This window comes from Eublepharis macularius, chromosome 4, assembly GCF_028583425.1.
Source record: "Eublepharis macularius isolate TG4126 chromosome 4, MPM_Emac_v1.0, whole genome shotgun sequence".
In the NCBI taxonomy this organism is placed as follows: Eukaryota; Metazoa; Chordata; class Lepidosauria; order Squamata; family Eublepharidae; genus Eublepharis; species Eublepharis macularius.
In genome coordinates, this window is record NC_072793.1 from 52461085 (window position 1) to 52533173 (window position 72089).

Here is a 72089-nt window from a genome sequence, read left to right on the forward strand (position 1 = left end):
TTCACTAAATCTGGACAGTTTATGCAACCATGGCAGCAAACCTTCTGAATGATGTTTCATGACACCTGCTGTAATACTTTCATTTTAAAAGTAACATTTATATTAGTAGGTCTCTTTCATGATTAGAATTACATATTGTTGAATATATGCTCTTATCATTTATTTAATTCAACATCACTGACTGATAATTAGATTTCCCCTTTCCTTTTAACTCTTATGAGAATGCAGGTAACCCCAGGGTTTCATGGACTTTTTGTGAGTAGGATAGCTATAATGAATAGGTAGGAACAGGATTAATCATCCTAATGAGAGAATACACTATGGTAAATAGCTATATCTCCTGTTACAAACAAATGGCTTCCTAAACTCCACCTAGAATGTAAGACATGGCTGACCTGCATAATTATGTGCTTTGTAGCTTGCTCTGCCATGCAAAATAGACTCATAATCCATGGACCATTTCTCATGGGAGGCCAAAGGGAAAGAATGTCAATTTTCTTATAGTTGTTAAATGAATTAAGTTTAAGAGGAGTTTTGTTTTCCAGAGATTGATCTCTAGTTCACAAGCAAGCATAGACACATGAGGAATGATGGCTGTAAGTGTTTTAGGCCAGAGATATTTGATAATGAAATGCTAGATGTTTTATTACTTGTATGTTTCTCCTGGTTAAAAGTGCTTTAAGATCACTTGTGCAGAGCATTCTTTTCATATGGATTGTTTTCACATCTGAATGATGCACATGTATAAGTGAGCTACTTTTTCACATCGCTACTTTCCACATACATATTTAAATGTGCTATCACAGATCTGACAAAAGACAGTTTTTTCACATCTCATAATAAACAATAATTTTAATGGTGTTAATTAGAGATGGGCACAAATCGAATTACGACCCCCCAAAAAGCACGTACCAGGCCGGTTTGCGGTTCGTGAACCAGTGGTTCGGGGAAGCTCATTTCCATGAACCACCACGAACTGGTCTACTGGTTCGTTTGGGTCATAATGGGGCAGTTTAAATGGCCATTTCCCCAGGGCTTACTTTTCCTGCGACTTACAAGCAGCAGGTCCCTTTAAACTATCAGCTGGCAGCCAGCAGGGGGGAATCCCCTATTGCTACCTGCCAGTTGATAGTTTAAAGGGACCTGCCACTTGCAAGCTGCAGGGCCCTTTAAACTGCCCAAACCCCAGCACCCACCCCCACTCCCCCAAACCGAGCCCGAGCCTCACACTCATTTTGCCTTGCGGGCCCGCAGCATCCTCTCCCTCCTCCAGCGAGGGGTGGGAAGGCCATGTTTGGCCTCTTATGCCTTTGTGTGGCCCCGCAGGGCGGCAGAGGAAGGCAAAAACAGCCTTCCTGCTCCTCAAATAGCCATGGCAGTGGCAGCGGAGGCTGAAAACAGCCTTCCTGCCCCTCAAACGGCTGGGGCTGGGGCTGGGGGCTGGGGTTTGGGTAGTTTAAAGGGCCCTGCCACTTACAAGTGGCAGGTCCCTTTAAACTATCAGCTGGAAGGCAGCGAGGGGGGATCCCTCCGTCTGCCAGCTGATAGTTTAAAGGGCCCAGCCGCTTGCAAGGCAGGAAAGGGCCCTTTAAACTGTCAAATGCCCCTTTCCCTGCTGCTACTAAGGGGCCAAAAAAGGGGCATTTAAACCCCACGAACCACGAACTGGTTTGTAAACTTGCCCCAGTTCATGCCAGTTTGTGGTTCCTGGTTCATGAAAACCCACAAACCACGAACCTCATGGTTCGGGTTTTTTGTGGTTTGTGCTCATCTCTAGTGTTAATGCACACATGCAAATGCAGAGGAATTACCTACCAGTATATAATACTCTTTTCAAATTGACACTTTTCCAAAAGTGGCTTGACTTTAGTATGTTAATGGATTTCACCTACAATCATCCTATATAACCATCATTACTATCATATACCATCTAATCTCAGGCTGATATTCTTGAGGTTAAATATGGAATAGTATATTGCTAATGTTTGGAAGCTGCAGCTTGGCTGCTCATCAGGGCCAGCTACTGGGAACATGTGACCCTGATATTACAGCAATTTCACTGGCTACAGACCCACCCACAAGCCCAATTCAAGGTGTTGGTTTTATCCTTTAAAGCCCTACACAGCTTGGGACCAGGGTATCTGAAGGACTGTCTTCTCCTACAAATTCCGGCCTGGGAGTTAAGACTATTCCATCAACCATAGAAACTCAGTTGGTGAGAACATGAAAGAGGGCCTTTTCAGTGGCAGCCCCACAATTATGGAACAATCTCCCCAGGGAAGTGCAGCTACACATTGACACAAACTCTTTCTTCAGTAGGAAACTGGAAACTTTTAAAAATTAAGGATGACTTTCATTTAGCCACTTTTTAATGCAGGGGATGTGGACCAATTCAGATGATCTGCCCTCAGAGATTAATGGGTCCTGTTGGTTTCCAGGCGGCTCAAGAGGATTTTGAGAGTTTCCCTAGTGACTGCATGGAGGCCCTTGTAGCTGCATGGAATGAAGGGCTGCTTGGGACCATAAACAGGGTTGCTCTTTGGCATCCTCTTCCATGTTTTGTGACACACACACACACACACACACCACCTCTTGGTTTACCAGGGAGCTGGGCAATATGAAGTGGATTGGAACACAACTGGAACAACATTGGCAGAAGACTTGGGAAAGATCAGATAGAGCATGTCTTAGAGCCCATTTACAGGCCTATGAGATGGCAATGATGGCAGAAAATAAAACTTTCTTCTCTGCCACCATTGTGTCAGCAGAATCTTATCCAGTTCAATTGTTTAAAGTGGTCTGTGATTTGATAACACGGAAGTCCAACCTTGAAAACTTGGCTCCTAGCTATGATGTTTTTGCAACAACATCTCTTTAATCTGTTCTGAATTGGAGGCCAAGTTGAGAGCAGATCCAATACCTGAAGAGTCAGAACTGCCTGCTTGTCTTTTGAATTGATAATTTCAGATTGATTCTGCCTCTGGATGCTGACAAAGTCCTTGGGAGTGTTCAGGCCACCACTTGTGCTCTGGACTCATGCCCACCCTAGCTTTTAAAATCTTGACATGTTAAGATATTGGGGTCATTAATGAAAATCATAATTTCATTCTTGATTAAGGGGGCTCTCCCTAAACCTTAGAAGGAGGAAGTTATAAGACCTCTGCTAAAAAAAGAAAAAAAAAACATTGGCTATGGATGAGATGGCTATTTTTAGGCCAGGCTCCAATTTACCTTTTCTAGGAAAGTTGATAGAGCATGTGGTGGTTGAGCAGTTCCAGGGCTCCCTGGATGACATATCTGTCCTTGATCCATTTCATTCTAGTTTCAGTCTGAGACAGCTTTAGTTGCACTGGTAGATGATCTTTGTTTAAAGTTGGACAAAGGACAGTCTTCCCTGTTGATACTGCTAGATCTTTCAGCAGCCTTTGACACAGCTGCTGTAGTATAGTGGTTAAGTGGCTTGGATGAGAGATGGTGTCATGTCCGTCTGTCTACATACATGCCATGATTGTGTTGCTGACATTTATTGTTTACTACTGCTGCCATTATGCTAAAACCATGCTACTGTATTAATGTGTATTAATTAATATGCACTCTATCTCTCTCTTCCTGCATAACTTTAGTGTAGATGTTACTGAGGACCTAAGCAAGGGCCTCTCCCTTATCTTAGAGAAATATGCGAGTCTCAGCTAGCTGTAACCTTGAAGTGTCTAAATGCCAGTTTCAGCTACTGTCCCCAGATGCTGGGAATAAGTTGTTGTCTATCTGATTCATAGTTCATTCTCACAGAACCTGTGTAAGCTTGCGTGCCAAAACTCTGTTGTTTGAAGCATGGGAAAATGAAGTATAACAGAGATTGCCTGATTTGAATTGTCACTTCTGTCAAACTCCGTGATGGAGTGCAGACCTGAACTGTATGGATTCTAATAAAGCTACTTCTTATGGAACCAACATGTGTTCACTACATATGGGCTTGAGGGATCTACCTGCCAGGGACTGACAGATGGGAACGAACCGAAATATGAACCAAAGTTCGTGATGAACCAGGCCAGTTCGTGGTTCATGAACCGGTGGTTCGTCAGAGCCCATTTCTGAAGAATCACCATGAACTTTAGGCTGGTTCATTTGGTTCATTTTTTGGTTCGTCACCGCAGACAGCCTGGCACCGATTAATCAGTTTCCTAGGCAACAGGGGATGGACTTCCTGCAGACCTTCTGCTGACCTGGAAGTGAACTTCTGCTGGCCCAGAAGTGACCTTCTGCTGACCCAGAAGTGACTATTTGCTAACCTAAATGTGACATTTTCACAAACCAAACAAACTGATTCGCGAACCGAGGCAGTTTCGTGAAAGTTTGTGGTTCGTGAAATGCAACAAACCACAAACTGCACAGTTTGGTTTTTTCCAGTTCATGCCCATCTCTAACTTGGGTGCAAATCAGCACTCTCCTGCTTTGAATCCCACTACTGCCTTGAGCTCAGCAGATGGCCTTGGATAAGCCACATCTCTCAGCCCAAGTTCCACAGCTGTAATATGTTTTATTTATTTATTTGCATCATTTATAGTCCGCCTTTCTCACTGAGATAGATGATGATGATGACGACGACGACGACGACGACAACAACAACAACAACACTGACTTTGGTCACTACTATGAGTGTGGCACTAATCGGTCTAGAATAGTGGTATATAAGCACAATGTTATTAGTTGACCACTCCATTCTCATCCACCAGTTTGAATGTGGAGTTGGTGTTAAGGGTGTAGCCCTTCAGTGGTTTCATTCTTGTGTATAGAACTAGAAATATAAAACTTTTCCACTAAAGGTGCAGAATTGACTGGATATCACAAGATTCTATTCCCTTATCCATGGGAATGCTGAATGAGATTGTCCAGAGCTTTAGGGTTGGATGTCATCAACATGCAGATGACACCCAGCTCTATATTTCATTAACCAAGCCTCCAGATGTGTCTGTCTTTGTTCTGAACTGGTGTTTTGAGGTTGTAGTCAGGTGGCTAAGGAAGAAGCAGCAGAATCCAAATAAGACAGAGGTAAAGCTGGTTGGAAAGACTGATATCCTAGAGGAATTGAATCCACTTGCCATGGATGAAGTGAGATTAGCTTTTTCAAAGCAGGTTAACAGCTTGGGGATGCTCATGGATCCGGCCTTGCTATTTGAAAAGTAGGTTGGCATGGTGGCCAGGAGCGCTCTCTATCAGCTGCATCTGGTTCACCATCTCTCTCATTACCTAGAGTCAGCTAATCTGGTCACACTGATGCATGCTTCTGTAACCTCACAGTTGGATTATTGCTATGTGCTCTACACGGGTCATTTCGTAGAAAAAAAGCTGGAGGAACTCATTAGCATAACTCATTAGCATATGCTATGCCTCTTGCCATCACCGGAAGTGTGTCATTGGTGTAACTGATTTGCATATGCCACACCCCCTGACATCACCTAGTCTGGCTATTTTGGACCAAATCCTGGCCATTCAGTGGGGCTGAAAATGACTGAAAAGGGGCCCAAGATAGTCAGGATCAGGCCACTGATGAACGGGAGAGTGAACCAATCCAGGACGAAGGGCCCAAAATGACCGAGAATCAGGTGGGCGGGGCCACCTGACATATGACCTCTTTGGGGAACTGCCAGAACCGCATTCCTGTGCGTTCCCCCTCGAAATGAGCCCTGGCTCTACATAGGGCTGCCCGTGAAAACAATCCAGAAACTACAAGTGGTTCAGAATATGTCAGCCTGATTGTTGTCAAGGAACAGCTGCTGGGAACACGTTGCCTATTTTGAAATAATTACATTGGTTGCCAGTCTGTTTTGGAGCTCTATTCAACGCGCTGGTTATAACCTCTTAAAGCCCTCCACAACCTGAAACCCACATATTTGAAGAATTGTCTCCTTCCAAATATCCTTGGGCATCAGCTACAATCTTCAGTTGGTGATTCAACCTCTTAGGGTGGCCTGTCTGGCATCTACCAGAGCTCAGGCCTTTCCCATCATGTCTCCTGCTCTGTGGAAGGGGCTCCCTGAGGAGGTGAGAGGAGCCCCCTCCCTGAAGATCTTCAGGAGACACCGCAAGGCCTGTTTGTTTGCCAAGGCTTTTGATAGGGTTTGAATGGCCGGCATATTTTAAAGGATGGAGAGGGGAAGGATTTGGAGGGTTGTTCTTTTATTTTGGTTTTTAATCTACTATTGTTAACCACCTTGAAGTACAAGGAAAAGTGGGGTTAAAATGTTTTAATAAACCAACAAATAAATAAAACTATGCTTCTGATTTATTTTTATGTTTATTTCTGTTTTTTGTTGTCAGCTGCCTTGAACTCCATTAAGGTAGAAAGATGGCTAAAATTATGTTTTAAATAAAATTAATAAATAAATACATTTGAAACCATAACCTTTTCAAGTAGTCTGACCTGGATAGCCCAGGCAAGCCCAATCTCATCAGAGCTCAGAAACAAAGCAGAGTGAGCTTTAGTTAGTATTTGGATGGGAGACCTCAAAAGAAGGCCGGGATCGCTATTCAGAGTCAGGTAATGACAACCTCTGTTAGTCTGTTTGCCTTGAAACCCCAGTAGGGGTTGCCATAAGTCAGCTGTGACTTCACTCTCCACCACCTCCACCTTTCAAAGTAATTAGGAAATAGGTATGCTACTGAGAATGCTGCAGTTCTGTATCAATGTTTACCTAAAGGACCTTGCTTTCTATTAAACTGTGAATGGCAACATGGATGCAGCATCAATAGGAATTCCACTAGTTCTAATGGTTGGTGTTTTGTTTTATTGTACATAACTGTATTCCTAGAAGGGTGTGTCTCTTGACCAAGATAATTAAAACACTAATTTATCAACCTTCTGCCCATGGACATTCAACATGATGTACAATGCTGTTATAGTATTTTAAAGATGATTGTTCTTTTCAGCAATGACTCTGTTCGTTTTCCAAAAGTATCACTGAATATTCTTTGAGCATGCAGATTGGCTTCCAATTATATTGGTTGTTTAGGTCAATGTGATATTTCAATAAGTATTTCCATTTTTGTCACTGTTTCACTAGTGTTTTGAGCCGCTGAAAGTTTGTGGTGTTTTTTTTTAAATCTCTCCTTCTGAAGTCTTCAGAATGTCCTTCAATTTATCATCTTTTTCGTGGTATTTTTAACATACTGTACTGGGAGAGGAAAACATTTATAAAGGGAGCATTTTTTTATCTTGCAGTTTCAAATACTACTTCGTTGACAAAAGCTTTTTTATATAAGGATGTTTCGAGATATTGACCAGTTCACCACTTAATGGATTTTAACAGGTCGGTCAGAGTTTAGTCACCTACACTAAATGAATTTAAATAAAAGGGCAGAAAGGTGTAGTCAGCCAAAAACAAATCCAGTGTTATGATAAATTGTTCTACTGTAATGCCACTAAAAGGGCATGAATGAAACTGTGGTAGGCAGGGCCTATAATGTGATCTAACAAGCTGAATTCAGTCTACTTCCGATGTGTGGTGATCCATCAGGATTGGATAAGCCTCTGGGATTCAGGAGGTCTACCTGCCACTGCAAAAACAGCAATAATAACGAAACAGTCAAGCACATGACAGGGCACAATACATGGCTAATAGATAGGTTTGGTTTAGTGGGACACAAGTTATGCAAGGTTGAGTACTGAAGGATCAGCTGTCAGCAGAAATAACTATATTTTGCACTCACAACTGCAAATGGTGGTCCGCTTACAGAGCAGATCTTTTTTGACCTCCTTTTGACAGCACCCTGTACACTCCAAAACCAATCATAATGCTCAGGGCCCGTTAAAATGGTGAGCGATATGGCATAGGTAGCTTCAGTGGGAAATGTGATCAATGGAAACCACCCTCTACTCTTGCACAAGCTGAATCTTTGACATTCCAGTCAGTTCTCTGACCGTCAGGAATAGCTTTCCAAGAGGAAGTACAAGGAGCTATAGCAGGAAGCAGAGGGTATCAAAGATCCCTTATTTTCTGAGTCTAAACACATAAATCTAATTTTATGTACTTTGAGAATGATGTAGTAAACTATGTAATTAGCATAACATGGGGACATATACTATTAGCATACTATGAAGAAGTTCATTAAAATTTTAAAACATTACAGTGACAGAAAAAATGGCTGCCATTTTGAAGGAGTGCTCTTTCTCTTGTCATGGGGGCCATTGTCCCATGGGAAATGGCTGGAGAGGCCTCCTTCAACTACCCTACCCATTCCCTACTGCTATGTCAGTCCACTCTGTTCTCCAAAGCCCAGGAACATTCCAACCCCCTGAATTGCTGGGAAGTGTGGAGAGACCAGAGAACTGACCTCAGACGATCGGTACATAGAGGAAGATGAGGGTAGGAAGAAGGAATGGGAGTTGCCCCCTCACTGCCAGGAGGCCCCCCACCCTGAGTGAGCCAGATGGACAGAGGAGATGGCACTATAAGTGTACAGCAGGTGGAGGAGGGGAGCCACTGCAGCCACATTTGCTGGCCAGGTGCCAGAGGCAGGCACATGGGAGGGCTGGCTAACAAGTGGCAGGTCAGACAAATGAGCAAGCAGGCGGGCTATTGGAAGGGATAAGATTTTCTCTTGCAAATCTTGTGTGTTCCATTTATAAATGGCACTTAGTCATGAGAGGTAAATGAAACCTCCGTTTTTTATAAACATGGTCCCAGATGCTGGAGACGGGGGCAGAGGCGTTCCCTTCATGCTTCTGACTGTTGACTGCTGGTAAAAAAAATTGCTAGACCAAAGATTTAATGGGAAAAGCAGGTGGGTCTGATTAGACTTATCTGTGATATATTTCCTTATAGTATGATAAATGTTATAATCTAATTAATACTTGTCAATAGACCTGTCTTCTATGAATAATCCTTTTTTCTAAGCCCTAAGCTAGCGGCCATCATTATAGTGGTAGCTTGCCATATGCTTTCCTTAGCATCACTATTTAAAAGATTTCAAGAAGCAGAGATGGGGAAGGCCTCTGAATGAGGCCCTGTGAAGCCCGTTCCATTTCAATTAGATAACAGTCCAGCTTAATATAAGGCTACCTGATATGTTGACTTCCATACATTAACTGCATTTTGCAACAACCTGATACATTATTTACACTTTTACTTAACTACGTGAAAACTATTCATAGTATTCCTTTCTTACCCATCTGTATCTTAGTTTGCACTTTTGAGAAAACCAGCATTACAGTAGTTAATGAGGTGCTGGTGTGTTTCCTTTATTTTAAAAGTTCCTCTGAGCCATGGAACCTAAATCCCAAGCCCTCTGTTTTCAGCACAGATGCTGTTTTTAGTAAGATAGTACTTTTCTATTCTCTGAGCATCATGGCAGATGTTTTACCTCGAGGTTAATATCTGACTTGCTTTAAATTCATGTGGGAAATCTGAAAGTTCCATTTCCTATCTCAAAAATCAATGGAAACTTAATCAGAGCTGCTAAAAACAAATCCCACTTCTTTTGTAACAGAGAAAGTAAACAAGGTACGAAATTAAAAGTGACAGAATATTTTACATGAAGGACATGGAATGCACCACCAGTTCCAGCAGGATGGGCTTTGCGCCTTCAAAGATTTGGGCTGATTGGGAAATAGTCCATCTGGTTGTTTCTGGCTGCAATCCACAGCTTCTAGGCTGTGATGCAGTCTCTTTGACCGGGATAGAGATCCTCAAGAGTAAATGGCTTGGGCTATAGACTCTATACTGAAGATAACTTTTGAAGTCTTACAAAAGGATTAATATAAAGAAAAACAGATATTTCAGTGCTGCCAATATTTGGAAGGTTAGAAGGTTGAATAAAGTTTGTAAAGTGCTTTGTCCGTTAAAATTTACAGTATCATTGATACAATCATATTCATAAACAAATCATCTGATGCTGTAAAAAGAGAAAGGGTTCATATTATCACACCCATCCTGCATTCACTCTGTGTAGGCCATACCACACACTAAATCTTCACTCTGTTTTAATTTTCTTGTTTTGAAGGATTGATATACAATGGGGCCCACGGACCTTGAGGCAAATATTTGTGTAAATCAGAACTGTAAGCAGGGCAACAAACTTTTGGGATTTAGACCTTGTTAGCATTCCATTGAGGCTAAAAACAAAGGGGGGGGGGAAAGTAATTTAGCTTTGGAAAAGGCTTTTATTTAAAAGACAGTTCACATGTTAATGTTTTTATAAGGTCCCTTCCCAGCTATTTGTATTCCTTGTTCTTCCTGATGCTGAATACTTTCTCTTGATTTTGGCTGAATCCACACACCCTTGGAGCGTCCCGGCATTGCATTAAATGTTTGATAAACATCTGGAAGTATAGCGTCTTTCTAGTGCGATTTCCAAATCATCCTAGAAAGACACTATACTTCCGGGTGTTTAGCGAACATTTAGCGCAATGCCTGGACACACCAAGAGCATGTGGATTTGCCCTTTGTCTCCTTCAAAATCAAAATGTGAGGGACCTAAACTGACTTCAAATATGGTAGGTAACTGAGATCTCCAAAACCAACAACACCAATAAACCTGCACTCAGGACTCATAGCTAAGGTAATCACCACTGGCAACTGCAGGCCCAGCCTGACCTACCACTGCAAAGCACTGCTATCTGCCTTCTCCCTTTGGATAGCAACAATGGTGCCAAATTAAGCCTTCTGCAGTTTCCAGACCTCATCATTTTGAGGGTTCTCTTCTTCTGGTGAATCTGCCTCTTCTTTTTCTGGCACAGCAATATAAAGTAAAATCAGCCATTTTGTTGTTCATGTGCCCAGTAGTGTATCACTTGCTCCTCTCCCTCTGAATAGCATCAGCAGTGAAAGTGTAATTGGCAGCAACCCCCTGAGGGAGATGAACAAACAAGTACTAGGGTTCCCAGGTGCCCACCAGTGGCAGGCCGTCTCCTGGGGATTTCTGCCTCAGCCCACCGATCATTGGCAATCAGTGGGAGGAGATAGAGCCCCAGAGATTGCTAGTCATTGCCAGGCAGGTCTGGGAAATGGCTGTGTGCATGTTTCCGGTTTCACCCCAAACGCTATGTTTTAGTCTAATTCATAAAAAAATGGCCCTGGCATGAGACATTGCTTCCAACCACACTTGAAGCTATATCATCATTTCCACACAGGCACATGTGCTGATGCATGCTCATGAAGATAAAGAATTAAAAAATAAGTGCCTGCTCCCCATGCCTCCCTGCCAGTTGCTGGGAGGACCTGGCAACCCTAGACCCCATACCTGGCTGAATGATAATGGTGCCTAGACATCCCTGCTGCTTGCTCAAGGCTTTGATCAATACTTTAATAGCCAGGCATGGAAAGAGGTTAAGCTTCTCCCTGAAGCTGATGTGTGACGTGACAAGATGGTTCTACTCACTCTGCCATGTCATGGTCTTCTTTCTGAGAAGCTAATGTCCAGAAACCTCTGTTTCTTTGCTATTCGATATGGAAGATAGGAAAGACTTGTGAAATGGAGGCTTGATGGCTGTAAGGTGTAAAAACTATGATAAAGGAAACAAATACAAATAGTAACTATTTTTTAAAAGGATCAGAATAAAACTTTTGCATGCACTCATTAGTGGCTGAGCTGATGTGACAGTGTAAAATGTTAATAAATCACTACTTCATGAACAAAACACCTGAGAGAAGACAAGCTGATGCTACAATAGTGCAGATATGCACTGGGAATCACACCTGAGAGAAAGACAAGATTTGAAAACTGAAAAGGAGAGGCAGAGAACTGATGTGATTTCACATGATAATTTGAACCAATCAGCCAATTTTTAGACTGCATTTTAGTGCATTTGTTTATTTTTTCCCTTTGTTTATTTTTTCCCTTCCTCTTTCACTTCATATTTATTTATTTATAGATTTCTGTGCTGCCTTTCCATCCAAATATGATTCCCATCAAAACATTAAACCAGGATTTTAAATAAAGTATACATAAAAATGTTAAACAGTTCAATAAAAACATATAAACACATGTAATACCAAAACCAGGGAGGAGGGCCAATAACTTTGTCGGAGAATGCCAAACAAAACAAAAATGTCTCCATACAGCAATACAGGGAGACAAATGAATCTCCCTGGGGAGAGATTTCCAGAGTTGTGGTATCATAACTAAGAAGGCTGTTTCTCAGGTTGCCATCCATCTAGCCTCATATAGCAGAAACACCCAAAGCAGGCCCCAGAAGATGACTGGAGTGGTCAAGTAGGTTCACTACAACCCATTCTAGTCCATGTTCTGGCTGCAACATTCTGTACAAATTGTAGATTCTGGACAGTCTTCAAGGGCAGCCCTACTTAAAGTGCATTGCAGTAAAATAGTCTAGATGTTACCAGGACGTGGACCATAGTGTCAATATCTTGCAGTCAGGTCAGAGGTGCAGTGGAAGGATACATGTTCCATCCTATGTTGACAGATGATATGGAGGGACTCTCAGTTGCAGCTAGTCCAGATACAATAATGCCTGGCAGCTGCTTCCCTTGCTTTTGGTGACCTTAGCTGTGACCAGGACAATTCTTAGCTGATCAGAGAGTTTAAGGTAGAGCTGGTCCAGGCTCAATGGAGGTACAGATTAGATTCACTGTAGGTAGGTTCTTCTAACCAATCTCAGTTCACGTATATCCGGATTTATATATAAATAGCTCTTTAAGACATGCTATTCACTGAATTTTTAGCGGTGGCTGGCAAATTGTTTCAAAAACTTCAGTACTTCATAGTCTCCCTTCTCTCCACCAACAAATAAACATACATTTTCTTTAAATGTAACACTGATAAAAGTTTCTCCAGGTTATCTGGGTCTCATTCAGAACAATTTTGCATATTCTACATTTACACAAGTACAAAAGCTAGGGCAAGTGTCCCTAGTACACCACTGCTTTTCCTTGCGAGCTAAGAAATATTTGGAAGGCTTGTCTATTTTCCTAAGAAAGGCTGAGCAATAGGTTTCCCTCTAAAATATCACATTACCAAAGGCTCCATAGCAAAAAGTATTAAAAACATTATTGTTGTATTAGCACCCTCCACTGCAGCTGTTGAGGTTTTAGATTAGCTTTGCAGCCTTCATATAGTTCATGATGGTATTTATCAACACTATGAAATGCTGTCAACAAAATGGTCGAGCATGGGTTGACAAGGTCTCAATTTATGAAATGTATAAGAAGATAGATTGTTATTTGGTGTCTATCTAAACCCATAATTTTAGGGTAAAGCATTTTACTTAAGATAACTGGCAGGGCATGGACAGGTTTACATCTTACTTGACTCACTGATAGTAATTGGCTAAAGTGAGATGATTTAATAGAATTTTATGTCCTGCATGAAAGACAAAAATTAGCATAAGACCAAAAGAAAAAAGAAAAAAAAGAAAAGCAAACTGAGTGAAAACTAAAGGGACTGCCATTCTTGCTCAGCCAAACAGAAAACGAGGGCAAGCCATTTCTAAATTACCACCAGTAAGGAACAGTTCAAAATGAAAGTTCTGCCACATAACCTCAAAGTTTCTTCTTTTAGCTCAGATTATTTGTAAGGCATTTGTGAAACCTCCCCCTCACCCCAAGAATATTCATGAATATTCTTTTGTTGTCCCTTGCAATTCCTCAGATAGATTTACTTACAAATTTGCTTACCATTTTGAATTATGTGAAATCTGGTAACCATTGTTTAGTAGTGTGTAGAACCCACCAACACCTGGATAGCTCAGGTACGCCTGATCTTGTCAGATATCAGAAGCTAAACTATGTCAACCTTCATTATTCATTGGATGAGAGACCTTCAATGAAGACTAGGGTTGCAGAAGCAGACAATGGCAAACCATCTCTGTTATTCTCTTGCCGTGAAAACTCTGCCAAAGGTTGCCATAAGTAACTATGACTTGAGGGCACTCTCCACCACCAAAACCCACCAAAGGAACATAGTTAGTTTTTTTTCCCCAATTCCCTTCTCTTAAAATTGGGTACTTCCCAAATTTCCCTGATTCTCATTTCTCCTAAGACATTGACTTCTAAACTGACTCAATTCAGAGTTTTCCATTGTTTCATTTTTTCTCTTCAGTACATTGCTAATTAAGGATGCTTGGCTAGCTGCCAGTTCAGCTCATGTCTTGTTCACCAGTCATGAACAGGGAGCTGATTTTAATTTGATTTTTTCCAAGTTTTCCTGGTTAAACTAGGATTAATACAAAGTTGAGATAAATGCAGAACAAATTTCTGAAATAATTCAGGGATAGGACACTAAACATTTCTTTATCACTGTCGAGAAAAGGTATGTTCAAGTTTCCTTAAAATTTTGCTTTCAATAAGTTTTAGTGGTAGGAACTGTATAGTGAAGCTGTTACATTCAATTTGTATATTTCTTCTGCTTTGTATTATGAAACCCTTGAATATAATTTCAGATGGATAAACATGTTGGTCTGCACTAGAACAGCAGAATTTGTGTCCTGTGGCACCTTAAACACCAACCTACAGTTGGCTGGTCTCTAAGGTGCCACTGGACTCAGATCTTTAATATTATGAATTTCTCCACTTGGTTGTATTCTATATATAAGAAATTTTCAAAGACATCAGGTTCAACTTTTTAGAATCTTGATTTAGTTTAGTCATAAGATAACGGGAAATTCAGTTTTCAAACAATATACAGTCACTATCACTGACACCTTCACAAGGAAACAACTTTGTAAAAGGATATAGGTCCAGAGGAGTTAGCCGTGTTAGTCTTCAATAGCAAAATAGCAAATAGTTTAGTAGCACCTTTAAGACTAACCAATTTTATTGTAGCATAAGCTTTTGAGAGCCAGAGAACTGTGGCTTTCGAAAGCTTATGCTACAATAAAGTTGGTTAGTCCTAAAGGTGCTACTAGACTCTGCTATTTTGTAAAAAGATAAACTCATACATCCCTTCACTGTTAAGAGCATTGTATCAGATGGCTCATCCATCGTAAAGTTTCATTTAACCATTGAAATCATTAGGTGGTTCAGTTTCTCATGGGCTGAAAACAAATCCACATAAATTCCCCCTAGTATTAGAAGAATAGAATGATATAACTTGAGTTTGTGTTTGAGCTCCTGTCTCATGTTCCCCATCTCCACTTGCAAGTCATATCAACCATCTCGGCATAACCTACTAAGATGCAAAATAGAAGTTCTTAGTTCTATTGTTGACTGTCATTGCTTTGCCAGAGTTGAGTAAATTTGCCTAATTCCAGATCCCAGTTAGAGGTGGGCATGAACCTGAATACGAACCAAAAAAAACCCATGAACCAGCCTAGTTCGTGGTTCGCGAACCAGTGATTCATGAAAGCTCATTTCCATGAACTTCCATGAACTGGTCTACTGGTTCGTTTGGTTCATTTTAAAACAGCAATGCCCCTTTCCCTGCCACTGCAAAGCAGCATTTAAACCTGTGGATCAGCTGCTTGTAGGGGAGATCTCTGACAAGCAGCTGATCCTTTAAACAGTGGGGCTTGCTTGCCTGGCTAGGAGTTCCTGGCCGGCCAGCCAGGCCCCACCCACAGTTTAAATGGCCATTTCCCCGCTGCTGGGAGCAGCCATTTAAACAGCCCCTGTTTAAATGATCAGCTTCTTGTCAGGGATCTCCCCAACAAGCAGCTGATTCAAGGGTTTAAATGCCTCTTTCCCAGCCACTGCTAAGCGGCCAGAAAGGGGCATTTAAACCCAACAAACTGCAAACCATGAACTGGTTTGTGAACTTGCCCCAGTTAGTGGGAGTTCTTGGTTCCTGGTTCGTGAAAATGCCACGAACCACGAACCACACTGTTCAGTTTTTTTGTGGTTTGTGCCCATGTCTAATCCCAGTGGGATCTATTTTTTTTTCAAATATTGATACTACCTAAAACACTAAGGTTCCCTAATAAAACAAAAAGCCTAGTAATATTTCCACTAGAAGCTAAATCTTAATTGAGTTTGATATATGGAGTTATATTAAACTATGAGCTCTGCAGAACAATCAGGTGCAAACAAATGCATTATATTCAAAATGGAAGCAATTTCTATAATTTAAATTAAAACTATAGGAAATACACTTACAAGGAGGCATTTGAGTGTTGTATCTTAGATCCCAATTACATGAAGGATCTACAACCTTGGTATAGTTTGTATAAGCCTTAACTGTAAGCACACATATTTTTTAGTATTCCCACTAACTGGTTTAAGGTCTTGACTTTGCATAGTAAGAAGATTATACGAATGCCTGAAGGACAATTTTAGATATAAAACCACATGCCCCATGTGCAAATTAAAGTTGCAAGAAATCCTTTTCATTATATTATTAATTGTATAATTAATGCATCCTGTGTACTGATAAGAATAATGCCATGTAATTAATTTTTAAGAATTAAAACCTTGCCTTTATCAAGCGTCGTGGTCCACTTTCATGTTTACAGCAGTGAATATAAATCCGCTTATCTAATTATGACATGACTGGTTTCATTGTTTCAAAGAAAGCACTTTATTCTTTATTATTTTATTATATTTTATATTATTAATGATGAGATTTTCATTTTTAAACATTGCCAAAGACCAAAGAACTTTAAGTTCCAAGACCCTTTAAAAGCTTCAGTAAAATTTGCCTGTTGGTTTGGATAAGGTGTAATATTTCATTTGTTTTCTGGGTCTGTTTTGTCTTCCATGATTACCCACTCTGTTTACAAAAAGTCTCAATTAGCATTTGAATAGTAACTCAGAGAGCAGACAGGTTGAGAATTCTTATAGAACTAATTTGGCAGGCCTCCTTCATTCTCTTCCCCCTCTCTCTCCCTTCATAGTCTTTGCCTCTAATCAAGCTGCAGTTATTAAAGCTAGAATAAAAGAACTGATTTTCCACTACACAGATGCATGCTGAACAGAGCCTTGCTTTGCTTTTTCTTTCAGCCATGCTAATTGGACTCAAAGGAAATATTTACTTTATAATAGCAAATGAAGAATTCATTAAATTATAGCAAGGAGAAAATATAAAGACAGCAGTAGGACTGGGCAGTGCTTTTTAAACAATTGTTCCCCTTCAAGGACACTTATCTTAATACTTGCTTACCAATAACAACAGTATTATTAAATTATCAAACCTAATGGCTTCGGCAGTGGAAATTTTACATTGTAAGGGGCAGAGAGGAAATCCTAGATTCTTTCAAACACAGGAAGAGGCTGTGGTATCCAATAGTGCATTGAATGCACTGATCCCGGCTGGGTGAAGAGGGGTTGGACATTGCCTCCTGCTCCGTGCCTGATACCAGCCGGGTGAAGGTGGGGGCGGGCATTGCCTCCTACTCTGCTCCTAATCCTGGCTGGGTAAATGGGGAGTGGGCATTGCCTCCTGCCCTGTGCCTGATTCCATCTGGGAGAAGAGGGGGCAAACATTGCCACCTGCTCTACTCCTGATCCCAGCTGGGTGAAGGCGGGGGTGGGCATAGCCACCAGCTCCACTCCTATTCTGGCTGAGTGAAGGCAGGGGGTGGGCATTGCCACCTGCTCTGCTCCTGATCCCAGCTGGGTGAAGGGGGCGGGAATTGCTTCCTGCTCCATGTCTGATCCCAGCTGGGTAAAGACGGGGGATGGGTGTTGCCACCTGCTCCACTCATATTCTGGCCAGGTGAGGGGGGCATGGTCACCTGCTCCGTTCCTGATCCCAGATGGGTGAAGGTGGAGGGCAGGCATTGCCACCTGCTTCCCTCTTGATCCCAGCTGGGTGAAGGGGCGTGGGCATTGCCACCTGCTCTGCATCTGATCCTGGCCAGATGAAGAGGGGCAGGCATTGCTCCATGCCTGACTCTGGCTGGGTGAAGGGGAGAGCAGACATTGCCCCTGCTCCATGCCTGATCCCTGCTGAGTGAAGCCAGAGGATGGGCATTGCCACCTGTTCTGTGCCTGATCCCAGTTGGTGAACAGGAGGTGGGTATTGTCACCTGCTCCTCTCCTCTCCTGATCCCAGCTGGGTGATGGAGGAGAATGGACATTGCCACCTGCTCCACTCCCGATCCCAGCTGGATGAAGGCAAGGGGCATTGCTGCCTGCTCTGCGCCTGATTCCAGTCTGGGCTTTCTGCCGCAGCTTGCTCTCTGGAGGGATAGACTGACTTTTCTGGGCTTCACTCCACTGCAACGCCTTCTGGAGGCACACCAGGGTAGGAAGTGATTTGTCAGGAACACAGTTAGCTTTTTATATAATAGGATTATCAGCTATCAAAACATTTCTGGGATGTAGATCAATACTCCTATTTTACATGCTGGGAAGCTTATGGTGGGATGGTTGTTGACTCAAGGTAACTTAAGGGCCCATCTACATATTACAAAGTTATTCTGTTGCTAGGGAACAACATAAAGACTTCGCATCACACATGCAATGCACATTTTATACCTCCCAGACATACACCAGCTCTTTTCTGTTTGTAGACCAAAGCAAGCAGAGAGAAACAAGTTTAGCCTCTCCCCTCTGCTATTTTCACAGCTGTAAACTGCTCCTGGATCCACTATTGACTCTCTTGTAAAAATTACATTACTAAATGGCTACATGTAAATTTCACAATCCTACCATTGCAAGTCCCAGTGGGGAGTAGTAGGAAACATATTCCCCTTGCTAAAATTGTTCAGAAATTTCAAATTTCTGTTGCCCCTAGTAAAACTGGAAATTCATCCATAACTGAAACCTCTACAGGAGTTTTCAGGGGAGAATTTTGGTGAATTTTGCTAGGGTTTTGTCTGTATTCACAAGACCAAAACCACCTGACCCGGGGGGGTGGGATTCAAAATATATATATTTTGCTCTAGGATGTTTGGGAATTACAAAAAACCCTCCCCAAAATATCTGTTATTTTTCCTGTATGGATGCTTATCATCATCAGCAGCAGGCATCTTGCTTTTCTTTGATCCTACTGATTTCCTGGGCAATGGCCCAAAAAAGGTAGCTCCTGGTTGGCACAAGCCTGGCACAGGACCCAGGAGGCCTGTGGTTCTGGCTTGCTCTTTTATCTACCCCCTTCCTTTGTGAGGGTAGAGCCCTTTTTTACCTTGTAAGTACGATGGCTAGGAGCACCTTGTTCAGGGGCCTGTAGAACTGGACCTGTTGGTACCATTTACTTGAAGCTAGGGAGGGTCTTTAGTGGACAGGCAGCACTAACTCTGCTGCCATTTTGATATCACTTGGCTGAAAAACAGCCACTCTAGCCCCCTCCAGAGTCCCCCATACAAAATAATGGCAGAGCTGCAGGATGAGATGGGACGGGGGAATTTTCTGCAAAGGAAGCCTTCCACGCTTTCTGAAAGGAAATAGAGCACACCAAGAAAAGATGGCAAGCAGACAGTTTGGTTTGTTTGCTTGTTAGTTTAGTGCCACTGGCCAGCTGGCCCTCTCCTGCTAGGCGATCACTTGATCACCATTCTACCCTCCCCCCCCAAAAGGAATCAGGCAAGATTAAGGGAAACCAAATATCCTTTTCTTTAAAGCAAAGTCTGCTTCTTCCCCTGTGGGGGGTGGGGGGGAGTATGTGTTGATCATTCTGGAACAGTTTGCTTTTGCTTCAGGGTTCTTGTTTATTTTTGTGGGCTTAATTCATACTAATAAAGTGGATTGTACCCTCATTAAATATTCAGTCATGTAGAAATGCTTGCAATTTTGCTTGAGATTTTCTGGAACAGACTTTTATTTTTTCTTGTTTCTTTATATATCGGTGTTATGGATGTGTACAGTATTCTTAGACATTGTCCCTGTGCATCTACTCAGAGCTTGGCCCTATGAGTGTGTATCTATTGTAGTCCGCCCTCCCTGCCGAGCGGGCTCAGGGCAGAGCAAAACATTTTAATTTACATAAAAACACATAAAAACAGATAAAAACATTACAATAAAATTTAAAACACTACATACAATAAAAACTTCTTCTCAGATGGCAATGGAAGAGTTACTTCATTTCAGACATGGCTCATATATCCATACTAGAAATGAAGCCTGTTGTGGGAAAAAATACAACGGGCTCTAGAAAGTGGGGAGTAGGCAGGCAAGCATTCCCTCTTCTTCCGTCACTGATCCCGGCTTGTGAAGGGGGGGGGCATTGCCACCTACTCCACTCCTGATCCCAGATGGGTGAAGGGAAAATGGGCATTCTGCTCTGTGCTGGATTACGGCTGGGTGAAGGGGGGCAAGCATTACTGCCTTCTCCAAGCCTGCTCCAAGCTGGGTGAAGGAGGTTGGGCATTGCCACCTGTTCCCTGCTGGGTGAAGGGAGGGGCGCACACCACCTCCTGCTCCCCACCTGATCCTGACAGGCAAAGGCGAGCAGTGGGATTTGCTACATGCTCTGTTACTGATCCCAACTGGGTGAAGGGGGTGCGTACAGGTTGAAGGGGGGCAGGTTGAATGGGGGGCAGGGATTGCTGCCTGCTTAGTGCTTGATTCTGACAGGGTGAAGATGGGGTAGGCATTGCCACCTGCTCAGTGCCTTATTCCAGTAGGCAGGCATTGCCACCTTCTCCAGTTCTTCTCCTGGCTTGGTGAAGGGAAGAAGAGAATTGTCTCCTGCTCTATGCCTAATCCCACTCAGGTGAAGGCACTGGGTGGGCATTGGCATCTGCTCCACTCCTGATCCCAACTGGGTGAAGGGGGTGGTCATTGCCATCTGCTGTGCTCCTGATCCCAGCTGGTGGAAGGGGGGTGGGCATTACCACCTGCTCTGCTCCTAATACCAAGTGGGTTAAGGTGGGGTGGGGTGGGCATTGCAATCTGCTGCACTCTCAATGCCAGTTGTGATAAGAAGGGGGGCATTGCCACCTTCTTTGCTCCTAATACCAGCTGGGTTAAAGTGGGGGATGTGCATTGCCACCTGCTCCACTGCTGATCCCAGTTGGCTTAAGGTGGGGTGGGTTTTGCCTCCTGCTGTGCTCCTAATACCAGCTGGGTTAAATTGGGGGTAGGCATTGCCATCTGCTCTGCTCCTAATACTAGTTGTGATAATGTAGGTGTGGGCATTGCTACCTGTTATGCTCCTAATATACACTGTGTTAAGGTGGGGGATGGGCATTGCCACCTTCTCCACTCCCAATTCCAGCTGAGTTAAGGCAGGAAGGTGGGAATTGGAACCTGCTCTGCTCCTAATACCAGCTGGGTTAAGGTGGGGGATGGGAATTGCCACCTGCTCCACTCCTAAAACCAGCCAGCTAAAGGGGGAGGGCATTGCCACCTACTCTGCTCCTAATACCAGATGGGTTAAGGTGGGGGCAGGCATTGACACCTGCTCTGCTCCTAATACCACCTGGGTTAAGGTATGGGTGGGCATTGCCACCTGCTCTGCTCCTAATACTGGCTAGGTTAAAGTGGAGAGTGAAGAGGAGGAGGGCATTGCCATCCACTCCGCTCCTAATACCAGCCAGTTTAATGTGCGGTGAGGGCATTGTCAACTGCCTAATACCAGACAGTTTAATGTGCGGAGGAGGGCATTGCCAACTGCTCCGCTCCTGTTCCCTGCCTGGGCTCCCCACCATGGTATGTTTTCTGGAGTGATATAGTGAGTTACCTTCACTTTCCTCTGTGGCTGTGCCCTCTGGTGGTGCACCAGAGTATAAAGTGAGTTGTCTTAAACATGCTTACTCAATTATATAGTAAGAAGATGTATAGATATATATAGGGTGGTAGACAGATCTTTTCAAGTCAAGTCAAGTAAGACCGGCGGGGGCCCAACAAGAAGAAAGAAAGTCAGAAAACAAACAAAGAAAGAAAACCAAGTAAGAAAACAAACAGAGCGCTACTGCTTCACAGATGAAGCTATCTTATACACTGGCCCATCAAGTTCAGTATTGTTTACTTTGACTGGAAACAGCTCACTGTGGGCATCACATGAAATCATGGGCTGTTTCCTCACAGTTTAAAAATAACATGATACTCATGGCACGCTCCTTGCTTCCTCACGTGATTTCTGATGTCACCCATTTCCAAAATGGAAGCAGGCATTATGATGGATTTTTTGTGGTGTTTTGTAAATGTGTGACATCAGAAATCACATGAGGAAGCCGGCAGTGTTCTGTGAATATCGCACTATTTTTAGACGGTGGGGAAACAGCTATGGTTTAATTCAACTGTGGATTGTCTGATTATGTGGCACTGCACTAACTATAATTAATTATAATTAATATAATTAATATAATTAACTAACTATAATTAATATAATTAATTTAATATATTAAAAACAGTCTTATTTTATGTAGGAAAGCCAGTTTTCCTTCTTCAGTGGGAAGACTCCTGGCCTCCCTCTTCATTGCCTGCTGGTCTACCAAGGACTGGCAAAGAAAATAAAAAAGCAGTGTCTCACTGATGGCATGATGTCACTTCCAGCATATACCTGGAAGTGAAGTCACATTACTAATGTGATGTCAATATGATGCTCTAGGATCCATAACAAAAGTCTATGGAATCCTAGAGTATTGTATCTATGTCACATTGTGTTGGTGTGACATAATTCCTCCCTCTTTTTTATTCTGCTGGTTGCCAGACAATGGCTGGTGGCAACCCTAGTTTCACATGTTATATGAATGCAAATATGGTTTTATTTTAGCTTGTGCCTTGATATTGCACTCCCCAGCTATGGGCTGAAGTCAATGAAACCAAAATTTGTCAAAACAAACCAGCATTTAAATGATCATCTGCAAGCTGAAAGAATCCTAAATTCATTAACTAGCCATAGTTAAAACGAGCCATGGTATTGTGTTATGTGTTCACTGAGAGCAGAACCACAAGTGACAAAAGGCACAGGTTGGACACTTGTCTGCTTCCCTCAAGTTTTGATGGGAAATGTAGGCTGCTTGGCGGAATGTTGGACAAGTGACAGTTGAAAAGTCCATTGGACAGCAGTCGGAGAGCCAAGCTGGAAGACCAGGACGCCTACATTTCCTATCAAAACTTGAGGGAAGCAGACAAGTGTCCAATCTGTGCCTTTTGTCACTTGTGGTTCTGCTCTGAGCCAGTGTTTGGTTCTGTCAAAAAAGAATGATATCATTATAGACAAGCCCCCAGATATATGTGAAAATAGGTAGGAAAAGATACTGTTTGACCGATGTACTGCTAACTCTGTGCTTATCCATCTAGTTGCAACCAACCCTTTTGAAGTTCCACCTCATGAGGTTCTCAAGGCAAGAGAAGAGCAGAGGTGGCTTGCTATTGTCATCCTCTGAGTAGCAGCCCCAGTTTTCCTTCGCTGTCTCCCATCCAAGTACCAACCCTGCTGAGCTCTGACAAGAACAGGCTACTTTGGGTTATTAGGCTTGCTACACATATCATCTGCTAACTTCCATTACTGCATAAATAATAAATCAGAGGTGCTTAAGGCTGCTGCTTAAAAGAAAATGTATTTAAATTCAAATTAAGAAATATAATGGAGCATAGGTCTGGATCCCAAGGTGTCCATCTACAAAAAGAAAGTACCTTCCAGTTAAAAAGGGCTTTTTTACACGTGCTAGAAATGCTGTATGAGAAAGACAAGTTAATCCCAAAGATGTCTGTCTGCATTTCCAAGCAAACACTGACAGTCACTCAGAGGTCACGCTCACACTGCTCCTCTCTACTTCTGATCTCCTGACTTCTGGCAGGGAAAAAGAGGAGAAAAGAACTTGCTGCCTTGACCAGCCTCTTTCCTATCTATTGTTGCCCCTCCATTTCCTATCGCACTGTCACTCCTGTCCCCCATCCTGGCCTATATTTTCAGGTGGGGGAACAATGCAATGTATATCTTCCCACAGATTTCTGGAAAGCTATTACAGAGAATTACAAAAGTGGGAAATCCCAGAATGCCTGCTGTCTCTAATGTTTCTCATGTCTTCTTGGGGTAGCCTCAATCACATAGATAGCAAGGAAACTTGAATAATTTCAGTTTGGAAAGTGTGCCTCATAACTTCTGTGGCTTTTCAAAGCAAACAATTAGGAGAATGAATGACATTGTGTAGAACTAATATCTCTTCTACCCACATATAACATAGTAGCAAAGTCAAACTAATAATTCATTCTCTAAAGATGGGGGAGGCATTTGAAAGCATGACTGCAAATGAGAGATTTCATCACAGTCAATCTGCTGCTAGCCAAAGAGGCTATTTGATCATTTGTATTAAAATACTGATTAATGATGATCATTTTCAAACAAATGTTTGCCCTGCAGCTCTGGAAGGAATATGCTAATATTTATTGCTTTGCAGCAAAAGGTTTTCAACAGGCCTGTTAGCATAACCAGAATGCTTTACAGTGTTAAAGAAGATTAAGTTGACAGCAAACCATTTTTGGTTGTCACATGAACAACTTTCCATGCAGTTTGTTTATTGAGTTTAGTGAAAATTAATTACATATATCAAAGGGGAAAATGCTGATTTAATTTGAATATTTGTTTGGTTTTATTTGAGCAGCCCAAAAGCCCTTTCAAGATTAACTACTTAATTAAACAAATTAATAAACAAAATTGATATAGGGTCACTTCCTGAGGTAGAACAGCAATAGCTTTTGAATAAATATGTTATTCCAATGTGTAATTAAATATCAATTTATTATTGGCCCACAACAGATATAAATCTTAATAGTTGTAGAAGAAAAAAACATACATAGTCAAATATTATTACTATAGTAAACATAATTTTAAAAAATATTTTGGACAATAAAAAGAGGATTGGGAAACCAGTTATTTTAGCATTCAGTGAAGCTCAATTTTTAAGTCTGCAGTTAAAAGAAATTGGCATATGGTGATCTATTTATGCCCATTAATATAACTAAGGTAGTAAAAATAGACAAAATGTTTCAGTCCTTTCTTCTCTGATGATAATCATAAAAAGATAGTGTCTTAGCTACAAATAAATATGGTTATAAAATGTAGCCGGTTTATTTTATTATGAGCTATTTAAATATTTCCTGAGAGGAAAACTCCTTTTAAAATTTCAGACCAATGAAGACCAATTCAGATGAGTTCAAAAAGACAACAAGCCATCTGCATGGTATGCAAGCTGGCACAAGCTGTTGCCTTTTATATATATAATGTGATATGTGAAGCGGGTGTTCTAGAAGTCTATATGCATGACAGGAGATTGTTCACACAGGCTTCTGCACAGAATAACAGTCATAGGTAGCATGGAAGAAGGAGGAGAACATGCACGTTCCTTCATCTCGCAAATGGATCATCATTACCTGAGTAAAATGTATGAACCAGGCTTGTGGTTAACAACATCCAGTAGCACATCTTAAGTTATTTAGATATTTATACTTCACATTTCCCAATGATTTAAATATTTCCCAGTTTTTCAGAGCATGGTCCTTGTACAGCTTTCTGCCCTATGGAAGTTTACATAGACGCTTCTGACCCAAAGAAGTGTACAAGATTGCTCTCCTTTCATCAATTCTATCTTCACAATGACAACCCTGTGAGGATAGACTGAGAGAGAATGACTGCCTCAAGGCCAGTCAGCAAACTACCATGGCAAAGTGGGGATTTGAACTTGGGGTTTCCAGATCCTAGCCCAACGACTAACCATCATATTATGCCAATAGGAGAAGGGCAGTACAAACTGTTTAAAAGTCACAGCCTGAACTTTTTTCCTGAAGCAAGCCCATGCAAAATATAAAAAATGGCTAGACAGTCTGCCTGCTTGTTGTTTTAGCTGCGGAGAAAATGTGTGAGTCACCTTAAGGAACTAAAAGGGGCAGAAAGCTGTGCATACACAGTGCTTTGAACAAATGGAAGATTCCTAAAGCATTGATTCCACCTCAGACATTAGACCAGTAGCTGGTAATACTGAAGTTTACCAAATATGGTAAAATTTGGTATTTTTAAAGGAGTACCATACCTGAATGGCACATCTCCACTTAGATGATTTTTCAGATTCAGACTACATGGGCAGTTTCCACTGATTCACCCTTCCTGCTGCAGACTTCCCTTATGTCATTCCTTAGGGTCCACCAGAAAGAGCGTTCCATGGAGATCAGTGGGCTACAGTGGGAGGGAGGAGGCAGAAAAATTTCATTTTGCCATTGGAAAATTTAGTCTGGATCCAACCCTATGCCTACCTAGAAAACATTTCAATCAGAAATGTCGAACTGCTTGTGTTTTCTAAGCACTCAAAGATAGTGAAGCTATCAGGGATTTGTCTGACGCTCAAGATGTAAAACAATAAATAAAAAATAAGATAGTGCATCAAGAGGTTGAAAAAAAAGGTTTTTTTTTCTCACGCCGAGCAATGGTAACAATCTCCTATGCAACTCAGATTGGGGCTAAAACTGTCAGATCAGAAGATGAGACAATCATTTCTCATTTTAGAAGTTAGGAACTGAGTACATCAACATTTTGTTATCTTATGGACCTTGTGAATTAAACCTGGCTCAGTTTATTGCTGTCTTAAAGCTTATTTATCTAGATTATTTTTAGATCATTGATATGGAAACAAACTCACTTCCTAGAATGACTTCTGATGGTCTCCTTTGCCTTATTGGTCATGTTTCCCATTACTGCTTTTCTCCAGTCAATTCTGTGTACAGAATTCCCACTGAAGCCAATGGGGAATCTGAAAAAAAAAGCCTAGGCATGCAGGACTAATATAAAGTATAAAAATATTTTGTTACAGAAAAACATTTGCCAACCCCAAGGTCAAGTTCATTTTGTACTCTATAACCTTTTCTATTAATGTTGTAGTTTGCTTTCCTGATGTAAAGGTTTTCTCAGCTCTTGAATCTGGTGGTGCCTCCCCTCTGAACTTCTTGTGCTGCTGGTTCTAATAAGCATGTGACAAAATGAGAGGAAAAGAGGTCACAGCTTCTCTTAGAAGGGCAAGAGAAGAAGGCAGGCCAGAGATTGCATTTTGTATGTGGATGTTTTGAACAATATTGATGTAAATGGACAGCAGAAGAAGGGAAAATTGCCTCAGGGAAAGTTCTAAATATGTGTGGGGGAGATTATAAGTAGTTTGCACATTAAATATGAAGCAACAACACCTTTATAGTCTCTCCAAACAATTTCTTCTTGGAGGTATAGGAACTATTTTGATATAAAATAAGGACTTAAACTGCCTTATACTTATATATAATTGCTAGCTCTGACTTGAAAAAAAATCCACAATTATTTTTCTGAAACAGAGTTATTAAATTTAAGCCTTTGAAATTTTAGCTGGTTTTACTTCTTCCTGAAGTTGAGAAGAATACGGTGATAATGGGATCCTTTCAGATCCCATTATCTTGTACTTCAGGTTAATGAGCACAACACTGAATATGGATGCTATATAAATGTAATAGGGAATAGATGTTACAAATAAAAGGCATCATTTAAAGAAAAATCCATGAAAGAGCAATGCTAGATAAAAAAAAAATATCTAAAGGAGAAAGGTAAAATACAGCAGCATGGAGGCTAAACTATAAGTCGGCACAACACACAACACTATACAAAATTGGTAAAACTCCCATCATTTGGAAGTTCAGGTGACAGCCTCAGTTTACAGGGTTGGATTCAGTGCAAAGACTGTGAAGATTCTGCTCAAGGATCTCCAATTATCTTGACATTCTTCTTCCCCCAGAGTCATTTCCGACCCTGGGAAAGTTTATTCATTGGCTTCATTGGGAAAAGAGAGGGGTGAATCACTCCTTTCTCTTCCATTAGCAGAGCTCCACTCACTCAGTAGGCTTGGTTGCAGGAAGAATGAGAAAACCAGGAAGGCCGGTCACCATCAGTGCCTTCTTTAGATAGATCATCGTATCTAACCCAGCATCTCTTTAAAAAATATTCTTAGCATGAATGAAATGTTAAGTGCCTTAACTTTCTCTATTTTTGTTACTTTTAGGGTACTTTAAAAATCCCTTCTGAAATTGATTCTTCTACCAGGGTGGCTTATCATACGAGGCAGGTTAGAGAGCATAACTGGTCCGAGGTTACTCAGTGAGCATTATGGAAGAGTGTGGACTTGAAGCTGTTTCTTCCTATTCCTAGTCATTCCATTTCCCTCAAGAGTCTCTTTGCATAACATTGCCCATTAACTTGAGCAACCAGGAGGGCCTATAGTTACATAGAATCAGAAAGCCCTTCCCAAATCAGTGTAAAAATAATAGGTGGAACGTAGGAATGCTGAACACCAAAATGTTGATCACGATGATCCTGATAACTTCCACATATTTATATATTTAGTTGGTTCATTCATATATATGCTATTTTCCTGCCTAACAGAGGCTCTCAGAGTTGCTAACAAAAACACACACATCATACAAGCTGTTAACATATCATAATATCAGTTTCCAAACAACATTAAAGTAGAATGATAGCACCAGACCTTTGTTTTTTCCCCATAAGTTTTCCTTTTGCTGCGAGGACAGGCAGGGTTGTTTTTGAAAGGTGAGAGTTGGTATGTTTGCCTTTTGACTCAAAAAAACTTTGGAAACAAACCTAAACAGGTCTACTCAGATGTAAATCGCTTCCCATGAACTGTCTTTTGAATCGCAGCCTATTATTGAAGTCTTCCTTGCAAATGTTTCCAAAGCTGATAGAAGGGAAGGGGAGGGGTCGCCCCCCTGTGATCACCTTGATTGGCAGGAAGAATGCTATTTCCCTGGTAGCTTCAGGATGGGGAGGGTATGGAGATGCACTCACACTCATTGGTCTCATTCTCCCTCCCCTACCCCAGAGTTCATCAATAATGTACGGTCTCTCTCCCCTTGGGAGCTGGTTGGTGAATGTTGTTCAGGAAAACAAGCTACTGCACTGCCAGGTGAGCCCAGGGCCTGCCTGCTGCTGGAAAGTACGAACCAAACCAAAACAAACACACTTTTTGGTGAGAGGGACTTTTAGTTTCCCAGATTTGGTTCAGCATTCTGGAAGCTGCTTTAACAAGCTGAACTAGGGATTTCTCTGGGTAATTTTGGCCCTTTTTTATGCACTCCCATACTGACCACCAGTGATAGATGGGTTTCAAGTTTGGGTCAGGATTTAGATGCAGAATATGAAAACAATCAAAGAAAATAGAAAAAGCACACTCCCCTTGGGTTTCAGTTTGATTTGGGAAATCCCTTGATCCTGGCTGATCTGCTTGCTGGGTGGTGCCAGTCTTGCTCCCAGAAGCACAAAAGAGATGCACAAGATACACAAGGTCAGCCTTCATTAGTGGCGCTTGCTGTAAATTTTGTGGTGTTCTTGAATTATCTGCCACAGGAGATTAGAAAAACATCCTCTATGGAAGATTTCAGGAAATCTTGTCAGACAATTAGTTTAGAGTGCTATCTGTTGAATGTTATAAAAATGTGCTGCTTCTGCTAATGGCATGGTTTTGGGGGCGGGGGTTAATTGTTTCCAAATTTGACTTATAACTGGCATATGTATTTCTATATTGTTATCACAATCAGTTTACTACATGAATCAATAACATATGTGTTTGTAAGATTTTATGGGAAAGGTGGGGTACAATATTTTAAAGAGATAAAATGTATACACAGACTGTACAGTTCTTTTTTTTCCTGCACAAGAGGTGGAGAAGCAAGTTGGGAATTGGATATGGTGATATAACCTCAGATTGAAACATATCTGTTATACTTTCCTCATGTCCTTGAGTGGTGAGAGGTGCCAGGACATCACTACTTGATTTAGTTTTCATTGACTGCTATCATGATCACAGTCTCCCTTGCCACTCAGCTCACTCTCACATGCTCCCTTGGTCAGCGCTTGAGCTAAATCACTGAGGAGACAAGATTTGTGGGGAAAACATTATCTAGTTTGGGCTCCTCCAGAGAGAGAGAAAGAGAGAGGGAGGAAGGGAGGGAGGGAATGAAGGAGGGAAGTTGAGCTCACCCTTCCCCAGTGTCTCACTCTCTCCTTCTCCCTTTCCTTCTCAGTTAGAGAGAGCTCTTTCTTCCAGGACAGCCATTGTCTTTGCATGACTCTGCAGTAGAGATGGGCACAAATCGAATTACAACCCAAAAAATGCATGAACCAGGCCAGTTCGTGGTTTGCAAACCAGTGGAAAGGGGCATTTAAACCCCACAAACTACGAACCACGAACCGGTTCGTAAACTGGCCCCAGTTCATGCCAGTTCATGGTTTATGAAAATCCACAAACCATGAACCTCATAGTTTGGTTTTTTTTTGTGGTTCATGCCCATCTCTACTCTGCAGTCTATGTGGGCTGGAGTCATTTCTGAAAGGAATCCCCTTTCTTCCAGTGATCAAGTGCTTTTGTTGCTATAATGGCTTTATTCACTAAATGTTTAATTAAGATGGAAGCATAGATAGGACATATTTTATAGTAAATCTTGGAGTATTGGTTAGAAAAAAACCTACCTAAGCTAACTTACATTGTGTTGGACATCCCGTGTCTTCCTTGTGTTGAGGTATGTGTCAGTCTCTGCTTAGTCCCTCAAGTTTCCAGGACTGGGCAAAGACTAGACAGAGGGGCACACTGCTGAGCTCCTTTATTTCTTGAACTGCAGACTAAGGAGCATCCCCTTCCTTCGGTCAACTACAACTGGAGGGCTTACTCTTTAGTTCCTACCACAAACCAATTCACCAATAATATTTCCAGTTCTAGAATAGAGTCTTTCTGACCACCTACCTCTCAGTTTGGTTCAAGGCAGAAGCTGGATGCCCTTTTAGTGCAGCTAGAGCTCTGATTACCCAATCCAGCAAACAAACTGGTATTATTTTAGCAACAGAATGACCCCCCCCCTCCCTTCAAGAGCAATGGAGACATATGCAATCTTTGTTACATAATTTGCTTTACATATAAACATCCACACAGGAAGGCAAAAGGCAAGGAGACTCTAGTGTTTTCCAAATAGGACAGGCTTATGTAGTTCCTTGATGCTGCTGCAGCAGCTAATAAAGGGCAGCAGCAATAGGATTCCACACAGCAGGCTTCACAAGTAGTTTTAAAATTATTATTGGCAACTTAAATACATTATATCTATATAATGCTATAACAAATATGTCATCCAAGCTCTCTGAACTCCCAGTGTTCATTTTTTAAAGCAAGTCTAGCTCCTTCTGTTATAGAGTTATAAGAGGAAAGGCATATTTCCACAATGGAAAGGGTTAGAGATTTTATTTTTAATGAAAGCTGGGAATTCAGGGAACTTGATGCGTATTTTGGTATATTGATATAATGTTATTAAATTGTATTAATGTTATTAAATTAAATAATGTTAATTAATGTTATTAAATGAAATAATATTAATATTATCGAAATTTAAATTTTAAAGAGTAAAAAACTTGTTCTATGGTAGGGAAAGAAAATGGCTACTCCGGGGCAGGGGGGATTGGCTGCTGTGTGGCTGGGACCACCCACATGGCAGCCATTCAGGCTTTGCTGTGATCTTTCTCAAATCTTTGGAGGAAAGCGGATTTGAGAAAGATTGGAGAAAAGCTGAGGAAACCCCAAGAGGTGCACAAATGCACTGCAATGCTGTGGGGAAGGGTGGGAGCACTTCCCAACAGCATTGAACTTCCAGCAAATGACCCACACAGAAGCACCCTTCCTATAAGGCAGCAGATCTATATCAGATATCCAGTGTTTCCATCCCAAGTTGTTTAATCTTTACACAACTCACAGTTCTCTGTCTTGCCTCTCAGTCAAGCTAAATGAGATGCCTGGCATGGGGAATCAATTTTACCTGGACACTGTAATTTTCAAAGGCAAAGCGCTGGGGGGCAGGGGAAGGGAGAATCAATTTTACCTGGACACTGTAATTTTCAAAGGCAAAGCGCTGGGGGGCAGGGGAAGGGAGAGATTCCCTCACAGCCCTCTGACTGGCCACCACCTATGCAGAGTGCTTGGCAGGCCCCCTTCCCCCTCTGGCTGCTTGTCGACCTCTCTTCCTCCCTTCTGTGCGGTGCAGGCCATTGTGTACCACTGCTGCCTTCCTTCCACCTGCCTTCACCACCTTCCTCTTGCCTTCACTCCCTTCCCTTGGGCCCTGAGTGGCTGCATATTCCTGGAGGATGTGAAGGCAGAAGGAAGGCAGTGGCAGCACTCAATGGCCCGTGCCACTACACGGAGCATGCAAGGGACTCCATCACCTCCTCTGTCCCCCAGCGACCTTGTGCATCTCTGTCTGAAAACTACAGTTCCCAGGAAAAATCACTAGCCACAGGTTTGAACTAGCATCATGTTTAGCATCACCCCCTTGGGTCTTTCTTTTCAAGCACTGTCATTCCCCCCTTTTTTCACTTACAATCTTCCAAGTACTTTCTCAGATAAGCCCTGCAAGTGATGAGTTGCCCATTCATTGAAGGATTCACAGCCATTAAAAGAATATTAAAATTCTTGATCTTGTGTCAAATCTCGGACTTCCTTCTAGCATCACTTCAGGCAAAACCGTAGTGATAGGGGCCATTCATGACAATCAAATTCACAAGAGTACTGAAAACATCAACATATATTCTGAGCTACTCCCCTGTATCATTAACTCTTCACTGACTTTTTAACCCTTTCTTGGTGTGTTTTACAAAATTGGTAGTCCCCGTTTGTGCTTTTGGTATTCAGTAGCAAAGGGTAGCTCTGCAAAGAGTTCAACAGAAGCGCTTTTCTTGTTCAATTTTCTCTTTTAAAAATAATGAAGTGCTTACTAGGTTGGCTATGTCATGGTGTAATACCTCACTGCAATGAATTATAAAAAGTAGTAATTCAATGTAAGCTGTAATCACTGTGTTCTGCAGCAAGATTAACACTCATAGGCGAGATATAAAATAGATTTATCTCTATGTATAGCATGTCTTCAAATGGCTTGCCAAGGTGAGGTACTTAATGAATGTTGCCCTTGCTCAACAGCACATTAAGTCACTATTGGCAGAGGGTAGTAGTCTCAGGCAGTGCGATTCGTTTGGCTGATTTTGGGGGTGGGGGTCTGCTTTTGACTCAACAGAATTATAATGTTTTATTTTCTCAACTTTCCTTAGCAATTGTAAGAAATGTTAAAAGTTCTCAGTAAGAAGCAGTAGCAAAAACTTGGGTCCAGTAGCACCTTAAAACCCAGTTAGAACTGTTTCATATCCCAAATCATACAAACCAAAAAATTAATGAATGGCCCTTCCTTTTCAAAGACTTTTATCATTTTTATTTGGGTAGTTTACATTATGGAATTTGGGGAAAGTCCATGAATAAATATAGTTAATTTCCTTCAAGTTCTAGCTCTGCATCATTACCTAGATGTAGTCTTTTCTGCCTGTGCCATGCTGTTGACCCCCTCTTTTTCTATACATATTAAGATTGCTGTTCCTCTGGAATTTTGTTTAAGTTTTGTTAGTATTTCCATTTTGTTGTACATATTCACCCATCACTTCTTCCATTACTAAAATAGTTAGCCACTGCTCTGACTTAACAGAGCCTCAATAGATGTATAGGCATGATGTTCCAAAGGGCAGAGATTGAGACTAGAGTTGTTTTAGCTGTATATTTGAATGCAGTCGGGTTCCATGTAAATGAAGTGGCCAATTGCATGCCAGCGTCAAGGAGGGAGGAGAGCTGGGGGGGCAAAGCAAAAAAATACACAAGACATCATGATGGAGTTAAAGGAGGCCCCAACGTTATTGATTTACAGCTCACAGAGCATTGGCACTGCATAGGGCACAAGATCTGTGCATCAACTCACGTACCTGCCAGCAGATGAACCGCTGTGCCCCTTCAGTCAAGGGCTGGAGGAGGGCTGGGGGATACACTTCTGGGCAATAGTATATGTGAAAGGGATCCTGGGGTAAGAGTGGACTGTAAACTAAATATGAGCAATCAGTGTGATGCGGTGGCAAAAAAGGCTAATTCAATCTTGGGTTGTATCAAAGGGGCCATAGCGTTGAAATCGCAGGAGGTCATAGGCCCTCTCTATACTGCCTTGGTCAGGCCACACCTGGAATATTGTGTGCAGTTCTGGAGGCCTCACTTCAAAAAGGATGTGGACAAAATCAAGAGGGTGCAGAGGAGAGCGACAAGAATGATCAGGGGTCTGGAGACTGAGCCCTACGAGGAAAGGCTGAGGGCCTTGGGAATGTTTAGTTTGGAGAAGAGGAGGTTGAGGGGGGACATGATTGCTCTCTTTAAATATTTGAAAGGCTGTCATTTGGAGGAGGGCAAGGAGCTGTTCCAGTTGGCAGCAGAGGGTAGGACGCGAAGCAGTGAGCTTAAATTACATGCACAAAGGTACTGGCTGGATATTAGGAAAAACTTTTTCATGGTCAGAGTAGTTCAAAAGTGGAATCAGCTGCCTAGGGAGGTGGTGAGCTCCCCCTCACTGGCAGTTTTCAAGAAGAGGCTGGATGAATACTTGTCAGAGATGCTTTAGGCTGATCCTGCACTGGGCAGGGGGTTGGACTAGATGGTCTCTATGGCCCCTTCCAACTCTGTGATTCTATGATTCTATGAGGGTACCATGGGATGACAGTGTCATGGGTGGACACCCTTGTGTGGATCCCCTGCCACCTGTGAGTGAGCCAGACTTGACAGCCCCTGAGCTGGGATGGCACACCTGCCATGGCACACTCCCCAGACCCCTTAAGGGGATCCCCATAATAGGGAAACTGAGCTCATGGACCCTGTTTCCCTCCAAACAGATCTGTGCCCAATGCCAAACCACTACAAGAGCCACAAAATGGGGGGGGGGGTGGAAAAGGGGGATGGCCTTTTCAGATGAGAATGGGAAGTTTACCGGCTAGTTTAGGGATAAAGGACAGTAGCCATCCCAAGCAGTTAGGAGGTCTGTCAGGAGAGAAGCCACATCTCTCCCCCCCTCATTTATTTATTTATATTATGTATAGTCCGACTTTCTCATTGCAACTCAAGAGGGATTATACAGTGAGGGTCAGTACAGTCAATTTCAAAGACCGTTCAGTCCTGTTTAATGGGGGGAGTCGATCTGAAACCAGGCACTGTATGGCCATTCTGCATCCGCTCAGGAGAGGCATCCCACAAAGCTCACTTTCCCCAAACACAGAAGCATTCCCACCCCGGGGCTCCCAGGCAAGCTGCCTTTACCAACCAGGCTGTTGCTTAAAGCATCCCAGATGTAGGTGGCATTGTCCACGACTCAGTGGCTCCAGAGTCAGGAGATAAAATGAAGCTGATGCCAAAGAGCAATGGGAGCAGGTTGCTGAGGCTGACCTGGGAGAGGTTGGTGGGCAAGTGGAGCTACTTGTACCCAGTGCAGGGCTTTAGGCTGCTACTGACGCCGGTCCAGCCACCACCAGAGCACATGGCATGGAGGAGGCTGCCCAGGAAGCACCACTCACATGCTGAGCCTGCTGCTCCCTGGCTCTGGGTGCTAGTACTGGAGAGTGCCCAGTGCAGCTGAGACACCTGAGCCCATGCCAGCCGGAGCAGAACCTTTGAAATCTTACAGCAGCTCAGATGGGGGTTTCAATGGCTAGTGCTACAGCATCCAATGTTTCCAAAGTGTTATGTGGTTTCGAGGACTCTGGCAATTATCAGGTTGATATGATCTCTCCAGACTTGCTTTATGTCTAATGTGGCTGTACCAAGTAGTTGCGGGAGTGTTCACCTGTAACCTTATGGGTCAAGATGCAATGGCAGCAACAGGATAAAACACAGCATTGGGGATGGGGAGATGAACCTGCTCCCATATCCTTTTCATCCAATCCTAATCAAAATATTAAAATGTGATAGCCAACATTTTTTTAAAAAAATCTCTCTTCATTTATAGTGAGTATGCAGGGACAGTGCTCTTAACAAAACTTTTCTGGGTGTTGAAGTGATAGAAGAAATAATGAGGTACTCCTAACAGTGACAATATAAATGAGGGAGGAGTAGTGTAGAAACCTCTGATGTTTACAAAGCATAAGAAGAAAGGACACATTTTTTATTTACTGTCAAAGCCACTTCAAGAAAATGTGTTAGTCTTGAAGCTCATGTTGCGAAGAATCAAAAAATACACTAACAGGTATCATTGTAGGAGGTCTCTTCATTCATGCATCTGCTTAACCTGAAACTCTATCAAGTTCTCCTTTATGTTATAAAATTGCAAAAAACTATAAATCAAAAGGGAAAGATCAGTCACATTTATTGTTTTACAGAACATTTCTGTACAAGGAACAGGGGCTGGACTTGACAAGATCACCTCCAGAAAGAAATCACGACTGAAATAAGATGAAAAGTCAGACTCCTTGTTCTTTCATGTATCATGGAGGTAAAATTCTAGTGAAGTTAACTGTGTAGTAACTGCATATTTCCTACTGTGCATTCAGATTAAGTGGTCGTCATTTTTACAATGATCATTATCAACTCTAGCATGCTATAGTTCTGTCATAGAAGACCCAAAGATGCATTTATTTTCTCCAACATGTGCCAGTTGTATTTCCAATATGACTTTGCAAAAGCTTCTTTAAAGTATCTGCTAGAAAGGAACTATTGATTGATTTAGGAACAGCTACGGAGGCTGAGCATGGAGGCCTGTTTTAAAGCATTTCCCCATAAGGAATCAAAATATTATGACCCAGGCAGTTTCATAGGTAATGGATTTTGGTTTATAGTGTTGCTACCTAGTCCTCCAACAGTTCCTCTTAATCTAACTTTTTATTTCTCTTCTCTTCCCCTTGATCTTTCATCTAATACCAGTGCTAATGCCTAAAAGTTAAATTCGGGCCATTTCAAAGAGATAGAAGGGCAGAAAAGATAAAGAAAAAATCTAAGCAATACATGAGCCTGGGGACAGGAGAAAGTTTGATCTGGGGGTGATAGAAAGAAATATTTTAAGGGCAGGTGGGAGAAAAGAGCAAAGGAGTAATGACTGTGTGGGAGCTTAGAGTTTACAAGATATTTAGAGAAAATGGAAAATATTGTGTCTTATGGAGTTGAGAAATCAGGAGCCAGGGTTCCAAGAACTATGATCATGAATGTAACTTCAGGCTTTGGAGAACAGGGAAGAGATTGGTCTGGATTTGCTAGAAAAGTCTGTGGAAGAATTTGGTGGTGCAAATTCTCTTGGAGAACTCTCAATTCTCCAAGACAGCTGTTGTTTGTCTTAAAAATACTCTCTGATGTCCAGGAGAGCCTCACAAACAAAAGGCACTGTAATATGGGATGCTACAGCACCAAGGAGGAATCAGGTAAAATTAATGTCTCTTTTGCTGATGTGAGTTGTAAGCAGAAGGTTGAAAAGGAAGTCATTTTACCTGATTCTCCCTCATCACTTCACTGCCCTATAAAATGATGCACCATGCACAATGATGCACAAATCAGCAAGCAGTTTAGGGAAGGGGAAGATGGCGAAAGATTCATTGCACCAAATCCTTCCTCAGACATTTCCACTCGATTCAACCCAACAGGACAAAGCATGAAAGTTAAAGGGAACAAAAAGAAATAGGGATGCAAGAAGGGGATAAAAGGAATCTCCTCATGCATATGCCAACTTAACATTTATTTTTTCCCCTATGGTAACATTGTTTGTGAATAATTCCAGAGTCTCCTGGCAACAAAAATAAACAAGGCTAACAATATCTTATTTCTGCATAGTGCCCACTTTTTCAGATACAGTGACCAATTGTGTGTGCAAGGTACAGTCAAGTCACATCCTACTCATGATAGTAAAGAGTCCAGTAGCACCTTTAAGACTAACCAACTTTTTTGTAGCATAAGCTTTCAAGAACCACAGTTCTCTTCATCAGATGCAACTCTGGATCCTACTCATGGTGACCCTGGACTTTCTTGGTGGTCTCCCATCCAAGTAGTAACTGGAGCCAAACCATATCTTCCGAGATCTGATGAAACTGGCCTGACCTGGGCTATCCAGGTCAGGGTGAATGGTAATAAATTATACCTAACAGGTCACCTGTTCTTGAGTCCAGTATTTAAATCTCTCCATTCAGAAAATGTAGGTCTGGTTGCCTTTCCCATCATGCAAGGAATGCTTGATATGATCAAGGATGTTTGGGCCAGACCAGCTTCTGCCCTGGCAACATCAAAGAAACTGGACAATATGTATAAAAACAAGGCAGAACGAGGCAAGTTATCTGTTCACTCACCCTCCTGCTAATTCCATTGTCAAGAGAAAGGAGTTCAAAAAAGTTCTGGCCACTGTGCTCTAATGACAAGGACAGGAAACCTGACATCCTGGTCCATAAGGTATATGCTTCCTCTGTCTAAGCATTCTGTATAGGCAGTTATGAAACCATTATGGGGATGGCCCTTCATCACAACTTTTAGTCACTGAGGCTCACAGTATGGCTAGTCACTCTGGTCTTCTCTTCCCCTGCCCAACTTGTCTTTGTAGAGGCTAGGAAACCATCTAAGAGAAAGTCATATTAATTTAAATGGATCAGATTCGTGGTCTGGGCCACTTCTGGGATCAGTCCCATTTCTTGTTCTCTGCATCCTGTCCTACATTTTCTAGTCCAATCAGTGGGCCAAGGCCTTGCAAATTCATCCATTAAGGTCTAATTAGCTGCCACATCTGTATAGCAGAGCCACATGGGGGGACCCCTTTTCCCCACCCTCAATGTAAGTCTTTCCTGAGGTGTCTTGCAAACCCCAAGCTCCACCCCCACTCCCAGCGGAGTCTATCTCTTTGTTCTCTCTGCCCTTGTGTTTAAACCTTTTGAGCCTCTAGCAACATATCCCCTCAGTGGCATAGTGTGAGGGAGACAGAGGGACAGCCACCCCGGGCACATAATTTTGAGGGGGTGCTGCACCCAGGAGAGCCTACACTGTGTCTGCGGGAGGCCGCCCATGGTGCCCTGGCCACCTGCCATGCTGACAGGGCAGCCAGCTCACTGGTGTTGAGCTGGCCTGGCCATCCTGCAGCCAAGGAGCATGTCAAGCTGGCGGTGGCGGCGGGGCGGGCTGCCTGATAAGGCGCAGGGAGGTGAGCAGCCAGAATCACAAGAGAGCTTCTGGGGGGGGGGGGCGTGCCCTGCGCAATGAAGTGACATCATTACGCAGTCCTGGGAGTGTGTGTGCATGTGGTTCCAGGGGCACCACCTCCTGCCGGGAGTTGCCCCATGTGCTGCCAACCCACATTACACCGCTGTGTCCCCTACAAGTTTTCTCAGACAAAATGGCCTTCTTAATAGCTATAACATCAGCCAGAAGGGTGAGCAAACTGCAGGCCCTGAGGTCTGATCCTCCATTACTCAAGGTGCTCAGTGACAAGGTTGTGCTCCAACCTAGCCTTTCCTAAAGTAGCACCAGCCTTTAACCTAAACCAGGATGTAGTACTGCCTGTGTTCTTTCCAACCCTTCAAGATGACAAAGAAAGGAGGCTTCATACCTTGGATGTCAAGCTTTATGTTTTTACTTAGATGCCAGGCAGCCTCGTGGTCAAGTTTATCATGTATTATGCAATCAATGTGGCTCAAGACAAGATGCTGCAGTAATCAGAGCCATCTTCAAGAGTCTTTTTTCCTGAAGAGCATCATGCCTTCCTCCATGGTAAGGCAATTCACTAATCTCCCATGTGGGACTACACAGAAGCCACCACAATGAAAACAAGTTTGCACTGATCTGTAACTATTGTTCATCAGGTGATCTTCTGTGCAGGCAGACATCCCTGCCTCTGACCCTGCCACGAGCTTTTCTCACCCTTTCTACAGTGGTGAGAGAAGGAACCAATTGCTCAGCCCCTTTTGTAGCCACAGCTGGGGGGAAAGCACAGGAAAGTGGTCTGGTGAGAGTCTCATGCTTTCAGGAGCTCTTCAGCGTCCATGGCTGGTCTTTACAGGCACAGTTCCCATGTGTACCTGCACAAAAGACCACGTGATGAACAACAGTTACAGGTAAGTGCAACCTTGTTTTATGGTATTTTATACCTCTTTGCCAGTAACAAGTCCCTCAGGCTGGATCACCTCAACACCTACACTCTTCCTGTATTTATTTAATACCAGGGTCACAGTCCTCCTTCAGTGTGTGAGGTGAAGTGGATTTGTTTTACTGTCTGAGAGCCAAAACACACGTTAAGAAAAACCTAGGTTCAGCACGTGTTCTCTTACCTCAAGGTTTGCTGGGATCTGTAGGCGTCCTGGAAGCTTAAAGTTTAGCATTTACAGAGCAGCAAAAAGGGAAAGGGAAATACAGGCGCCTGTATTTTAAGCTTTAAGCTTCCAGGACGCCTTTAAGCTTCCAGGACGCTTACAGATCCTTTAAGCTTCCAGGACTTTAAGCTTCCAGGACCCCTACAGATCTTTAAGCTTCCAGGACTCCTACTTTAAGCTTCCAGGACTCCTACAGATCCCGGCAAACCTTGAGGTAAGAGAACACGTGCTGAACCTAGGTTTTTCTTAACGTGTGTTTTGGCTCTGAGTGAATCTATTGTGACGCAATCACAGGTTTCCTTAATCCTGTGCTCAAGACAGAGGACATCACTTACAAATTCAGACCCCTTTTTCCTTGGGTCCCTTCGAGAGTGTAATGGGAAAGTCTGGGATGAGGATAACATGGGAGTCTTATAGAACAAAACAAGTTTATAAAAAAAGTTTATTTATGTGCAGTTCCTTACTCTCCAGCCTGTTAGATAATACAGTGCTATAGCTGGGAGCTGCATATCTTAAAGGGTTACAATGTTTATTCTTTCAGCAACTGTTAACATAACCATAGTAACTGGACAGCTTGGCATTTTTCACTATTAATATCTGAGCATAGCAGCCAAACACTGCCTTTCACAATCTATCACTACAGTTGCTAGTGGACTCCCTGCCTAGCCCAGAATCCTATCCTTTCCCCCTCAAAAAATAATCTGTCCCTCTTATAATTTGGCTGTTGGCACTTAAACTGCCCACTTGTTTTCCCTCTGCACTTCCGAGTTTCATTCACCTTTTGAATCCGATGGGTCTGCTCTGACCAGGGAGAATAGACCTTTTCATGTATATCATACCCAGTTACTCATCCCCAGCATCAGCTCAGGCCATTCTGGAGGAGTTTGGAAAGGGTGCAGGAGCAGACCTTCTGTAAACATAAAAATGCTACAATTGCTTGCCACCCAGATGACAAGCCATTCTCCCTCTTAGAGAATTTTGGTGTCATAGAATCACAGAATCATAGAGTTGGAAGGGCCTTACAGACCATCTAGTCCAACCCCCTGGGCAATGCAGGAACAGCCTAAAGCATTCTTGAGAGTGTTCATCCAGCCACTCCTTGAAGACTGCCAATGAAGGGGAACCCACCACATCTCTAGGCAGCCAATTCCACTGCTGCTGTTTCTATAGGTTTGTGGTAGAATTGGCACTCCATTTCCAATTGCCATCCCAGACTGCTCTTACCATCTGGGGTGGTCCCAAGCACTTGGTATAGCAGCAGTTGACCAGGGCAAAGGTAACAACTGGAGCAACCAGGGTTCAGAGCATGCTTATCTGACCCTAACAAGGCACTTATGAGAGATGTAGGTGTCAGACATAGGGTGGGGCAAGGCACAGGTGGGCTCTGTTGAATGCAGCTATGATGTAAGGCAGCCACACAGATGCCAAGATTCAAGGGGATCTGAAGGGCATGCTGCAGCAGTGGGGTCTAGTTGGAGAAAGGCAAGGTCTGTTTATTACAGTCAATGAGGCACACATGGGGCAAGGCACAGGTGGGGCAATGAGGCACACATGGGGCAAGGCACAGGTGGGCTCTGTTGAATGCAGCTATGATGTAAGGCAGCCACACAGATGCCAAGATTCAAGGGGATCTGAAGGGCATGCTGCAGCAGTGGGGTCTAGTTGGAGAAAGGCAAGGTCTGTTTATTACAGTCAATGAGGCACACATGGGGCAAGGCACAGGTGGGGCAATGAGGCACACATGGGGCAAGGCACAGGTGGGCTCTGTTGAATGCAGCTATGATGTAAGGCAGCCACACAGATGCCAAGATTCAAGGGGATCTGAAGGGCATGCTGCAGCAGTGGGGTCTAGTTGGAGAAAGGCAAGGTCTGTTTATTACAGTCAATGAGGCACACATGGTAGCTACACTCCAGGCTTGACTACTGTAATGAATTGCACATAGGTCTTCCAACTAAGCTAACTCGGAGACTCCAGTTGGTGCAGAACACTGAAGCTCTGTTATTACTGGAAGCTATGAGAAGAATTAATATTACTCTCATTCTGCAGTCACTCTATTGGCTACCTATCAGTTACTGGGCTCAGATCAAGGTAGTGTATATCACATGCAAAACTCTTCACAGCATTGGTCTGACATATCTACGGGACCACCTCTCTTTGTATGTTCCACCATGGCAGCTTTGCTCATCTGAACAGGGCCGAATGTAGGTGCCACCTTGTGTTACCCTAATGGGGGATCTCCTTGTGAGTTAGGGAATTAGCATTAAAGAAGATGTAGCAAGAGGTGTAACTTTGAGATCTCCACCAATTTATACCAGGATTGTTCCCTTAGAGAACTCTCTCTAAATGAACCAGGTGAGTGTTCAACAGGAATGGTTTTTATTAAAGGGACAGTAAAGAGACAATTGCACAGAATACACACAACACACACACTAGGCCAGTGATGGCGAACCTTTTTGAGCCTGAGTGCCTGAACTGCAACACAAAACCAACTTATTTATTTCAAAGTGCCAACACTGCAATTAAACCTGAATACTGAGGTTTTAGTTTAGAAAAAACAACTCATACAGTTGTCCGAACTAATTAACATCTCTCTCTTTCTCTCACTCACTCATGAGCCACAAACGAAAATAAAGCAAGTTAAATGAAAGCTGTTTGCCTTTCTTTACACTAGCAGCGCCTTGCAAGCACTCTCTCTCTCTTACTCACTTAGGAGTCACGAATGGAAGTAAAGCAAGTTAAATGAAAGCTGCTTGCCTTTCTTTACACCAGCAGCATCTTGCAAGCACTCTCTCTCTTACTCACTTAGGAGTCACGAATGGAAGTAAAGCAAGTTAAATGAAAGCTGCTTGCCTTGCTTTACACTAGCAGCGTCTTGCAAGCACTCTCTCTCTCTTACTCACTTAGGAGTCACGAATGGAGGTAAAGCAAGTTAAATGAAAGCTGCTCGCCTTTCTTTACACCAGCAGCGTCTTGCAAGCACTCTCTCTCTTACTCACTTAGGAGTCACGAATGGAAGTAAAGCAAGTTAAATGAAAGCTGCTTGCCTTTCTTTACACCAGCAGCATCTTGCAAGCACTCTCTCTCTCTTACTCACTTAGGAGTCACGAATGGAGGTAAAGCAAGTTAAATGAAAGCTGCTCACCTTTCTTTACACCAGCAGCGTCTTGCAAGCACTCTCTCTCTTACTCACTTAGGAGTCACGAATGGAAGTAAAGCAAGTTAAATGAAAGCTGCTCGCCTTGCTTTACACCAGCAGCGTCTTGCAAGCACTCTCTCTCTTACTCACTTAGGAGTCACGAATGGAAGTAAAGCAAGTTAAATGAAAGCTGCTTGCCCTCCTTTAGAAAGCCAGGCCCAGCAGCCCAGCTGCTACCTCCGCTTCCTGCTGCTAAAGAGACTGGCAGCAGGGAGGCAGCACTGAGGAAAAGGAATCACGTGGGCAGGGCCAAAACCCACGTGATCGCTTTTCAATGCTAGGGGAACTTCGGGCCAAGCTACACATGACGAATGACACTTGAACAGCAAGTGTATTTCTCCCTGTTCACTTGCCCTCCACTAAATCCACTTGCCGTTCAAGTGTCATTCGTCATGTGTAGCTTGGCCCTCCATTGCAGCACGTTCCCCCTCCAAATGAGCCCTGGACTTAGTGATCTGGCAATGTGGCTCGCGTGCCCACAGAGAGTGCTCCACGTGCCAGCTGTGGCACACGTGCCATAGGTTCACCATCGCTGCACTAGGCTAACTAGGAAATCTGTGAGAAAGAGGGAGAGAGGTTCAGGGTACAGCAATATTTACCAGTTTAGAAAAGAGATGGAGTATGTCTGTAGAGGCAGCAGTGTGAGTGGCCAGTGCTTCATAGCAAGAAGAAGGAGACTCAGACGTGCCTCTGAGGGTGTGCATATGGCTCCAAGGAACACACACACATCACATGGCTGGGGGCACCCTAGAGCCAAGCTACAGGTGATGCCTGACACAGGTTGAACACTTGTCAGCTTCCTTTAAGTTTTGATGGGAAATGTAGGCATCCTGGTCTTGCAGCTGTAATGGAGAGCCAAGCTGTAAAACCAGGATGCCTACATTTCCCATCAAAACTTGAGGGAAGCTGACAAGTGTCCAACCTGTGTCAGGCGTCACTTGTAGCTTGGCTCCTAGTTACAGTGCAAAATATACCCTGGAGCAGAATTACATCTTCTGCTCCTGAAAAAATAGCTTGATGGCTTGTCTGGAGGTGAAACAATACAATGGGAAAGGCTTGATTATATCTGGGAGGAAGTATAGGTGAGAAGGGTGCTTGATGTCCTGCAGTTGCTGGATGGGAAGGACCCTGAATAGCCCTGATTGGGAAAGTGAGGGCCAAGCTACAAGTGACGAATGACACTTGAACAGCAAGTGTATTTCTCCCTGTTCACTTGCCCTCCACTCAATCCACTTGCCATTCAAGTGTCATTCGTCACTTGTAGCTTGGCCCTCAGTGAAGAAAGGTATGGAAGGGTATTGATGAGATAAAGCAGGGACTCCTGGATGACCTCTTTGTTTCAGTTAAGTGCTTCTCTGGGTTATGGAGGGGCAGTTAGTCAATTTGACACACCTTCTGGTAATTTTCCAACTCCAGCTGGGGTTTGCATCTGTTTTGCCTGGCCAGGCAATGGGCTGCGCTTAAGGCAGATGAGGAAAGGGGGCTTATGACATTCTATATTCATAAACTGCCCTTTCAGTGAGGAGAAGGGGTATGACTGCTGATACCTGCACATGGACAAAATCAACAGCTGCCCATACACATGCATTCTTTATGGTGGCCTTATGGAGTGGCCTACCTGAAGAGGTCAGAAGAGCCAACACTCTCCTGGCTTTCCATAAATGATGCAAAATTGAATTGTCAAGAGGGTTTTTTACTCAGATACAAGGGCTGTACTATAAGGAAGTGGTGTCAGAGGGATGCTTCAATAAGGGGATAGGGACGATAGACATTACTAGTATGTGCTATGCTGTCTGTAGCTTTGGGTATGATCCTACTGGGTAGTTCTGTATTGTTTAATATGTCATTCTTAAAATTGCTTATGCTCTCTTTCAGCATTTATTCAATTCTATATTGAATTTTTGCTGATTTTAAATCTTGCAATGTTTCATTTATGTATTCATTTATTGAAATATCCTTGAAATTACTGTACTAACTCAGCCTCAGTGAAAAAGCCAGACTATAAATAAACAAAATAAATAAATAAAATGAAAGGGATGTTGTGTATGATTCACGCTCTCAACCTGATGGTTCAGGGTACTTAGCAGGGTACGGAAGACAGTTGCATGCTCGGTATAATTCAGTAGGCCAGAAAGGCAATGGAGCATTTTCACTGCAGTGAGCTGCTGCAGGAGAAGCAAGAACTGGGGTTACAACACTACCTAATCTGGAATGTAACAAACAGGTGGAACTCCACTTGGTACCTTCTTGAAAGAATGCTACAGCAGGAGAGGGCAATACATGACTTGACTGTGGAGACTCCCACTGGTGACTGCTCCTTGGTCCAGATAGTAGTGGTGTATTCCAGCTCAGGTGGTCTTCCATTCTGCAGCCACTCTTTTGGCTTCCCATCAGTCATTAGGCTCAATTCAAGGTCATGAGTCATGACTATCATATTCAAAGTCCTGGATGGCCTCAGCCCTCATATCTGTGTGACCACATGTCACCCTCTGTTCCACCACAGCAGTTTCACTCATCTGAAGAGGGTCTTCTGCAGGTACCGCCCTGCAGTTGGCAAAATCAAATGCTGCCTGCAAATGCGGTGGCTCCCACCTTACAAAATGGCCTGCTTGAGGAGGCTAGGAAAGTTCCCACTCTCCAGGCTTTCTACATATTATGTAAAACTGACTTTTCAGGCAGGATTTCTACCCAGATTATAGTACTATGTTCGAGATTGAATGTGTTTATCTCCCAGAGGCATCACTCAAGAGGGAGGACATGGCAGAGGCAGAAATGGAAGCATACGTGCAGGAGTCCTGCAAACTGAAAGTGACTGACCCCTTGGTTTACTGGGATGGCCTGTTTGGGGACGTCTAGCCAATGTGCTATCTGAATGGTCTACACAAGTGTACCCTCTGACTCAAGGAGCCAAGCTAGAAGTGACGAATTACACTTGAATGGCATGTGAACAGACTCAAATGTATTCCTCCCTGTTCACTTGTGCTCTACTTGATCACATAGAACCAGTTCAAGCATAGACACGGGAAGGAGATCTATGTGAATGAGTGGAGTGCAAGTGGACAGGGAGGAATACATGTGAGTCTGTTCACTTGCCATTCAAGTGTAATTCATCACTTCTAGCTTGGCTCAAGGAACGATCCTCTGAGTGTGCTAAGAGTGTACCCAGATGCAAACTCAAATAACTTTATTATCAGTATCTTTGTTGCCTGATGTCCAGGGTGCTGGACTTGAGATCGCACTTTAAAGTTTAAAGGGGCTGGTTCCCAGAAAGCAACTGACAAGAATTAAACATGAAATAGAGGTTTTGCTGCAATCAGATAAACAAACAGCAGAACAGCAACTGCTAAGCATGTTTCAGAATGTGGCCTCCTCCAAGTCTCCCTTCCCTTCTTCCAACTGATACTCCAGGACCTTGCCCACTCACTCAGCTTTACTGTGCCCAATGCTGTTAGGACAGTTCTCATGTCTGTCTCATGTTCCAGTTGCTTGCCAGTGCTAGTCATGTCATTTGACCACTCCCCAGCACCATCTGTGCTCTGCTCCACTGTGCTGTGTCCAATGCTACCCAATGGCATTTGCATTGTTCAGAGTTCATGCCCAGTTTTGAACAAACACCTGGCACTGCCCCTGGATTTTAGCTGTTAAATTGGTTCTATATTGTAATGATGTTTTAATTGTATATTTTTCATTGTAAGCTGCCCTGAGCCTGCTTGCAGGAAGGACTGGGTATAAGCCAAATAAAATAAATAAATAAAATAAACAATGCTGTCTGGCAATAGTGGCTGCTGCTGTGTGCGCTTTTTGCAACATCTACTAAACCCTTTGGGGTTGGCATAGGCACTGAGGAAGGGCCAGAGGTTAAAAAAGTAGTTTGCCTTTTTGTATTCTTTTAAGTGGAAAATGGATATTCCCATTGACTTTAACGGAGTTCCGAATATTCAGGAATTCTGGATTTTCTATATTCTGAATCTGAAGGGCCCTAATTCTGAATTCAAATTCTGAATCTGAATTTTGGTGCTATTGAATGGCTTCATTTACTTATGTCACTTCCCCTACATATGATGTCTTCATACACTCAAAAGGAAGTTTACCACTTACACTGGCAATAATTTCTACTGTTTTCCTAATGTCTGAGATGAACTCATTTGATCAGGGGTACCAGTGTTAATCAGTATTCTTCATAAACTAATTCCATCTTGAGTGCTTGTAATTTCTATTTACAGGATAACATTATTCCCTACAAGTTAAATTCTGCTTGTTGATATTCATAGTCTTTTTTAAAAAAAATGTCACTGAAATTATCTCTTAGGAGCAGCTCTGACAGGTCAATCACTGCAGATGGTAAGTGCTTTGCTAATTATACACAAAAATTTAGAAACAATTGTACAATGTCTCGCCTCCGGAGAAATGTCTTTTTCTTTCCTTCTCTGTTTGAGAATAGAGTCTCTCTGCTGAATTAATTTTGTGTTTGTGAGCAGATAACAATCTCCCTCTCTACTGCATTTTAGGAAGTACTCTTTGCTTCTTGTTCAAATATGCAACTGTAAATAAGCAAAGGATATTGCAAATAAACAATGCTATTCTTTTTTTTAAATAATGCAATGTGTGTAATTAGGACAGTGCAATTACAAGAGTATAAGAGCTCTCAGTGTAACAATTAGTTTTTTTCAGAAAAAATGTAATCTGTTCCAATGTAAATGTTTCCCCTTAATTCATATGACTCCCTTGAGTTGTTACAATAATAAACTAATTTCTGCAAATCCATGCAGTTGTTACAGCATGCTTCTCATCCCAATACACTAATCAAAGAGGACAGCTAACTGCAATATAAGGAGATCAGCATTTCATTTGCAAGGAAAGAAGATGTGTCCCATGCACTATATGAAAATGACTTTTTGAGAACAAGTTGGCCAAAATTTTATTGGTAAATTCTTGCACAGATATACTGAATCTAGCCTTTTATAATTAGTTTTCATGTGTTGTTCCTGACATGAAATTTTGCCTGTTTACCTATATATATCCTCATCACAATCCAATGGATTTCCACTGAACTTACTTCAAGTTCACTATGGACTGGATCAAACATAACTGTGTGTATCCACCTTATTTTTCACAATGGGCCACAATGAGGGTCCTAATCTAAGCAGAACTACATGCTTCTAAATTCATTGAATTCAATAGACAAAGACATATTGTTTATTAAAGAATTAGAAATCACAGCACATCCTGTTGCACGTTCACACTTCCTCATTCAACTATCATAATATCCTTAATAATAATAGAAATAATTATATTTCAGTTTAATGAAATATGTAAAGTAGGATATTTTGGTCAATTTAAAAATGCAGAGTGGAAAAATGCACATTGTTTTAGACTAAAGAGGACTTATCTTTCTCTTCTGCAGAAATATAGGCATGGATCCTGAGCCTTGCTTCCATTTGCACCCTTCATTGTCCATGGCAGAGGCTGTCCATTGTTGTGCAGCACATTCCTGTTGCACTGGGTTTTTTTTCAGGTCATAGAGAGGTGCTGGTCTTGCATGAGTCAAAGTTCCTGTTACTGGAGGAATTTATTCCACAGCAGAGGACTGTTTCCACAATGGAAAAGGGTGCAGCAGGAAGTGGCAGGCTTGCTAAGCCCCTGCTAATGGCAGATAATACTGCAACACTGGTAGGCATTTCTTGCCATTGGTCAGCTGGCTGGGGGCGGGGGGACAGGGAGGACATCAACAGCATCCCAGTGCTCTGATGCCACTCCCCGTGCACCTAGAAGTGATGTCAGTGTGTTGCTGGGGATACAGAAGTCTCTCTGGGTTTGGGACAAAACTCTATGGCTTAACCATAGAGTTTTGGCCTCAAAACTAGAGCATCTGCAGTGTCTCTTGACAATATGCTGACATCATTTTTGGGTGCACAGGGAGTGATGTCAGCGCATCACTGGCAACATGATGACACCGCTACTGAGCCCCCTGACCTAAGTACCCCCAACCTCCAACAGTTGCTTGGGGGGGAACTGACAACTCTGATTAGTAGAAACACAAATAGAAGTCATGCAAAGGAACCAAGCCAATTAGCCCTCAACTGGATTCCTTAGAAAAAGTTTTAACAATGGCTTTGATAAGTGTTGATTACTCTGAAAGAATACATGATGTTTTTGGTTAACAACTAAGATGCTTTGATGTTGAGGATAGATTACACAATTCCATTTAGGATGATATTTCTTTAAATAGGAGAGCAGATGTCAAAACTTCCTTTGAAAAGTAGCTCAGTGTGAATTTTATTTCTCATATTATACCCTCAGCTGAAATGCATTTTGCAAATAGTCTGAATAAGCTGATGAAGCTTCATGCCTGTGGTAATTTGCTTTTTTCCATCTTTGCAATGCAGTCAGTGAACAAGAATCATTGGTAACAATATGTAATCATTTTAGGATTGGGTCTATATAAAGCATTGTCTTATCTGGTCAAGTCAGCACAAATAAAAAACTACAGCTTGTTATGGCAATAGGAAGAATAATCACCAAGCAACACAAATATTTCTTTAGTTCTCTCATTGCATTCTTTTACTTTCTTCAAAAGTAAGAGCAAAGCCTTACTCTTAATTAGAAGTCAGACTCATAGTATGCATTCCATTTTGTCGTGACGTTCTGGTCCAATTCTCTCTGCCTTCATCTGCAATGTGCTGCTTTTCCAGAATTCAAATGTGATTAAGGGCAGGAGATAGGAAGTAAGTAGAGCCACCTTGCCGTGGCGGGGGTGGGGAGGGAGCCTGAGGTATAGGATTTAGATTCCTTCTACAATGACTCTGGCTTTCCTTTCAATAACAGTAATGCTGATCAAAGCAGCAATGTCTGCTCTTTTGACTTCATGCTTTTAAAAGATCCACTGATCACTATAATTCTGGAGAAAATAGGTGCAAAACTGCACCAACAAACACTACAATCAAAGTGACCTTTGAAGAGGTGCCTCCTATCCAATAAAGCCAAGGCAAGCCAAGGACTCTTATATTGCACATCATACCAGAGATAAACATAGTTTTGGTGTCCATTCATAGAAACTTTAGCCAGCCAATTCCAAAACTAGCAAAAAAAAAAAAATCAGAGACTGCTCTGTTAACTGGGGAAAAACTCATCCTTGTCATTCTCAGGCCTGAAGATTTACAATTCATTCTAATCACTGCAAGTGGAATATGTCCACAGAGGTTCCTCAGTGCTTACTGCATAGCCAATTTTCATATTAACCTGCACTCTGCAAAGCATTGACTCCTAGTAAAATTGCATAGGGTTAAGTGCAACAAGAAACATGACATATGCGGTTTTAAAATGGGATGGTTAGTTCTTCCCATCTTCTTTGGGGCTTGCCCCCCCTCCACTTAAACTGAGAAACACAGCTGTCTACAGACAAGAATCTGAACACTAGCCAGCTGTTTTATAACTGTGTTATCCTCAAAACCTCATGAGAAATTTCTTTCTCCTGAAAAATAAATTATAACATGGCTAAGTGGTGCCTGATAAAGCTAAACAGAAGCCGTGCTTCTCTATTGCAAATTCACCATATTCTCTCGGTAGAAAGACAAATAAAAGCGCTTCATCAAAATCAGACAGAGAAACTCAGGAATGCTCATTGGAGACCACTAAACCTGAAATACCAATCAATTTTGCCAACTTTTTGTCACACTCGTGAGTCTCTTTAAGTACTATCTTCTGGAGCTGCCAGAAAGCAGCTGTGCTTGCTTGTTATGAGTGTTGTGGGTAGACAGAAGGCCTTTCCAATCATACCTTTCAAAGTTGCTATGTTTGTATGTATTTTGAAAGCTCTTCTTGTTGAAGAACATATTTCAGATCAGTTTGTGCTACATTGGACATGCTGAATTCTAATTTTATCAAATTTTAAAGACCTTTACTTATTTTACCGGCACCACCTTCCACATAGAATGGCTAGTAAGTTACTCACATACTATTTTTAGACCTCTGATGTAAAACCTGGAGTCTCTCTATACGAGACACCTTGGAGCATGTTTATCAAGTGTAGGGAGATGCAATGTTAGCTAGGAAATGTAGTTTAAAAAGACAGAGCTGGTGGAGATCACTCCTCAGAGGGTTTGTTAATTTCATCTTCACCTCCTGAAAGGCGCTGTCAGTTTCATCTTTCCAGTCTAAAACTGTGTGGGGTCGCAACCAGAGGGCAGTGAGGAATAGAAATGGGCTGGAGCTGCCTTCCAGAGCCAGGCTTGGACTGGCAGAGGTTATGGCATTTCACAACCCCTTCACACAGCTCCAGTGTATAACAAAGCCTTTGCTCTGTCACTGAATCTGTTTGTAAGGAGGGGATTACCATAGAGAATGTGCATGTTCAGTCAGCTGTTGATTTTGCCATGTGCAGTAGGCTTACCAGTTGCCCGCTGGTGGTTTGCTCAGTTGCCTGCTGATCACTGGTGATGAATGGGAGGTGTCAATCACCCCTCAGCAATCAGCTGCTACTGGCAGGCAACCTGGGAAAGCACACACTTTCTGAAGTGAGGCCATTGTTCTGGCTGTGGGCATGCTCCTGCACTTTGTTGGGGCCAATTTTGCACCCAAAGGGGCCAGAATTGTCCCTGTGTAAAGTGCAGGAGCACCCCCATAGCTAGCATGATGATGTCACTTCCCAGAAGTGATGTCATCATGCCTGTCGAGGAGCATGCATCATGCCTGCCTCAGGACCATGTGCTTTGCATGCTCATGAGAGAACAACACGAGGTAAGTCCCAGGTCCCTCACTTCCTGCCAGGAGGGTTTAGGGACCTGGAAACCCTAACCTGCAGAAGGCCCTGTTCAGATGAGCAAAGCTGCCATGACAGAACATAGGGAAAGTGGTGGTCCCATAGATACAAAGTACCATGGCCATGAAAGGCTTTGTATATGACAGTACAAACTTTGAATTAAGTCTGGTAACTGATGGGTAGTCAATGGAGTCACTGAAGAATGGAGTGTCTGCAGAATATGCATGCTCTGTCTAGCTCTTCATAATAATCAAGCTGTGTCATTCTGCACCAATTGGAGTCTTCGAGTTGACTTTGAGAGAAAACCCATGCACAGTGCATTATAGGAGCCTAATTTCAGTGTTGCTATGGCATGGATCCAGTTGGCCAGATTGGCTGTATAAAGGTAGGGGGGCGTCTTCCAAGCCAGACTGAGTTTGAGGAAGGCTCTTTTTTTTGCAGCTGCAGTACCTTGCTTGTCTAGCAACATTGCTTGATCCAGTATAATCTCTAGCATCGTAACCGAGTCTACAAGGGCCGAAGGAACTCCTGACGGGTTTGGGGATCTCCCTTGGGCAATGGCGGCTCTGTGCAAGGGTGTGGGTGGAGATGAATTTAAAGAGCAGCAACAATCGGAATCATATAATAGGCTTTTATAGACAAAGTTTTGAAAGCCCAGAGAGTTATATGGAACTTACTCTCTGAAAGTTGCTCTCTCTTTCTTCAATGATGGATTTTTTCATAGGCTATTAGAGCTGCCATTTTCTCTGTATTTTGACCCTCATAACTTGCTAATGCTTCCACCAGTTTGACAAGTATGGCTTGCAGCCTTAAGCCCATTCCAAATCTAGGTGAACAAGAATAATAGAAATAATTAAATCCCCAAAATGTGGTCCAGTGAACCAATTATGCAATCCCTTCATATATTTAGAAGGTTTTGTGTGTAAGTCCCTTCAGTAATGTGTTTGTGCACATTGGATGAGATGTTCCAAGACTGTTAGAATGATGACTGAACACAGCAATAATTACTTGGAAAATCTTCCTGTAAGTTTTAAGGTTTTGCTTAAATAACCATCACTATACAGAAATAATGTGCTCTCTTTCTGTCCCAGGTTTCTCTTGGACTGAATCTTAAGGTTGGCTTGCTTTCCCCAACTTCTTCCTTTTCACCCTTTCATCAAAATATTTGTTCTTCTGTTATTTTTTTGTCTGGTATTTTTCTGATGGACCCTGGCCAGCCCCGATCCCTTTTCCTTTCTCCCCTATTGATTGTGAGGTAGAGGGAGGGCTGAGGATCAGCTCCCTTTCTCACAGTGTTTAATCACCCTGAACAGTTAAGCACAAAGTTGGGTAGTAAGTCCCAGGTGGGATAATGGTGAACTCAAAGGCTGACAGCCTCATAGACCTTTTACACTCTTGTTTGGAGATTTTAAAGTACTTTTTAAAGAAAAGCCTTGCATTTCAGCTTGTCACTAAGATAGCTGGAAAACCCTCCAGGCTGCAAAAATAATGAATTTTTGATTTCTGACCATTAAACTTGGGCTGAGAGGGAGAAAGAAAGGTGCGGGGGGTGGGGGAGAGATAATTAAAAGAATGTATTTTTAAAGAGTTGTAATCTTACTTGCTCTTATTTGAATATATAAACAACAACAATATATAAAATATATAAAAATAGCAAGGATGGAATGCAATAAAATCTTTAATATTAATATTATTTTTAAAACATTTAGAAACTGAAATAGCAAGTAAGAAAAATAAATAATATTGTTGCTTGAGCATCTGTAAAGGAATCATGTAGCTGTACTTGTTTTGAAGCAAGTTATACCTACTTTTGGGGAAGGTCAGCGTTGCACACAATGGTGCTTTGCTTAAATCTTTAGTTGCTTTTCAGCATCAGCACTCTAAGGAAGTCATAAGAACAAGACATTGTCCTTGGCATGTTTGGTCCTTTGGGGCTGAAAATATTAATAAAAATTCATTCTGTTGCTGCAGCACCTTCTTCTGATGTGAGGAACATTCTTATGAGCAAAGAATGTCTTCTTCCATTGGAGGAAACTCTTTTCTTAATTGTTTTTTACTGGTTTTAACTTGTTTTAAAAGGTCTAAACTGGTCTAAACTGGTTTGAACTTTTTTAAAGGAGACTCTTGTGTCAGTAGAATGCTTCTTGCATCAGAGGAATGTACTGTACCAGAAGAACAGACTATTGTAGTCTAATCTAGTGTATGTTTAATGTGATCAAGATGAAGTTATGAGAATCCTTTTTCATAGACAGTCTACATCCCAAAGCACTCCATATCCGGTGCCTGTGTCTCATTATCTCTCTGGTGGAACAATATTGATACAGAATGTATTTCTTTCTCTTTCTAATTTATTTAAAATATTGCTATGTTCACTTTCTGTTAGAAAACACCAGAGTAGTCTACATTAACTTTATTTTAAAGAAAGGAAACAATACTATGGAATAAATCCTAATCTTTTCTTCTATTTCCTCAGTGTGCACTCCATTGTGGAAGTAGTTTTCTGTGGTGGAGTGTATTATTACAGTGCTAGATGATTTCTGCTAGCACTGGAAAAAACATTCCGCAAGTGCACTACTTTCACAATACAGGACATTCTGTGGAAATAGCAGAAACGATTAGGATCCACATCATGAAATAAAACTTAAAATGTTTAAATGGTTATCATCTTATATATTAATAGACAAATGCCCCTATCTGAAGATACTTAAATCTGGAGATCGGAGCCAGATTGGAAGGAAGGAAGAGAAAGAAAGAAAGAAAGAAAGAAAGAAAGAAAGAAAGAAAGAAAGAAAGAAAGAAAGAAAGAAAGAAAGAAAGAAAGAAAGAAAGAAAGAAAGAAGAGCATATGGGGACTGCCAGGAGGAGGGAAAGAGGAAATAGTGTCAGGAAATAGTGTCCACAAGTCTTTGCAGGTTCCCTACCATGCAATTGGGTCCAGCATACCTGGCTTCACATAATTGGGCCATAGGGGAGAGTCTGCAGGGTTAGGGAAAGGGGGAAAGGTGAAAATGGGGCACAGGCAAAGGAAGGTGGGAAGCAGAGAAAGGAAGCAGGAAAGGGGGAGAACTATAGGGGACAAGAGAAGGGAAAGAGTACATAATGTGGGAGGGGGGAAAGACCCCCTCGCAAGACTTTGCAGGTTTCTACTTGTATATTCTAATAGTCAAGTGTTGTCCCATCTGCACATACTTATATCCGCAGATGAGGGCGACATTGACAGATGGCAGATTTTTCAGCAAACTTGGAGGGCTCCCAGTTCTGCAAAAGAAAATCTGAAAACTGGGGCGGGGGGGGGGGGGATGCAGACAATGCAATTCTATTGGAGTGGTGAATGGGAGCTGCTGTAGCAGTCAGGCAGCAGTAGGGCAGACTGGCTGCTGAGTAGCTGGCCTACCAAGTAGGGTTGCTGCCAGGTCTCTATCAGGAAATATCTGAAGATTCTGAGGATGATGCTTAAGAAGGATGAGATGTTACTTAGTGATGTCATGTCCTGTGACATCACTTCCAGGTCAAATGATACAGATAGTCATGTCACTTCCAGGTCATGATCCCAAGCTCCACCCATTCCTGTGAACTCCCTCCATCCTTCCCAAAGTCTAGTTTAAATTCCGTGTTTTACAACCCTCCAACCAATATTTTAATGGTTTTCCTGGAAGAAATCCTGTACTAATATTGCTTGCTTTCCCCCAAACCAATAAACTGATTCTATATTTTGATTTAATTCTGCAAAAAAATCTATGCAGATGGAAAGTTAGCACAGCAGAGAAATACACTTGCCGTTCAAGTGTCATTTGTCACTTGTAGCTTGGACCTGAGATAACTAACTCCTCTGCTCACAGAGAGACTCCAGAGTCCAGAATAAGACATTATTCCAACCAGATTTCCACATTCCTCTAATGTCACTCCCTCCTTCTAGACTCTATGATAGTCACAAAGTTATAGGCTAGAGCATCACTGTGCCATTAAAAGTGTGCATTTAATTACTGCTAGCCAGCAAGGAGTTAGGTTCCAGGTTCCTCTCTCACTAAGTTCCCCTGCCTGTACCTGTCCTTTATCAGCGAGTGTGTGTGGGTGTTCAACTGGGCTGGGGATGAGGGGCAGTCCTTGTGGTTGTTTCTCTGGGCTCGTGCATGCTGTTGTCTTATATTGCTGCCTGGTGACTGCAGCACTGAGCAAAAAATCTTTAGAACGGCAAAGGAAGAAACTGAGCGGATCTGACTCCTCCTCTAAGTGGACTTTTAAAAGACAGATGCTTTCTTTGTAGACCTCAAACAGGTTTGTTGCACTCGCCACTTTCAAGGCAACAGTGATGCTCTAGCCTATAACTTTGTGAATATCATAGAGTCTAGAAGGAGGGAGAGTGCTAGAACATCAACTGTTGGTGGCCATTTTCTCCCCCGCCACCTGCTGCCCCCAAAGCAGGGGGAAGGAGTTCAAAGTAGAGGATCCCTGTCCCCAGCAGGGGGCTGGCAATCTTTACCACCAAGTGGAGAGGATGGGTGGCATACAAGTGAGGGGGGCAGATGGGAGGACAGAGTACAGGGGAGGAGGAAAGGTCCCCATTGCTGTGGGAGGGGAGAAAGGGAGAAGCTGTTAGCGGGTGAGCAGGAGAGGACCCATTGTTCCCCCTCACATCACTTCTACCACCCCTGGGCCTAGCATGGTTTCAGGTCTTGCCATCGCTGCCCCAACCTGGCTCCCAGGCTCACCACCACCATGTCTGGCCCAGTTCCTTGCTCATTCATACAGCAAAGCTGTGAGAAGATGAGGAGTCACTGCCATCACACCTGGGCCTGGTGTGACTCCCAGCCTCACTGCTGCCATGCCCAGGCCCAGTGCAGCACCTGACCTTGGTCTGTTGACACTCCTGGTCCATTCAGATGGCAAAGCTTCAGGCAGGCAAGGAGTTATCTCCATTGACCCTGGTCCTGGCATGGCTCTCAGCCTCACCACCACTGCCCGTGGGCCCAGAGCAGCTGCTGGCCTAACAGACTTTGGACTTGGAGTGGTTTCTGGCCCATTCAGTCTGCAATGTTAGGGATGGGGGAGTAGTCACATAAGAGGAGATGGGGGGGGGGGTTAAGAGAGACATAAGGGGAAAGAGGAGGGGGAAACAGTGGTGGTGGGGATAGAGGGGGTAGAGTTACAGGGAAGGAGGGAGAGAGAAGGAGGCAAAGGCAAGGGAAATGGTATTCCCCCTCCCCAGAAGTTCCTTGCAGATCCTCACTTGTCAATATATGCAATTCTCAACACAGCCAGCTCTGAGGGTATGTAAATCCAGGTGCTGGAACTATGAACTGACAAACCAGATCTTTCTACAAACCTGAAAAAATGTCCAGGGTTGCAGAAAAATCTGAAATATTAAAAAATGGAAAAGGTTAACCCCTCCCTGAAATAATAAAAGCAAGCAGAACCTGTAGCTTTAAAAATGAATGCCTTTAGTGGTTATTGCTAAGTAACTGCAACAGTACTGCCAGTCTTTATTTCTGTCTGTAAAAGTTAGGAGGAGAGGGCAGGGCTCTTGCTACTGGGGGTAAAATTACACAAAGGGTAATCTGGATCCAGGTTTCAGAGATTTTTAAAAAAACTATGATCCCTGAAATCTGAGTCAGATTCTCTGATCTGTATTAATCCTTAATTTAACAGGGCCATTATTCTTTATGGGGGGATATCTTTATGGGGAATATCTGGAGGCTGGGTTTTTTTAAACAGCAATCTCCATCAAATTTGCAGGGAACATACTCCTGACTGCCCTCTAAAGATCCCCCTGCTGAATTTCAGGAAGAATGAACCCCAGAGTCTGATTCTATGGGTCTCTCAACAAGCTGCCCTGAACCACTCTTCATTGTTTCCTGCACCCCTCCCCACTCATTGCTTGGGATTTTCTGGTTCAAACTAACTCCTTTTCAAGCAAATCATTGTCAAATCAGATAATCATAAGGCTAATCCCACTGAGAATCCCTTTACTGAAGCATGGGAGGTGAGGGTTGCTGAGCCATGGAGGTAAAAAGGCAGCCACTTGCAGCAGCTTAAAGGATATCTTTTTGGTGCTCAGGAGGGGGGGGGGGAGTGTAGAATGGGATGGGAATCCACTCTGCCTGCTGACTGCTTCCCTGTCCTGCCAACCTCATGTCCTGCAGTAATGTGGAGTTTGGCTCCATTCATGCCTCTGCCTTCTCACTGCTGCTGTTCCACTTCTGCTACAACTGCCTGTGGTAGCTGCTTACAGCGGGATTATCCAGCCCAGTGAGTCCAGGTGCCCAGATCCACCTGGGGTTTGTCCTGGGAAACTGGCATAGTTATGCATTTTGCCCTGGCCAGAACATGTTACAGATTAAAGGGGTGAAACTATGCTTATGCACCTGTACCAGACCTTATTCTTAAGGCAGGGGTTTCCAGTGTGATGCCTGAGGGTGTAATGGCACCCACTGACACCTTACCTGACACCCACCATGTATTTTTAGGAAGTGGGCAGAGATTTTGCCCAGCAGGGGCTTCTGATTGGCCACTGGAGATCTGATTAGCTGTGCAGATTTTTAAAAACATTTGCAAGAGCAGCTGCCACCACAACACAAGAATCTTCACTATGTAACTGAAGCATATGCAAGAAAATATTTTTAAACCATAGGTTCATTTTAAAAAGCATTCTGGTAAACAGACTTCTGCCTGAAATGTTGAAGAGTTACTGCTAGAGTTATAGATGCATCTGACGAAGAGAATTGTGATTCTCGAAAGCTTATGCTACAATAAAGTTGGTTAGTCTTAAAGGTGCTACTGGAATCTTTTTGATTTTGCTAGAGTTATGAATAACTGTGCTGTCTGATGTTTTGTGATAGATCCAGAGGAGAAAGCCATGTTAGCCTGTAGTTGCAAAATAGTAAAGAGTCCAGTAGCACCTTTAAGACAAAGAGAGTGGTGGGTCTCGAAAGCTTATGCTTTCAATAAAGGTGGTTAGTTTTAAAGGTGCTACTAGACTCTTTACTATTTGACATTTTGTGGTTGACTCTGCCTTCTGCTGTAGGCATTTTAAACTTCTGTACAACACCCTTTAATAGAATTTCAAAGGTGCCCATAGGATCAGAAAGGATGGGGACCAGGGACCCTTGTCTTAAAGTGAAAAATCTCATAATTTTGACTGAAATATAACCAGACAGTCTTATGTATTTTGTTTTGTGCTTAGAATAAACCATCTTTACCATGTTGTTGCCATTATGAAGGTCTGCATTTTCCAAAGTGGTTCCTCACATAAGAGTTTTTCTTAGGTAAGGCAGTCTCATTGTGCAAATTCAGTTGACCTAAAATCAAAGAGGTTGGCTTCCCTGTCCCAACTTCTTACTGATAATCAAGTGAAAATGTCAACAAAGCAGGACAAGTGGCAATTGGGGAAAAAATGAACCTTAATAAACCAACCTTGAACATCTGGGACATGGTCTTGAAACATGTCCCGTCAAAACTGACTAAAGTTCATTCTTGTTCAATGTCTACAACAAGTCTTAGGGGAAATGAGTCACATCTAGACTGAATCAGAAGTCGAAATGGTGCAGATGTTACATCAAAAAAAATTCAGCCATATTTCAAAAGGGGTCAGCAAAGTAAAAGAAATCAGTGTGTCAGAAACTGCTTGCTTCTTCAAAGCTGAAGTATACATATTAATACATATCACTGGGTATTGCAAAGAGGCTCTGTATTAACATGGTTAAGTATAAGAGCTTGTTGCTTGCCCTCAACACACAGTAAATAAACAATAGCATGAGGATTCCTTTGACAAGAAACCACCAAGGTTAACAACAATACTTTCACCGACTTTCATAGCTTCTGAAATGCCAGCATTATTGTACACAGACTGCCCCAAATTGTCAGAAGTTCTTGACAATTAAAAGAAAACGTTTGACGGTTATTGGAAGCTATGCAAAAGAAGATTCTACTCAGATTCAAGATCCTCTAAACCATTTTATGAATACAGACGATTCAGTGCTTCATTATAAATAATTCTTATAACAGATTTAGGCATGTACCCTTTAAGCAAGTAATTTGTCTGAAGTATAATCCAGGATTTTCTAATGTGAATATATTGGTTTATCATAGCTGATGCCAGAAGCACTTGCTAAGATACTGTTTCATCCTGCACTGGTCTCCTAATGACAGCCCAATGGGGATATTGGCTTTTCTTGGTTTTACCAGTAGCATTGCATGCTGTACTTTGACCTTTGATAACCACTTTGAGAATAGAGATGAATATGGAATAGAAAAGTGACAGAAAATTCACTCCCTCTGTATTATCATTCCCTAGCTCTGGAGGAACAGAAGCTGGATGGGAGGGGAGTAAGGGCATGTGGACATAGCCCAGGAATGGCAACTAATTGATAGGAGAATTGTTTCATTTTTTAAAAGCTGGATCATTCTTCAATGTCACTCACAAAATTGCTGGGCCCTTTTGAAACTGAGTCCAGGAGATTCTTCTTACTATTATTTAAATTGAGATATTCAGACATACACAAGGTTTAGATCACAGGTGTTGCATTTCTCTAAATAATTGCCAACTCTGTAGATGTCGATTGAAGATGGAGAAGTAAAGGCACAAGCATTCCAAAATATACTTAGTGAGCAGAGCTCTTCTTGTTCTTTTCTGGAATTTCTTTATAACTAAGAGCAATTGGATTCTGGCTGTGCAGGTTCTCCAAAGAAAGATTAGTTCATGATCATTAGGAAGCAGTGGGTTGCTCACAAAACAGGCATGAAATTTTTATTTTTTATTTCTTTCAAAATTTGCATCAAAAATAAAAAATAATATACAACTCTAGCAGTTAATTATGTGTATTCTAGTGGTTTGGCTGAAAAAAATATTTGGATAGGACTGCAAAAGAAAACAGAATAGCCTTTAAAAAGATGCTTTATTAATCAGATGCAACCATACTCCAAAATGAAGACATCAGACATAGGGTTACCAGTCCCCCAATGGGAGCAAGGGATTTCCCCCAGTCCCACCCTCCACTCCACTCACCTGGCTGGTGGGGGCGGGGGAGATGTGGGGACAGGCCTTCTGGGTGCACTCCTGGGGTGGTGCAACAATGTCACATGCCAGGAGTGACATCATCATGCCACCCTGAGAGCGTTCCCGTGCTTCACAGCGGACAGATCTGGGCCCCAAGCAGATCAAATTGGGCAGATCAAATTGAGCACATGCTGCAAAGCAGCATCATGCAGGTGCATGAGCGCCTGTGCACTTTGTGCACCACGAGGGACACAGAGAAAGTGACAGCTGGGTTCCTGCCCTCCCGCTAGGAGCATAAGGTGACCTAATAACCCTAACCAGATAAAATGCATGTCAGCCATTCCAATGACTTTCCTCATACTCAGCTATTTGAATTGATGGTAAGGATCCAAGTTACAGCAACAGCAGCTACTGCTGCCCTTCCTGCTGCTGTTGCAGCTCCAGATCTAACAGTCAACCAGGCCTCGAAGCCTGTTGGGTGAACAGCACAGAGTTCTGCACACCAGTCTCTGCAGCCTTAAAGGGCAGCAACTGTGAAAGAAATAGCCTCCCATTCTCAGCCTATCTGACTGTCCTGCCTCCAGTTCTCTGACTGCACCATTTGGCCAGAGATGTGTTCCTTTTTTTAACATTTGGAGGAGGGGGGGGGAGGGAAACTTGCACACTTCTGTTCCAGTACTTCTAGAGGAGTTAATTTTCTTTAGTGCTGCTGCAATGGTAATATTCCCTTAGCTTTGACATTTTATAAGGGTCAAGGCACGAATTAGATTTTAGGCATAATGTGAATTATTGGATCTATCTGTCCTTTACATTCTCAGTAGCAGAGATGAGCAAATACTAGAGATGTTTGAATGCTCCCTATTTCACTGGTCTTATATTTATTTACATTTTTGTCATCAGCTTTAATTCTTTATTTTATTGTTAAACAATTAGTACATTTTACAGGAAAATTTCTGTGCAAAAAAGAAAGGAATTGGTGACAAGATTAATTTCAGGTCCACGATTTGAACAATAGAGTAAATATAGGTAAGGCTACCCTTGGAGACTATTTGGGAATGTAAAGTTATTCAGCAGAGGCAAGAGTGGTGATTGTAGTTGGCTGCAGAGTCGTATTGTATCTGTCCTTAAAGAAGTGCAACTGACTAACTTGTTGCTGGGTTCATCTGAGAGTGCTGATGTTCTCTTTTAAAGCCCTGCACTGTAAGAGCCCCAACTGCATGAGTGACTGCCTTCTGTCGTACCCTGCATGTTAAACTCTTTACCCTTGTTGAAAAACTCCCTGATCTGAAGTATAGCCACAAATATCCTTTCACAATTCCTTTGAGTACAAATGAACACAGGGAGGGACTGACTGAAGTCACTCCTTGGGTCATACTACTGACCTCCAAACATTCAGTGGTACCATTTGGATGAAGCTTACATCTAATCTAGTATCCTAGAATCTCTTGAGCTTGTGAGAGGAGAACTCAGGTTTACGTTACTCAATTCCATACAAAGTTTATCGTTTGTATACAGGAATATCAAAGGTGGTACCAGAAAGGCATCACCTGTCTTCTAAGTGTTCCTTTAGACCCGGGGTGAAAGTGAGCAGGTATCGGTTGATACAGAAAACCAGTAATGAAGCGGTAAAGTGGTACCTCCAATCTTCTGCTTAAGATCCCCAAACAGAGACCGTACCAATAAGAAATTTAAGTTACTTTCATCCCTAAATTAATATGCTAAAAAGCTAAGATTTACAGCATGTAGGGCATTCTTGATGATGATGCCCAAGTTATGGGATTCTTTACATAGGAATATTTACTGGTCTGTCTCTCTGTTTGTATTTTAATAGCAATGTCCTCTTTAGATGAAATTTTGCATGCTAAAATCATCACCCTTGGACATTAGACTGTTTTGTTTTGTTTTGTTTCCTGAAGGACTTTAAAAATCATTTGATTTCTTTTCTGATCTTTACATTTTTGTATTTTTTAATATTGTTTTGCTTCATTTAATTCTAAACAGCTTTTTGTTAGAAATCAGCATACCATTTAAGTAACAAATAAATAATAAAAAAACTATCACTGGCCCAATCAATTTGAATCCAAACACTTCAAATTAATTGAGTTGTGGATTGGTCTGTGGGGAAAAAAGCAGGATGGCCAGTGATAGATTTTTACACAGAGGGAAATAAACAAATCATCCCCAAAGAAGAGCTTCCCCCAAGCAAGAACATCAAAGATCTTTTAATAAGACACTAACATACGACGTGCTGTCCCTTGTGACTGAAGAAGCCAGATTGAAAGTCCCTGCTTCCCTTAGCTGATAAGCAATGGAATTGACTTTCCAATGAACAGTGACATTTCATACAGAAGCAAGGAAATGGAAATTTAGCTAAATTATTACCAGATTTAAATTAAAGAAATAGGAGAATAAATGTTAAATTGCTTTGATGAATCATATGTCATTTATGACAGAAAATAACTGAGCTACTTTGCCTAGAAGAAAAAGCAAACTGTTTACATTTAGCCCTATGCTGGTTGAAATTGCTTGGATCATATGCATTTTTAACATTTTTTTTTTAAATTGAGACCACTTCATTCATCTAACCAAAAACCCTACAAAACATGTCAGAATAAATTTGCTTATTTTTAAGAATCCACAACACAGGTGTTTGCTACTGTAGAATAACAGTGATACTGTTTTGAAATATGCATTTATTTGTTTACTTATTTAAAATGTCAATCATCCTTTAGAAATCTGGGAATGGTTTACATAGGACTTCCAGGCATGAACTAGGTCACACCTGCAAGCTGGGGGACCCACTGGAATTGCAGGAGATATCTCATTTCCTCCTCCCTTTTATTTCCTCTTTTCCTTCCCTAAGAACAACTTCCCACCCAGCAGCCAAGCTACCTTTATCTGCCCTCCCATCTTCAGTCCTGTCACCCCCCAAGCAGGCTCTTCCTGTGAAAACTGTGCAGTTTCAGCCATTGGGCTGGGTCAGGCCTGGTTGTGCAGTGGGGAACTCACAAGAGCTTGCAGGGGCACCTCACTTTCCTCTGTATCCCCCTCCTCACATCATTCTGTCTTCTCCTTCTCCTGGTAGTCTTGATCCCTTCTCTCCTTCTCACCCTTCCTTTCTCCACAATGGGGAGTAGATTACATCATTCTCCTCTCCTCCATTTTGTTCTTATAGCAACCTTGTTAGGTTAGGCTGAAGTATGTATGACTGGCCCAAGGTCATCCAACTTCCATGGCAGAGTGGGAATTGGAACTTGGGTCACCCAGATCCTATTGATTTATTAATTTATTGGTACTAGACCAAATCAACCCTAAATTCTCTCTAGAAACTAAAATGACAAAACAGGCTATTATACTTTGGTCTCATCATGAGAAAACACAGTACTTTGGAAAAGTCAATAATGCTAGGAAAAGTAGAAGGCAGTAGGAAAAGAGGAAGACCTAAAATGAGATGGTTTGACTCAGTAAATGAAGCCACGTCCCCCAGTTTGCAGGATTTGAGCAAATCTGTTAATGAAGATGTTCTGGAGGTCTTTCATTCATAGGATCGCCAAAGGTGGCAGGCAACTTGACTGCAAATAACACATACATTTATTTATTTATTTTATTAAATCTATATCTCTCCCTGCCCGCAAATGGGCTCAGGGCAGCTAACAACAACTAAATACATCATACATCATATATTAAAACCATATACAAATATCTAAAAATAGCACATAAATTTAAAAACTAAATATAATTCAAAACTGGTGCCATGAACAATACAGGCCACAATAAATATCTAAAAACTATGATATAGCTGTGGCACAGGCCCAGGGCACAAAGCATGGAACACAGGACGTGATGGGCAGGAGAGCACAGGATGAGGTGGGCAAGAGAGAGACAATTTGCTTGCTCTCAACCAAAGTCCCAGTGGAACATCTTCATTTTGCAAGCCCTCGGGAACTGTAACAGGTCCCACAGGGGCCAGATCTAAATCAGGAGTTTATTCCACAAGGCCAGAGACAGGGCCAAAAAGACCTTCACCCTGGTCAAGGCCAGATGAATATCCTGTGGGCCGGGAACCACCAAGAGCTACTTATCCACAGAGCACAAGGCCCTGCAGGCTACATAAGAGGAGAGGTAGTCTCGTAGGTATGCAGGCCCCAGTCCATGAAGGGCTTTAAACACTAAAACCAGAACCTTGAACTGAATCCAGAACTGAACTGGGATCCAGTGCAGCTAGCACAGCACAGGATGTGTGCCCAAAATGGCATTCCATAAGGACATTCTGGACCAGTTGTAACTTCCAGATCAAGTCAAATGGCAGCCCAGAGTAAAGCGAGTTACAGTAATCCAGCCTGGAGGTGACCATCACATGGGTTACTGAAGCCAGGTTCTGGGGCAAAAGATGGGAAGCCAATTGCCTGACCTGCCGGAGATGGAAAAAAACAGTCCTGGCAATGGCCATGACCTGGGCCTCTACAGAGAGCATGGCATCCAGGAACACGTCCAGGCTCTTCACCATTGATTATGGCTGTAACAGCACACCGTCAAGAGTTGGGAGCCAGGGCACCACACCCATCACACCATGGCACCCAGACCCTTAGCCAAGGAATCTGGGGCAGTGTCTAACTGGCCATCCTTCAATAAATAGAGCTAGGTGTCATCCACATACTGGTGAAGACCCAGCCCAAAGCTATGAGCCACCTGAGCAAGGGGGTACATATAGATGTTAAACAAAATTAGGGAAAGAATCACCCCCTGAAGGATGCCACACACCAAGGAATGGTGGGGGGACATCTGTTCCCCAAGTACCACCCTTTGTCCCCAACTGTGGAGAAAGGAGCCCAGCCACTGCAAGGCTGTCCCATGAATCCCCACAGTGGTGAGGCGGTGGGTCAAAATATCATGATCAATCATGTCAAATGCTGCTGTAAGATCTAAGAGTACCAGCAGTGTGTCTGACCCACCCCAGACCAGATATCGCTGCAGATCTTCTATAAGGGTAACCATGAGGCAAACATGTTTGGCAGGTAAACATGCCAGTTTTGATGGATCCCCTTGCCTCACCAGCATCCAAGTAAAGTACATGCCAAATAGCTTGGCAGCTGTGCTGTTCCTATGGTGGTGGATTTTCAGACCTTCTGCCTTGCAGCTTCTTTTATATATGCACAGTAGATAAATCAAGTAGGCTCATGGATGGTCATATCAGTAAATTCCATTACTAGGGAACAGTAGTTCACATAAGGATGTGAAAAAACATGCATATGTGAAACTACAGTGATGACATGGACTTAAAGGAACATCAAATAATTAAAAATACACAACATTTAATTATAATCACTGGCTAGCTGGCTGGTTTATTCACAGTTTAAGTGATTGAAAAGAGTAAGAGCCCAGTAGCACCCATAAGACTAAAAATTTGTGATAAGCTTTCATGAGCCACAGCTCACTTCTTCAGATACCTTGTTAAAGTGATTGGCATCTGAGTGGCATGCAGTGATAACAGTTCATGGTGGAGTGCGAGGATAAGGACTCCCCTCAGGCTGTGTGAGAAGACGCATGCATAGAATGTTGCTGATTGCGTACAAAAAGTCACCTGCCAAAATCTGAAAATCTGTGAAAATCTGTCTTCCTGGTAGTGACCAGAAAGCAGAACATGAGCCAAAATGGTGGATGTTCAAGCATCCCTAGTTATTATAGTGTCCAATTTGTAGATAAAGTAATGAGGCAAAGGGTTAATAACTTGTCTAGGGCCTTTCAATGAGCCACAGTACAAGTAAGATTAATCTTTGCTTTAAAAAGGCCAACCTTTCAAAGAACACAAGTTCCAGTTGTCACTTGTAAGCAAGGGTAGTTAACATGGCCAAATTCTAAATTGGCATAGCAGAGGGTAAAGGGGCATCGGTTCAAAGTGTTGAACTAGATGATGCTTGAGATTGCCTGCCAGTTATATTTATTTTGAAAAGGCCAGTTCAAATGTATTGTTAGATAATATAAAAAGGAAAATACATTTTCAAATTCTCCACCCTAAAATAATGATCAAATGTTGCCCAGAAACATGAATGGTTGTTTTGCCAACATTGCACACAAAAATGATTACCTTCTGTCTATGTGAAAGATTTGACATGAGAACAAAAGAGGGTTTTATTCTGTTATAAGCCAGAGAAATGGGATTGTTTTCCTTCCAATAGTCACTGGCTCCTTTTGAATGGCTTTCAAATTAATGCCATTTCTAGAACTGCTCTCTTGTTTTCTTTAAAATAAACTGCATATAGTGAGAGCTGAGTAAATAATGGAAGACAAACATTGTGTTCCTATAATTCTACCTTTGCTATTTTCCACCAAGTAGATTCCATAATTCTCAAATGTATTTCTCCCTTGGAAATCTTGGCACATCTTTTAGCATACTGACTGCAAGCAAACCTGTTCCAATTTACCCTATGTAGTTAAATAGAGTTGTCATATGGAATTGGTTCTGATTGGGGAAACCTGGAGTTCACAGTCCAGTTAAGCCACAGTAGCTGCATCTAAAACAATGTTAGCAAGGCAACTACTTCACTTTAACAGAGTTGTGAATTGTGATGTAATCAGGGCCGGTGCCCAGGCTTTCTGGTGCCTGAGGCTGGGGGCAGCGCATGCACAAACCCGGACAATGTGATTATGTAACTGCGTGTGACATCATCACGCAGCATGCCGCTGTGAGCCAGCCTCATTGGCGTGGCAGGCAGCTGGGACGGCATGCAGGTGGCCTCCCAGGCCTTCTGCTCAGTTGCCCCGTGCCGCCCCAGCTGTCTGCTGCACCTGGCCCACAGCTGTCTGCTGGCAGTGGCAGCAGTGGCAGCATGGGGCAACTAAGCGGGAGGGCTGGGAGGTTGCCCGCTCAGACTGCCCCGCACTGCCACTGCCAGCACGCGCTCCCATCCGGGCACAGCAGCTACGGGCCAGGTGCAGCAGTCAGCCGGGGCGGCTTCCTAGCCCTCCTGCTCAGCCGCCAGCGGTGCCGCCGCCAGCTCTACAGCGCACCCCCCCCACCCCCGCCACCCCCTCCGGCACCTCAGCACTCGAGGTGGCTGCTGGACCTGCCTCAATGGATGTGCCAGCCCTGGATGTAATGTATTATAACAATATGATGTGAATATTCTCAATTTTTTTTTACTTTAAATGACTTTGGCTTTTGCTAAATATTTCTGCCAGTTAAATCAGGCTCCAAATACCTTTAAGTTCAAATGCCATCAGATTCCAATTTTTCCCTTCTGGTTTTCGTTGTGTTCTCTGTACTTTAAAAAAAAACACTATACTAGTTGAGAGTCACAGATGAAACACACTTTGTCATATGAACATGGCCCTCTGCAGGTGCTACCTTGCAAATGGCCAAAACCAACAGCTGCACATACATACATTTCTCTGTAGTGGCCCCACCATACAGGATGACCTCTTGAAGAGGTCAGGAAAGATCCCACTCTGGGGTGCGTACGCCATTATGTCACTTTTGACAATCCTATAAATTAACAAGAGTCTAGTAGCACATAAGACTAAAGAAAATTTGTGGTAGGGTATGAGCTTCCATGAATCACAGCTCATTTCTTCATTTCTTAGTTAGCTGTGAATTACAAAAGCTCATACCCTACCATAAATTGTCTTAGTCTTATAGATGCTACTGGACTTTTGCTCTTTTCTACTGCTACAGACAAACACAGCTAGCCATCTTGATCTATAAATTAACAGCTTCCAAAATGTCCTATCATTAACTGCCTTGCTTAACTCTTGCAAACTAGAGGCTGTGGCTTCCTTCATTGAGTCAAGCCATCACATTTTGGATCTTCTTTTCCTACTGCCTTCCACCTTTCCTAGCATTATTGTCTTTCCAGTGAGTGTTTACTCATGATGTGACTGAAGTACGATAGTCAAGGTTTCATCATTTTAGCTTCTAGACAGAATTCAGGGTTGATTTGATCTAGAACCCACTTGTTTGTCTTTTTGGCAGTCCATGGTATCTGTAAAACTCTCCTCCAGTACCATGTTTTAAATAAATCAATTTTCTTCCTGTCATTTTTCTTCATTCTCCAACTTTCACATCCATACACAATAATGGGGTATTCCACTGTATAAATTATCTTTAACTTGTTCCCCAGAGACTCATCCTTATCGTTAAGAATCTTTTCCAGAATCTCTATGGCTGCCCTTCCAAGTCTCAATCTTCTAATTTCTTGGGTTGCAATCTCCCTTTTGCTTAATGATTGAGACAAAGAAAATCTTTAACAATTTCAGTTCCTTCATTGTCAACCTTAAAATGATGTAATTCCTCTAGCAAACTGTGCAAAACCATATTATTCAGGAGGCTTTTCTGTTCACAGGTAGACTATACTACTGTGTACTGTCTGTAAATATGCTCCCACTAGATAGTTCTGTGCCATTTAATATTTGTATCAGTCTGCTTATTTCATCATTGTTTTCCAGCTCTGTTCTGTATTTGATTTCTACTTGTTTTCAAATATCTGCTGTCCTTACCCTGTTATTGTTTATTGAATGTCCAAGCTGTTGATCATATTGACGTATACTATGTAATCTGCCTCGAGTCTCAGTGAGAACGGCAAACTATAAATAATGTAAATAATAATGGTAATGATAACAACAACTGGAATCTTTTGTTTGTCCTCTTTATATTTATTAAGGCTGTTTCTTGGTGTAACAGTTATGATTCAGCAGTCACAACAGAAACGGGTGAATGAATAGTGCAGAAGAACATTGGTGAACACTAAATAAAAGGCCATGCTTCCCCCCACAAATCTCCACTGGCTACAACCCCCAACCCTCACCTCAAACCTCACTTTCTCGTGTTCCTTTAAATATAACAGAGCTTTAAAATGTTTTAAACATAGTAAAATGGGGGCAAGCTTCTTTGCCTTTCAGCTTTACTGCATCACATATTGACTATGTGGTCACCTTTCTCTCTTCTCTATGTCTTGGAAAGCCAATCTCCTGCTGAATCAAATCAATTTTAAAAAGCTAGTGGTTTGGATAAGCATGGTGTCTTTGGCAAATTACCTCTACCCTAATCAAAATTCTGGTTTCAGAATAGAAAAGAAAATTGAAAATTCATTACCTCATAAACCAAGAATTGGCTTTGGAAGATTGAGTCAACTGCCTGGCAGATTATGCATTTTCAACACTTCATCTCCACCATAACCAATAACTAGCTTTTCAGCTACCTGAATTTAAATCCTTGGTGATATAGCAGCAACTTCCCTCCCTCTTTGCTCTTATGAGGTTAGGTAGCAGCCTTGCATCTATGAACCATTTTTCAGTAGCCAATGTGAGTCATCTGTCCTAGAATTCCATACAGATGTTATTAAAACAGCTATTAAGATTAATGGATAAATCTCCAGAAGAGTTCTGAAAGCAAATTAGATATATAAATGCGACCTCATCCTCACCTTCAATAGAGCGTCATTTAAGCAACTGGCCTCATTTTTGAAGAAGAGTAGAGCACATTGTGCATGCTCTTTACTTCTCAGCCTCATGTGAGAGGATCACATCTCAAAAAGGGTCAGGCTAGTGAAATACCTTTTTCTAAGGTTTGCACACCAGCCTACTTCCTTTTGTGCTGCTGAACAGATGATGTCTCTTTAAAAGCCCAAGTCACTACAGCCCCAGAACAGCTGGTAGTCAGGTGAAGGTTATATATCCTGTCTTAATTGTTACTCTAAGGTTTAATTTAATCCCAAAACTGGTTTGTTGGAATCATATACCTCCTTATTTAATTAGTTATAAGAGGACTGACTCTGGTTTTGGGAAGCCCTGGGCAAGATGACTCTGGAGCGTCCCTTCTCTGGGTACAATAGCAGTCTTCATCTTGACACCATTTGTATCCTCCTTCAGAAAAAGGTGGAAACCATTTGACAGTGGCTGCTGCTGCTTGATGCTGCCTTTATAAGTTATTTATCCAGAGAAAATGAGCAGACAAGCAAATGGCAGCAGCTTCTGTCTCTTCTCCTTGCTGCCATCAGTATTGTCTGGCTCACCTGAGTGATCTCAGAGGAGACCCAAGTTCCCAGGAAGGACATTTTGACACATAGTGCAAGAAGGCAGGTAGTAGAGGACACTACTGCTTTGCCACAGGAAATGACACTTTGCTATTGAGTTCTTGGTAGGTGCCCTACAACGCCAACTCCTGACAATAGCTTATTCCAAACTTCCGACCATTACTATCTGCTTGTTTAGCGATAAGAAATTGTTATGCAGAGGGTTTGGGGAAACAATGAACATTTTGAAGCAACAAAGTAGACCCAAGGCAGGAAAGCCCAGTGCTTGACCATGGCATACTCACTTCAGAAAGTAACACCACAGTTCTTATTGAAGCAAAGGAATCCAGAACTGAATGAGACAAAGGTTATATTCAACATGAATTTCAGTGTCACCTGAAGCCATAAATTCACAAATTGCCACACAGAGAGGTGATAGAAGAACAGTAAGTAAAAGTAGTCCTCAACAGTTCCATACTGATAAAAATTCTACCAGCTGAGCTAGGGTGTAGTTATCACAGCTCTTGATATGTTGCTTTATCCCTTAGTGCAACATTAAAATTATTTTCAAATTATATAAATTACTCACAGAAATATCCCATGCAAAGCAAAGAACAAGTAGGAGTTCATAGTACATTCCTTTAACCCCAATCACATGAGAGAGAACAATTACTTAGTGCCACAGTTACTTAGCACTTCTGCTTCAGGCCAAGATAAGTAATAATAACTGTCACTTGAGTCATTAAAGGAAGCTAAAACATTTAGCATTATTACCAAAGTACTTGTTAGACACATTATGCCAGTATGAGATGTTCTGCATCAGTGGAAACAATTGATCAATCTGTAATAATTCCACATATCTATGAATTGGATAATGATGCCTTGTAATTCTGCAACATGACAGACAACCAAAGTATTGCTTTTGCTGGGTGATTCCTCATTTTTGAGAATATTATCTAGACAAAGAAAGCTTTCGTCCAATCTGTTTGGGGTGATTTAAATGAATGTGCTGAACATTTCCTTAATAAATGAGCCACTATTCTGATTATTTTGGGTAACATTTGCTGGAGCTAATAGTATCATCCATCTCAGGATCCCTGCATTTATCCTGTTTATAGGATAGTTGAAACCTTTGTAGGAGAATCATTAATATCTTTGCAAATGTCACTGACTCCACATGCTTT